This window comes from Tasmannia lanceolata, unplaced genomic scaffold (assembly GCF_043159265.1).
Source record: "Tasmannia lanceolata isolate RefF3 unplaced genomic scaffold, GAP_Taslan_0.1 ptg000013l, whole genome shotgun sequence".
Classification (NCBI taxonomy): domain Eukaryota; kingdom Viridiplantae; phylum Streptophyta; class Magnoliopsida; order Canellales; family Winteraceae; genus Tasmannia; species Tasmannia lanceolata.
The window spans coordinates 25,045,877-25,117,965 of record NW_027518690.1 but is presented as its reverse complement, the minus strand read 5'-3'; the positions used below and the strand labels follow the sequence as shown (position 1 = coordinate 25,117,965).

Here is a 72,089-nt window from a genome sequence, read left to right as displayed (position 1 = left end):
TGTGTGATGCTCACAATGAAAGAGTTCTACCTAGAATATGACATGCTGTGTTTGAAGTGTGAAACTTAAATTTCTATGATAAATTGCTAAGGTGTAAAGGTGATGACTACTATTCTGACCTGATCATTGATGAACCGATGTTTGCACATATATTAAAGACATCCTTACCAAGACTTACTCAGGATTTTATTTTAGCAGATTATGATCTAACCCTTCCTCTTACCATGATTGATGTTGACATTCAGGATGGCACGAACTAAGCTCACTACAAGAAAGTGCATGACTAAACAGTACTTAAGTAATATGGTAGAGAAAGGGTTAGAGAAGAACGAGAAAAGCAGTCATCATAATCAGTGATTCCTCATCTGACAAAAGCCCATCAAAGCGAAAAAGGATTAAGAGTCTATCCAAAACCAGAAGCACATCTGAAAAGAATAAGAAAAGTGTTTCCCATTCCTTTTCATTTGCAACAAGAGAATCTGATCAGGCTCCTTGCTACTCCGAAGAGGACGTGACAAGTGTATGGAAGGCCCCGGTCTTTGTAGACTTAGTATCTGACGAGTCGGTAGTAGAAAGCCCTCATAGTGACTCAGAGGTATGTGTAAAGTCATATATTTTGTTTATGTAGCTATGTTTTTTACATTAAAGCTTAGTCTTTAAGTTAACCTTGTCCTAATTACGGAGGGAAGAATTTCGGGGACGAAATTCTTGTGTGTGTGTGTGTGGGGGGGGGGGGGGGGGACAACCGCTATAAATTAAGGAATTTAAAAAAAATGTATTGATAGCTTAAATTAGAGTTAAGAAGGGCCCACTTAGGGGCGTAATTTAATGCCAAGTCATATTGAGAATGGACTAATTTTATTTAATAGTCATAAATTAGGCATTTGTTCATAAAGTAGGGGTAACTTAGGCATTTGTTCATAAAGTAAATGGTAAAGAAGGAAATCCCTAAACGTTAGGAAGAGATTTCTTCCCAAAATTTGTTACCGTGCACATTTCCCCCATAAATATGCGTGTGCCTTTTTAGCACACGTTTTGGGGAGTGTCCTTATCAAATGAGAATTGGTTTAATTAATATAAAATATGGGATTTTGGGATAATAAAGGAAGGAGAAAAAGGAGGAGAAAAATTAGCACAAGCAACCAATTTGAGAGGAAATACATGATTCTCCTCAACCCAAAAGAAGAGGTGTGCATCCCAAAAAACAAGGCTTTGAGGTGAGGCCCACTGATTGAGTTGCCTTGCTCACAAAGTTTTCTTAAATAAAAGACTTTAATGGAAACAAACCATAGAGATATTATGGAAACTTAACTAATCACTAAGATGGGCTTGGAAGGAGAATTAATAGGAGTGGAAAGTTAGCAAGATTGAGATTTTTTTTAAAAAAGAAAAGAATATATATTGGATTCCCTACCTCTCACGTCGAAAAAGTTGGACGCCCAATTCTCCCTCCCTCTGCCTCTCGCCCAACTCTCTCTCACTCATACATACACACCCCTAGTAGAAAGAATAGAAGAAACAAAGAGAGATCTAGTACCTTCAAGCCCTAAGTTGATTACAAGTGTTCTTTTCTTATTTTTGTTTTCATTTCACCTATGGTGGTTGATCATCAGTTGATGGCCACCATGTTAAATAAATGGGATTTCTCGATGAATTTCTATCAACAATTGATGACCCAATGTTAATTAAATAGAAATTTCCTTTGATAAATTGTCATCTGTTGATGGTCACCATCTTATTTGAATGGATGTTAAATGAGTGGCTGTCTAACAGTTGATTTGACCATGATCATAAAAACGATATGTGTAAGTATTTATATATGTATAGTTATACAAGTATTTTTATATGTATAGTTTTAGTATATGTCAGTTGGAAGACTGTACTTTAAATAAGACAATTCTAGCCTTACAAATCTAATGAAACTTCACTTTATACTTATATAAGATTAATTCTTTTTAAGCTAGATCTACGTATTATTGGTTTATCAAAGCCTGAAATTTTCGAATGGTCTTTCATTTCATTAGTTATGTATGTTCTATGTAGCATTAGTTTTTCAAAATGAAACTAAGAATAGTTTAAATCTAAACAGTCGTGCGTATGTTTTTTTAATACGATATGAATTCTATATATGTGAGTATCTCATCAGTTGTATACGCATAGGTCTCTTTCAATGATTTTTAGGTGTAAGATTTTTATCTCACCATTTATATGCTCATAAATCCTTTAAAGCAATTTTGCGTATGTTTTGTAACTCACCAGTACTATGCGCAGTGACTCTTCAAAATGAGTTTGGTGTATGATTTATAACTTATCAGGTCTATGTTTATGAACCTCTTTAAAAAGGTTTTTGTTTGAATTTCATCTCATCGGTTCTATGTGCAAAAGACTCGTTAAATGATTAGTTTTAATACTATTTGATATGCGATTTTCAGAACATGGGATAGTTAATACAAGGAACTGTTTCACCTGTATTTTTGATATGCAAATAATTAGTTTTGTTACTAGCAGTGCGTGTACTATTATGAATCCAAGAAAAATCTGTTATACCCTAGTTTTTAGCATAATTCCACGGATCTCAATTTAACCAGTTTGGTACAGAATATATATATATATATGAGGAAAGTGTCTCTAGTCTCTCCCCTAGATAAGCTTATCTACTCCTCCCTTTAAAAATATATAGTGGGCCCACGCTGTTTGGATGATCCAAAGCATTCATTTGATAGGTCCTAACATAGATAGGGTGTGCCCAAAAAATCAGCACCAAAGGGTCATCCTAGAACTTCGTTTTGTGGTGCCTTGTGGTACCCAGAATGGACACATATAAACGTCCACATTTATATGCGTCCATTTTGGACACGGTGTGCCCAACAAAATGAAGTTCTAGGATGACCCTTTGGTGCTGATTTTTTGGGCACACCCTATCTATGTTAGGACCTATCAAATGAATGCTTTGGATCATCCAAACAGCGTGGGCCCACTGTGTTTTTTTAAAGGGAGGAGTAGATAAGCTTATCTAGGGGAGAGACTAGGGACACTTTCCTCATATATATATATATATATATGAGGAAACTGTTGGTGAGCTAGCTTGCCCAATCACATGGGTCCCACATTTTGGGGAGTGATCCAAACCATTCATTTGCAAGGCCTTATCATAGATAGGGGGTGTACCAAAAATCAGCTCCATAGGATCATCCTAACCCCTCCATTTGTGGAGGAAAAAAATGGGGCAGATTTGTGTCTGTCCATTTTTGTCCTCCACAAATGGAAGGGTTAGGATGATCCTATGGAGCTGATTTTTGGTACACCCCCTATCTATGATAAGGCCTTGCAAATGAATGGTTTGGATCACTCCCCAAAATGTGGGACCCATGTGATTGGGCAAGTTAGCTCACCATAAGTTTGGTGAGCTTAAGCTCACCAACAGTTTCCTCTATATATATATATATATATATATATATATATATATATATATATATATATATATATATCGAGGAATTTAAGTGGAGGGATTAAGATAAGATTTACAATGATCGGATAGCTTGTAAAACCGCTCTTATAGATTGGACTTAAAAGTTTTGTAATAAACGAAACACTTAGCATATGAATGATTTCTTGGTTTCAAGACTGTTGCTCCCCACTTCCACTTAAAGTTCGCTTCAAGTTCTCATACCTCAGGTTTGATAAGGCAGGTGATAGCTAGACTCAGCTTGTATAGTTATCAATTAAAGTGATTTGGCACATGATAAGTATCTTGTTGTTTTTTTACTTTATTGCAAGTTTAATCCCATTTTATTCTGAACCTTTAAAAGTTATTGTTCTATGCCATCGCGAGGTTTTAAATAAAATAATGCTTTTATGAATTTACGATGTGAGATGGAAGTTTTCAACCATGTGAATACATGTAATTGAAACAGACATAAGAAGAGGAATAAATAAAATCGTTAATGTGTACGGGTGATGGGAGGCCAGGAGTTATCCCCTATAAATGACTAGACAACATGGGAGTCATGCGCAAGCCCTGTTAATAACGGAATCCTCTGAAGACCATGAGTCTCTAGGTGGTAGGATCTACCGTAACAAGTCCGCACGGAACCGACCGTGTAGGCCAAAGTAACAGGCGAATGGGAGCTGGAGTATCTTGGGGTAACGTTGATACTTAAATGAAGTGCTAATGGAATTTTCGGAAATTTATATTTAGGGATAATTACATTTACACCCCCTCTAGTTTCTGACACATCCACTTCAACCCCTATAGTTTAAAAAGTGACAAAGACATCCCCTCTAGTTTCGTTTTGTTTAAGGTTTGCCCCCTCAGCTGAAGGTTCGTCCATAGATTGAAGGGTTAGGATGATCCGATGGAGCTGATTTTTTGGGCACACCCTATCTATGTCAGGACCCATCAAATAAACGCTTTGGATGATCCTTCTAGTACTTGTTTGTCAATAGATATTTCTCATGAGCCTATCTCATTTCATTGATACCCAATGCTTGTTGAGCATAGCCATATGATCCTGTTGTCCTCACTCAGCTTTCATCTCAGGGTCAGCAAATGTAAGAGGAGTATTTGCGGGCGAGGATATCTAGTTCGTTGGGCGGGAAATTGGAGTCGAATAAAGAATGGAGATGACGAGCCACGTCAATCCCTTCCGTTTAAAATTGTTGTTCGGAGAAACGTTTATAAACTTCTAGTTATGAACTTTTAGCCATTGAATTTGAATAATTGTAATGGGATTCTCTTTTTAAGTTATGAAATAAGATCATTAGATGTTCATGATTGTAGTTAAAGTGGTTAAAAAAAATTATTTTCAGAGTAAGTTGGAACAGGTTTGTCTTGCTCGTAGCGACCTTTTAAAAATCCGGGTCGTTACACATGGCAACACCGCATGTCACTAGGTGTTCGATGTTGAACCATTATGATGACTGTCTTGCTCATGTGATGGATTTTAGTGTGCATTTGTAGTTATTCTAGCATTTTCTGAAGTTTCATCTAAAATTACCATTATTTGCATAGGCATTCATACGTTTCTATGATTTTACAAAAAATTTTATCAAAATTTCTAACCGAAACCAAAATGTTTCTTTTTTAATAATGATCGAAATGGATACTAAAACCGATAGTTGAATCCATCTGTACATCAGTGTTGGTTGTATCTCCCATATGTACGGTCTTTATGTCATTTGTCATATATTTGTACGAAGGGTGTGACTCATCCATGACATAACTTTTTAGTTACCAAATTGATGCTATCTAATCTTGAGCATCGATTTGAGAGGAGGGGGGGCGCTAGTGTGCAAGATAGTAGACTTTGTACCTATGTACCTTATTTATTTCACTTACGATTTTTTTTGTACTTTTGCCCTTCTGTCATTGTACATCACTATAAATCACTTGTAAATTGATTTATGTTAATATAAGGAAGGAATGAGACAACTTGTGAGGCAAGACTTGGACTCCTATCCCCAAATTTTGTGTTGTTTTATTTGTGCTCTATTCTCTCTCTTTCCTCTCGTGCTTCAACCTTCCACGATTCAATGAGTGTTTTCAGGTACCACATGGCATTGTATACCCCATATGTAAATTCCATATATTTATAAATAGGGGAGACATTTGGAGATCATGCTCACGAGGTTGTAAGCTATGTCACAAATATCGTTCTTGGGAATTGCTCGACAAGGGAAATTCTCGGGATATATTTTTTTGTTTGAAAAATGACATATTTTATTGATATTAAAATAACACTGGGACCAGGAGTCCCGGCATGTATTACAAAATATCAAATGGAGAATGGACCGGGTATACAAGGACCCAAAAGAGGAAAACGTAAAAGCATAAAAAACATTTCTCTTTCTTCCCTCCTTACATCTACAGAGGCCGCCTAGCTGTCACAGGATCCCAGGGCCGTTCCAAGACGGGGATGCACATCCAGGTAGTGCATCTCTCCAGCTCCTCCAGAGTTTGTTGGAAGTGCAAAACCGGCAAACCCATGAGGGCGGCATCCGAGTTTCTCTAAAAGAAACCAGGATTTTTTCAGATAAAGATCTTTTCTTCTATGTGTCTAATAGCCACCTCCGTGGTGAGCTCCCAAGTACGTTTCCTCTTAGCTCTAACTCTCGGGATATATTAATGTTTTTAATTTTTTTTCAAGTTTAGATCGGGAAAAATGATAAAATAAAATAATTAAAAAATATATAAATGTATAAATTTAAGAAAAAATATATAAATGTACAAATTTAAGAAAAAATATAAAATAAAAATATCGTAAAAATATCGGGATAATATCGTGATATTATAGCGATTTTTTATCATAAAAATAAAAATATCGCTACATTTTTAAAATCTCGAGATTATATCGGGATTGTTAGACGTACATGTAAGCCTAAGGGCATTATGGTCATTGTACTTATCTCTCTTAGATAAATATACATGTGAGGGGGAGCTACACTCCAACTCGTTCATTCTTGTCTATCTCTTTTCCTCAACATGGTATCAGAGCCCTAGGGTTAGTGCGCCCTAGGGACCTCCATTGGAAACCCATCTCCTCCACCCATGCCCTAGCCTCCAACAAAACCCGCCCTCTCGCTCGCTCGCCTCTCTCTCCCTCTCGGCTCCCTTTCTCTTTCTCTCACCGCCCACCTCTCTACGGTCTCCCATCTTCAGTCTTGGATGGTTCTACGCCCTACTCCAATCTCCATCCTACGGGTGAGCCATTTCCTCTTAGTCTATGAGTCTTTGGATGTGTCTGCTTTGTTCATAACCTCTTCCCAGGTGGTGATAAATTGATCTAAAGGCAAAAAATTGTGTCTTTCTAGGATTCTCTCGTACCCAGAAAGGTTATTGCTGTTATCGTCCATGGCTGAGACGCATGTTTGTCTCCGCCGATGTCACCTTTGGATTCGAACCCTTCTTTCCTCCTACGGAGGCCAGTTCTGTCACATCTGCTCCCCTGATCCCTCTTTCTGTACCCGCTTTTCCAAACCCTGTTGTTCCTCCTAGTCCTCCCACCGATCCTGTTCGTCCACTTGTCCCTACCACCAAAATGGGACTGTTGAGCGCCTTAAGGCTTAAGGCGCGCCTATTTGCTAAGGTTTACTGATGTAGGGCGTGATCGGAAGAAGTCTTCTTGATATTCGTTTCCAACAGACTCGACAGAAGAGAGATCTCGGTTCCAACAGAACCGACAGAAGAGAGTGAGCTCTGATACAAAAAATGATGCACTGGGTACTAGCAGAAGCGAGTGGCTTGTTGCAGGGATGCTCTGATAATCAAACTGTGATGTGCAAATCAAAGATGCCACCCAAGGAGGAGTCTTCACCTTTATATCGACTTACTAATGGCAGTCTTCTCAATAATTTGATTGTTTAACCAAAATAACATGGCAGCCTTTGAAGAATGCACGTTGATTAAGAGCCTTATGGTTAATTGAGGTTTAAGTTCATTCAACTCAAGAATAAACTAAAGGGCTATATGCCCAAGCATCAATTGTCATCCCCACAAAGTTAAACATTTCAATATTCTAATCATAGCAACAACAAGAGTGTTGACGTGCTGTCTATATTTGTTGTGGCTGCTTCAAGTGCTTCCCGGAATTAATTATTAAATTGGTATGCTCTTAGGTGGTTAGAGGTCTTTGAGGTATAGGATTGAACAAAAGGCCCTAATGGAAAAGAGGAAGACCGTGAGGCACCTGGACTATTACAATCAAAGTACAGGTTGCATTTAAACTATTATAACTATTGCAAAAAAATGCTAATGTGTAGCTAAGGGATGAAGCATGGACCACATCCAAATGCACATGAAATTAAAAAGGACATGAAGACCAGCTCAAGGATTCCAAAGACAATGGTAAGTGTCAACTGAATTTTCTGAAAGTGCCAATGGTTGTTCGTTTCTTTCAGCAAATACTCTCACAAGCTTTACAACAAACACTTGAGATACTCACTAATTCCTCCTTGGTTCAAATAGTAATTCCAATGCCTCATGTATATGGGAATTGTCAACACATTTGTGAGCTCAGAAGAAGGAAATTCCATCACACTTATGTAACGTTCATTAACAATGAGATGCTAACAACTGTTGAAGCTGGAAATTCCAAATCACATGCAACCATAGCAGATGAGTGACTTTCACGTGGAACAACAACGCTATTTCTATTCACAGATGTTATAAATATCTCTTCTGCCTTAAATGTGATGAATCGACCAAAAGCTTAGGTCTGATTTTTCCAATGACCGGTGAAGGCTTGAAGCAAATCGAGAACAACGACCTCAAAGGTTTTGCAAAATTTCAGACATAAGAAGAGAAGCAATCACGCTAGCAGTACAATACGGGAATCCAAAAGTACGAACATTAGGGATTCATTCAGATCCACCACCTAAAATCAGATGAACCCCTGGATAGAAAACCTCTCTCTCCTGACAGAGAGTCTCGCTACAACGAATCCTCCAAATTCCTCCTCTTCGAAAAATCCAAAGTCCCCCACATAGGGTTTTCATTTGTTATTTATAATCATCCATGAGGGTTTAAGACTATAGTAACCCTCACTTATTTCCACTATGAAGTGTAAGCTTTTGGTCAGAAATGTCCAATCTCTCCTCCTAATTGAAAATGTCAAATAGCCCTTTGATCCACCGAGCAATATCTTGTTTTTGAATTTACACCTTTCAGCTTTGCGTCAGTTGCACACAGACATACGGGCTTGACTACACCTAGATTATCTCTCCTGTGACCCAAATTCCATTTGTCAGGGTTTTTATCTCCCTCACCGTCAACCGAGACTGGCCATTATATTAGTTGGATTTCAAGAGTGCCTTCCTTCATGGCCACTTGGCTTAGGAATGTCCTCTTGGGTATGTTTCTCAAGGGGAGATGTCCTCCTCAGTCTGCAAACTTCATAAGTCTTTGTATGGTCTCAAACAATCCCCAAGAGCATAGTTTGGACGATTCAGTGATGCGATTATGAGATTTGGCATGCGACAGTGTGCTGTGGATCACTCTGTGTTCAGTTTCCATTTTGATGCAGGACATATCCTACTCATTGTTTATGTAGATGATATCATCATTACAGGGAGTGATACTATTGGCATACAGAGGTTGAAGGTGTTCCTGCAAAAAGAATTTGCTACAAAAGATCTTCACCGCCTTCGATATTTCCTGGGGATTGAGCTAGCATACTCTGGTACTAGTCTATCCCTCTCACAGAGGAAATATATACTAGATTTATTGGATGAGGCAGGTTCCATAGGTCTAAAACCATCTACTGTTCCTATGGACCCCAACACTAAGCTTATGGCAGGAGACTTGATGGATGGCCCTGGTAGATATTGTCGACTCGTTGGGAAGCTTATCTACCTCACTGTTACTCGCCCAGATATTTCGTATGCAGTTGGGGTAGTTAGTCAGTTTATGAGCGAACCACGCACTTCTCATAGGGCAGCAATAGTTCAGATTCTACGTTATCTGAAGGGGGCCCCAGGGAAAAGTCTCCTGTTCAAGAAACATGGGCATGCACAAGTGGAAGGTTTTTGTGATGCAGATTGTGCATGTTCTCCAGCAGACAGGAGATCTACCACGGGCTATTGTACCCTTGTTGGGGGTAATCTAGTATCATGGCGAAGTAAAAACCCGGACATAGTTTCCAAGTCCAGTGCAGAAGCAGAGTATCGAGCTATGTCACACACGAGTAGAGAGCTTTTCTGTCTCCGCTCTCTCTTATCTGAGATTGGATTTCCCTCGTCGTCTCCAGCCCAGCTTTATTGTGATAATAGAGCTGCTATTTACATTTCTACCAATCATGTCGTTCATGAGAGGACTTACCACATCGAGGTTGATTGTCACTTCCTTCGCCAGAGGATACAGAGGAGCGAAGTTTATGTTGTCTTCACTCGATCTGTAGATCAGCAAGCGGATGTGCTTACCAAGCCCTTAAGCAAAGCTAAGCTCAATGACATTTGTAACAAGCTTGGAATGTATAATATCTACATTCTATCTTGAGGGGGAGTGTTAGATGTATATGTAGGCCTAAGGGCATTATGGTCATTCTACTTATCTCTCTTATATAAATATACATGTGAGGGGGAGCTACACTCCAACTCATTCATTCTCGTCTATTTCTTTTCCTCAACAAGGATTATGTATTTTGAAAATATCGGAGATATTTGTGACAGGACTCCATTTCATTCCTTGTAATATAAGCGTTCTTCGTATTCGTCTCTGAAATGCTTCTTCCGAAGTGTGTGGGTTCAAGTTTCCTTAGGAGTGTTGGGGGTGTTTGTGCTCCTAGCCAAGCTCACTTGAGGAAGGTTGGCTCACAAGTTTGTAAGCATTCCATTCCATTTCATTCCTTGTAATATAAGCTTTCTTCGCATTCATCTCTTAAATGCTTCTTACCATTCTAGAAAAAAATATCTGAAATGCTTCTTCCATAGTGTGTGAATTCAACTTTCCTTAGGAGTGTTCGGGGTGTTTGTGCACCTAGCCAATGTCACTTGAGGAAGGTTGGCTACTTGGCTTAAGTTAATGCTGGGGTGTCGCATGATTGAGTAGCGAGAGTTCTGTAGACCCATGACATAGGGATTGAATTTGTTTGATCATTATCTTTTCTTTATTTTTTCTTGTGACATGCTATTTTAGATGCAGAAAATTTTATAGACTGACGGGGCAAAATCACTGGAAATCACACCTAGTTAATGGACGTCTTGATGTAGAAGTTGTTGGCAAATATTTTTTTGAAAGTAGCTTATTTTTTAGAAGGTTTGGTAGTTCATTTTCATATTAGGCTTTGATAATTTTCCCTAAAGATGAACTAACTCTAAAACTATCAAAATCATGAAACACTTCTTTGTTCCATTTTTGGTTCATAAAGTAATTTGTGCACTTTTTTTATATCAGTTCAGATTCAAATGTTGATATCTTTATCCAAATAGGTATCTTTGAATACGATTGGGAATTATTTCCAAAGAAGATTCTTGTATTAATTGACATATTTCTCATCTTTATATTGTACTAGAGTTTGAGAAGATATGTTTGACCAGCTATAAGGAATGTGTAATGCCAAGAAAAAGCATCCCCTAATTACAGTAAACATAGCCAATTAATTTGGGAGTCTTACACAGTTACTCATTAATGTAGATTAAGAGTAGTATCTAAGATAGGTACCAGAGATGTGTTCTGGACAAAATAGCTTTTAGGGATATGCAGTTTTATCGAACAAATGTTCATATTTTGAATATGCCCCATAAACAGGGAACTTATCCTGATGATTATTGGTCAGATGAGACTTCTGGAAATTTCGGTTCGCAATATGCCGCAGATGACTAGAACTGGAAATGAAATTGGCTAGATCTCTCCGCTTATTTTTCTTTCCTAAATTCTGTGTTATTTCTTCTCTGTCTGGTGTTTAGAAAAATAATTCTGGAGCTTTCTGTGGAAAAATCTGGCTGTTCTATTAAGTTTTAGAACTTTCTCTGACAGGTATCTTCTTTCCCAAAGTATACTTCTTCAATAGCTCAGAGGACTCTTAAAACCTATGTTCAGGTAGTTCTGAAAACCAGAGAAATACTATTTTTATTCCACAATTTATTTAGTCTGTTGCTAAAATGATGTTTGAGTTGACTATCTTAAAATGTTTTACTGTTTGCAGCCTTACATTGACTTGTCAGTTTCCTACGCCACTGGGAAAATTCCAGAACTAGAAGGTTCTCTTGAGCAAAACATGGAGAAATTCAGAAGTGTGAGCTCTCTATCAGAGACTCTCTCTCCGTACATTTTTAGATTTTCCCCATTAAAATATGATACAAACCTTTGTTATTTGCATGCCCATCTTAACTCAAGGTGAAAGAATCTACCCGGCTCAAATTGACCGAATCTAATCCTGACACTAGTTGGGTTCGTCTACATGGATCATTTTCTTCCATTCTCTCCTATCCAAGGTCATGGTCTCTGTTATGTTCCTAGCCATCAAGTCTTTCCTCACTGTTTCTACCCAAGTTGTTTTCAGTCTGCTCCTACCTCTTCATGAATCTACCCGGCTCAAATTGACTGAGTCTAATCCTGACACTATTTAGGTCATCTACATGTTCTCTGCTATTTAGGTCATCTACAGGATTTAGTCGCTATCTTTTTTCTTTGTGCTATCAAATAATCGGATGTGCTTCATGTTAGAATACTAAGTTTTGGGGATGTTTACACTTTATAGTGATGCTATTAATTTTAAATGGAATTGTTTAGCACATTGGATCCTTGGATGTTTAAACTTTGTTTAGCAAGCAATATCAACACCAGATTGTGTACGCATATGCCACATTTAGAAAATTAGAGCACTACTTCAAAAAAAGTCAAAGTTAAGTAGTGTAACACCAGAACTTTTTTATGAAAAAACATTTCAAGGTCAAGTAAATTTTATTGTATTTTTTTTTTTTTGAGGAATTTTTTTCTAGAGAAAATATTTTTGTGGAAGATGATGTTATCGAATGGAAGAAATTTCCCTTTACAAGGGAAAAAATGTCTGGAAAAAATTACCCTACACTCGACTAAGCCCCAAATATACACAATTTTATTTTATTTTATAAATGTACTATAAATATTGATGTATAGGAATATATTCCCCAAACAATCCATTCAAACACTCAAAAATATGTTGGATAAAAATACCGAATTGTAGCCAACAAATCTAATCAGTAAACCTACCTCCAAGTTATGGGGTAATTACTAAGGGTTCTTTCCAAAGCATGAACGCTATTCACTCTCAATTGTGTCTAAACACAGTGTCTGTGCAGCCAAAGGATAGTTTCCATTAATCTTTGAACGAGGTGCATGTTCAACCTGCCAAGACTGATACGGTCAGCTCACATAGGTCTTGGTAGCTCAAACTAAGGATGCCACCTTGATGATAAATAGTTGAGGTAATTATCTAATTGTTGAATACCCTCATTGCCACACATACTCGTGTTAGGGTTGGTCTACATTGTGTGCCTAGATAACCCGTTAACAATAATAATTGACTGAATGCCCTCAAAATGCATCCACGTAAGTATAGAAAGAAGGTGCTGAAATAATAAAAACAACAACTATTATGAGAGTATCACAATAAATTTACACATCTACATGACCTACATAACACGAAAAACGCTGAATAAGAATACCATTAAAAAAAAAGGATGAATAAGGACTCGAAGAATTTCGTAAACTGTAATTAGCAACGCATAAGAGTATGATGTCTAATCTATGAATAAAACTAATCTCAAGAATATTTTTGGACCGGCTCCTCACAGAGTAATAGGGAAGGGACTAATTTTGTACTTGTAGCTGTAGGTAATAGTCTTAAGCATGTGGCATGGAAGACTAGGAATGATTGCAACAATCCCAAACCAATTGTTTATATATATGGTTCCATTAAACATGTATGATATGATGGAAAGGAATGCTAGCAAATATCCCTGTACGTTTCATTCTATTTCAATGAAGCTTAGTTTGGTCGATTGCCACATGTCATTGACTTTTGACTGAGAAAATGGTCTCATTTGTTTTAAAACATGCGAGAAACTGTTTTGCACTTAGATTCAATGCTTACTTCTTGTGTGACATTTTATTTGATGGATGTTTTGTTTCAGGACAACAACCTTGGATTAGTGAAACAAGTTTTATCATCTCTATACAAGCGAAACATCCAGAGATTGACACAAAGATACTTGACTCTGTCTCTCCAAGATATAGCTAACACTGTGCAGCGAGAGAATGCTAAGCAAGCAGAGATGCATGTTCTTCAAATGGTTGTTAACTCTTCAAACTTTTCGGCCACTAATATTCGGCTAGTTATTTTTTCTAAAGCTTTTTTCCTTTGCTATTTAGATCCAGGATGGTGATATATTTGCGTCAATCAACCAAAAGGATGGAATGGTCAGTTTTCATGAGGATCCAGAGCAATACAAAAGTTGTGAGATGATTGAGCATATTGACTTGTCAATTCAGAGGTCTGCTTCACATTTCTTTCAATTTTCTGTTTCATATATGAAACATATATGGAGTAATTATGTTTCTTTGGCGTAATTATGTTTCTTTGGCTTGGATTAAGTAGACATTATTTTAAGCACTTATTGATTTTATTTGCTACTAATATTTTTCTTTTCTAGGTTTGTCTCTAGCAACACAAATTGTGTAGAACCTTCGTTTTCCAATTTATCTTGTATTTATTTTGAGATATTACTAACCATGTAGTTTTCCTCTTATTTATTTTCTACCCTCTTTAATTTGAGATTGCGGGGCATAATCACGAGGACATTTTTTCTGGTTATTGGAAGTGGTAATAAAATACAAGCTGATGGAAAGGATATTGTTCGACAAGAAATTTGTACCTTTTTTCTCATAATTTGATCTTCTATATTTGGATTCTCTTCCTTTTTCATCCTGATGTATGGGAATTGCTTTGAACATGATATGGGCAGATGTACTTATTTACATTAGGTCCATGTTTGTGCACTTCTTGCAACAAATTTTACTGGCCAATAAGGGACATGACAACTCCATATGCATATATTTATAATTCTGTTGGTGTTGTATACAACCAATAGGATTAAAGGTATTTCCATAGTAATAGACCGTTGCATCAGTACTGGTGCGGGTGTCTAAATCTGACATGGATATTGAGTGTTGGATTCTGCAAACCTCAAAAAATAATGATTTGTGAATTCGCCAAAATATTTTACTCAATTATCAAATTTCAGTTGTTTACATAAAAATATGATTATAACAAGTAATACATATAAAATTTTAATAGGTTAATTTTACTATTAAGAATGATAAAACTCAAAACATGTGGTAATTGTAAGGTTGTGGTAGTAGATAAATAAATGAGATCTAAGAGTCTCATGGTGAATCCTGAAGTATTAGAATATGACACTTGTCTGGCACGGGTGCTTTGCCCATTCAGGAGAATCTGTGTAACATGGGTAATTTATCAATTTAGATGAAAAAAAGTTTCACTTACAACATGTAGATCTGCTGTCAATGAAGAAGAGAGATTTCGTTTCCTCCCCATAATGATTGGAGCAAAGAGAGCGTTGTCCTGTGACCGATTGTTTTCGTCATGTCTGTAGAAGGTCCCGTTGTTATCTTAGTTAGGGCCCTCAACACGACTTTTTTCGACGTAGGTCGACCCAGGGGTGGAGCCAGGAATTTACAGTTGGGGGGGGGGGCGGATTAATTTACACTTGTCTTCATTGGTCATTGGGGGGGCCATGGCCCCCCTCAAGCTCTATGTGCCTCCGCCCCTGGGTCGACCTCAAAATGCCATGGGTGGTGGCACGAAGGTCATTACTCGGAAATGGAGTCTTAGTCTAAGTTATTGATTTCATTTGTTTTGTCCGGTAAACTGGAACGGAACACTCCTGTCACGCCCCGAAACAACACCATGGTCTGGTATGTAACAACGCCACATACCTGCAAAGTGAACTCTACAAGCATGCAAGGCTATGGCACTATTCATTTAAGATTATGTAAACCGATTGTGGGTGCTAAACCAATTATTGGACTCAAATTTAAATGTAATTTTGTAAGGTCCCGTGTCTGAAAGGGAGCTGGTCTTTAGGTTTTTAAGAAACCTGGTTCATTGTGAGGATGGGTACGTCACTAGGTGTGTAGATAGGACTTTTAGTTCATAGGGGTATATTGGTCATATACTCGCCATTTATCTATAGTATATTACTATTGCTGTTTTGATAATTTTATATAACTTACTGATGCGTGATAATTTGACTTAAACTGAAATAATAATAAGCTGTTTCTTTTCTAAATCTGACCTTGTAACTTGGTATGATATCATTCACAGGAAATAATACACATGATCATAAATTATTCCCATAATTACATGGATTGGGTTAAGATTTTCATAACATAACATTAAACTATACCATTGATTTTGATAAGGTAATATGCTGTGCTATTATTTGTTATTCTAATAAAGATTAGTTATTCGATGCCCTGTATGTTGTGTTAATTTTAGAGTAAGCAATAATTGTTGAAAAAACACTAAAAACCTAAGAAAAATAGTTGAATTTCAGGGACTAAATTCACTTTAGGGGGGGGGGGGGGGGGGGGGGGGGATGCGGGGGTGGGGGGTGGGGTGTGTGTTAGAATGTAAATGCCCGACCCTACCAAGGGTCGGTAGTGTTAATGGTGGTAATTTGAGTTGTGACCATAGATCATCCGATCAAGAGTTTTGATCACAAAGGTCTCCTTGATCGGAAATGAACAGTCTAGATCTTGGTTTGATGCTTTTCAGACCATTGGATTGTTAGTCGGATCCCTCTAGTCGTCTATCAGGCTAGATTGGATTGTAGACCCTTGTTTGAGTGTTGATTTTTCCCTTGATCCTTCAAGATCAAGAGATTGGGGAACTCGACGGCTCTCATTTGTGCTCCCAAAGTACACACAACACTTAAACTTTTCCATAGAACTATTTCCTTGAAAAATTCCATGAGTTTTTCCATGTACCACATTTCCATGGAAAAAAATGTGTTTCCCTCCATAGGGTGGATGAACTTTCAAAAGGGAGAATATCTTAGCAAATCTTGGAGATTTGCCTAAGTAGGCAAATCTCTCACAAATTGACCTTCCTTTTAATCATCAATACTAGCAAGGATTTCTTTAAGAGGTCTAGAGGGTTGAGACAAGCTATTTCTCTCACATTTTCTTTTTCTGTTTTTATTGCAGGCCTTATAGGCTTCTCTAAAGAGCTTCTAATGAGGATCCTATTTAAGATTTTTTGTCGGATGATTCTAATTTCAACTCACCCGCTTTAGTCTGCTGATGTTGCTATCTATTTTTTTGGGGCCTCCATGGGTCCAACGTTCATCCTCAAAGTAGTGCGAAGATGTTTTGAAGTGGTTGCAAGGAAAGGTGAGTTTTGCCAGCAATACTACGGTGGGAATTAATATGGAAGAGAGCCAGGTGACGGAGATGGCTCATTTCTTGGGGTTTAGATGGAATATGTTGCCTATCTTTGATCTTGGCCATTCTGTATGCAGAAGAAAACCATCCAAGTCATTTTGAAATCTATGTGAGTGTTCTCAAAAGATTTGGAAGTTGTCAAGTTGGAAACATTGTGTTGTTTCTTTTTCGTTCTTTCTTTATTTTATTTTATTTTATTTGTGGGGGGGGGGAGGGGTTTACCTAATTTAGTAGGCGTTATCCAAAATCCTGGTTTACTTCATGTTGTTGTTGCAATGCCATGAAGTTTTATTGACTATTTGGAAAGACTGCTGAGAGATTTTCTTTGGGATGGTATGGTGGATAAGTATAAATACCTTTTGGTGTGCTGCGAGGCGATATGTAAACTAGAAAAACGGGCAGGCTCAATCATGGAGTGTATTTTTGGGCATGGATTATAGGACGAGTCTTTACGTTGTTAGGGATTGCACTTATTTATTTATCCAATAAAAGCTTTCACTATATTTAATACTGTTATTGCCAATCCATTGGCTGACTTTGAGGTGGAATGGCTTAAGTCAATCGATTGCTCACTAAAGCATCTGGGACTGGTCAACAATGATTAATTTTTTATTATTTTTTCTGGAAAAACCCTAAAAAAATGCATTTGGATCAAAGGGCTAAGGTCATTCGATTGATGGATGGGACTGGCAGCAATGAACTGAGATTGGTGTCTGACCAGCAACTCCGTTCGATGTTATTTGGTTTTCAGTTTTTCTTGGTATAGTTCCTTTTGAAAATCTTTCATGCATAGCTATTGGTTGATTTTCATTGGAGGTTTAATTCTGTTTAGCGCAGCATGTGGACTGGATAAGCGAGCAAAATTTATGGCGGAGTGGCATTATCAGAACCCTGCAATGACTTGTTATTGGGTGTTTGATGATATCATCCCCCAAACTTTTATATACCAAACAGTTGTCTCATCAGGAAACAGCTTGAATTGATGACCCATGTATGATCTTTTGCAGGTTAATGACATTGGCAAAGAAGCTCAATGCAATTGATGAACATATTTCATGTGACCCAGTGTACCTGACAAAGGCGAGTCTCACAAATTTCATGGTTTTATTCTGCATCTTTTATTATTTTGACTGATTGAACTTAGCATCATGTTCTTTTGTTCAGGCCGGGAAAGAGCGGCCGAGATTTGAAATTGATGATTTTGATAGTGTTCCTCAGAAATTCAACATGTGAAGCAAGCAGAATTCTATACTACATGCATCCAGTGCCAATTGCATCCTACATTTTGAATCCAATTTTTGTAGTATATCCACATGCAGTGATCATCAAATTTCAAGCATTGCTATGCCTTTGCCTCTACTGTCTGTAGGGATTTTTGCACATCCTGAAGTGTCTCCAATTGTCTGGGTAGGAGGATGTTTATCTTGTAGGAGGATGTTTATCTTAACAAATGAAACTGATAGAAACATTTTAGAAGGCAAGTCATCTGGCAATTCTAGGTCAAAACACATGTTGAATGCAGTCTTAAGTGTTTGATTTATTGCCAACATGAACTGTTGGCGTGGGAATGTTTAGTCATGCACACATGCGCTCCTTATTTTACTTTATGAAAAGACAAAAAAGGGTGGATGTATTGTTTCCTTATATTGATCTCTGCATTACTAGTTTTAATAATGCTTTTCTTAGGGAAGTGATATTTATGCCCCTTTTGATCACTAGGGACACCCAGCACTAATGTATCAATGACTAAAGGGGTGCTAATGTACTTGGCGTAAGAAAAATCTAGTGGGTTTGATTGTCCTGTACACTGGCGCTGGGTGTCCCTGGTGATCAAAAGGGGCGTAAATATCATTTCCCTTTTCTTATTGAGAAAACGGTTTCTCCACACATGTGTAGATAAGTTATCTACACACTAGCTTAAAATATAGTGAAGGGCATATTGTTTGGGTGATCCAAACCATTCATTTGATTGGCCCTCACATAGATAGGGTGTTCATAAAAAATCAGCTCCATAGGATCATCCCAACCCTACGATTTGTGGAGGTAAAATGGACATGTATAAACCTTCACAAATCTGTCCATTTTTTGCCTCCACGGTTAGAAGGGTTAGGATGATCATATGGAGCTGATTTTTTGTGGACACCCTCTCTATGTGAGGGCCAATCAATTGAATGGTTTGGATCACCCAAACAATGTGGGCCTCCACTGTATTTTAAACTAGTGTGTAGATAACTTCTCTGCACATGTAGAAACCGTTTTCTCTTTCTTATTTTACCCTTTATTAAAGGTTACAATTTCCAATTATACTATCAACAACAAAAGTTTTTAATTGTATTGTCAAAATATGGTAGTGCCCCTGTCATTTGTGAATATGGGATTTGCTAGGCCATTTTGCGGCTGTCTTTTGCATGAAAATAAGGTAGTGCCCTTCTAATTTGTGATAGATTATATGGGATTTGCTAGGCACTTTTGTGGAAAGCCATTTGGCCTCTGATTTTTGTATGATAGGGCAGCCACCTCAGATGAATTAAATGAATAAGACAAATCTGCTAAAAAGTGAGCCTGTCGGGCTGTTCTCTCATGCAGAAAGCAACCGTAGGATGGTTCCATCCTGCAAAATTCAGCTGTGAAATGCCTTTCAGCGGAAGTTTCTAGCAAATCACATATTATATACAGGATACTGATATGGGTAGAAACATATTTCGATGATAGGAGGAAGTCTCTTTGTTTTATATGATTGGAATTTGGTTCTTGGTGGGACGAGAACCATGAGGATTGCCTCATGATGGTCCGTCAAATCAATGGGCTTGATTTCACTCACATGCAGTCTGGGACCCACTAAGGGTCTCTTTGGATGCACCAAAAGTGGTAAAATTTGCATTATTTGTTTGCCATTTACTATTCACATGGCTTGGCTAAAAATTTCCAAATGTCAGCCGTTTTGCACTCATTGACTTTCCTCTCAAACCTGGAGGACAAGGAAAGTAATGAAATGGGAATCTACATTTCTCTCCTTCCACTTGTATATTTTTTTGCCACGTCATTTCCGACGGATTCCGATCCAGGGAATGCAACTGAACAGATCCATAGTGTAACTTAGTCATAATTGAGATTTATGAATTCCATTTTCCCTCTTATGTTGCGCTTGTCTGGTGTAAAGAAACATATTGGTTAGTAATAAGATTTATGAGTTCCATTTCTATGCTATTTTCTTTTCAAAGAATGAAAAAGCTAAATATTTCGGGTATTCTCGAAGCTCAACCTCTTCTCTCTGTTTCTACAAGTCACTAGATAGTGGAGGCTAAAAAATTGATTTTTCTTTTTTGGAAGGAAGCAGTCATTCCACGTGTTTCTCTTCCACCTATTTGGCCCACTTGGAAAGGCAGAAAACAACATAAAGCTTGGGAGAATATGTTTTCACCCCCTTCTGCAGTACGCCTCCCCCCAGCGGCCAAATAACATGAACAGTGGGCAACTTTACACTTTTTTACGTCAAATCACGTTAAAAGGGGGGCAAATGAGTACTTTTGGGGTGGGGGGGGGGTTGCCAGAATTTTTTTTGTTCTTGGGATTTTTTGTGGAACAAAAGACTTCCTGGGAGATTGGTGGGAATAAAAACTCCCTAGAAGTATCCCGGTAAAATAAAAATCCCATGTTGTTTGGTTGCTAGAACTGTTGGGAAGAAAAAAAAAATCTTCTGCAAGCTTATTTTTTGTTCCTAGGATTATTTTGGTTCCTGGGGTTATTTTGGTTCCTGTGAGTATTCTTTTTTCCTTCCTGTGGTTTCGTGCGAGGTTATTTTGGTTTTTGGGATTATTTTGGGCCCACCAAAGTCTCAAGAATCAAAAAAATTCCGGCAACCACACGTAGCATAAATCTTTCACATTTTTTGTTTCATTTGTTACACTGCACTTCCTCCAATGTTTAGTAACAAGCTGTAGTCTGGAGCAATCGGGGGCATTTGTTAGATATCCTTGCACCAGAAGGGTTACTCTGCTTGAATCTTCTTTATAAAATGACTTGCCATCAAATATATGTAATACCTGAGATTTTGATACCCAAAATACCCCTATTTAAATTTTCGTCCACTCTTCCAAAGGGGAGGGCATTTTTATCTTTCGAGTCCTATTAGGGTTAGGACTCTTAATTGAAAACTATAAATATATCCTTTCGGGAATCTGCAGAACATAAACCAGCCTTAATCGTTTCTACAGCCCTAAAGAGAGAGAGATATATACGTGCGAACGACCTCGGAGAATCGAATCTGGGTAAGATCTATGTTTGTAATTTGTATGTATGAGTAAAGCAAACTAAAATAAGGAATTAGTAGGTTGTGAATAAGATTAAAGTATTAGAATTATGTATGATAATCTAAGGGATGACTATAGATCCAACGAATCCAACCACGTGCAATTTGGATTTCAAACGAATGAGTTATGACCGTTCTAGTGTAAAAAACGGTGAAACATCGCGTTTCGGGGAAACTAAGTCCCCGCAGGGGCGGACAACGGACAAAAGTGGTGGTCGACCAGTGATCTCTTAGGTCTGATCTTAGTCGGACAGACTGAGAAGTTCCCGGACATCCGGTGCAGCAGTTTTTCCCCTGCCAGCTTAGACTTCGGAAATTCTTAACTTCTTCATTTCTCATCCGTTTTCGACGCTCTTATACTCTACGGACATGCCGGAACGTTTACTTTCTGTTAAAAATAGTTTCAAAATTTTTTGGAGACTTTATAATGATAATAATTCTAAAATACTAAAAAGAACCCTAGGATGGTCTACCGATTCTTTTCCGATTGAGCACCAAAGCGTATCTTGTGTCGGTGGAAAGATATATTTGCATATAGAACTGATATTAATGATGGAACTCGTGGGCAATATTCATACTATTGATTCTAGGTAACCAAGATGTACTGTAAAAAGAATATTGTATTAAAAATGGTAGAAAAAACCCCGAGCAAAATTGCCACACGCAGTGAAAAATTAAACCGTGTAGAACAAGAATTTTGCTCTAACCTAGGATTTATAGGGACTAAATGATTTTATAGTGATTTAATAAACATAAATATAAATACCTTATTTTGCTGATGAGAAGAAAAACATCTGCGTGATCTACTCCTCGAAAATCCGCCAACGATCTAATCGATGCGAAACCGCAAGTTGAACTGATGGATTCCTTTCGTTGCACAAAAGATCTTGTAAAGAACTCTTTCGTTAGTTTATAATATGATCTAAATCAAATTATAATATGTAAATATGTATTTAGATCAATATAGCTTGGTTGGATGTTTGTCTTGGACTTAGAAAAGACAAAACTAGTTAATGGAATTGAAAAAGAAGAAGAGAAAGACTTTGGGGTGTCTCTACCAATTTCCAGCACATGCAATTATGGAAGAGCTGTAGAAAACTCCAGCAATATGTCTTATATTTATAGAGTTCTCAATTTCCATATGCACAATCCAAAGTTTCTAGAGAATTCTTAAAAACAATGGAAACTACCCACAATTGGAAGCTCCAATTTGGAAACAAGCTAGTTTGCTTTTTCAAAATAGAAACCAAACAATGTGGAGAATGTTTTTAGAAATTCTTGGAGTTTTAGAAATTCCTAAATTGAGTTTTTTCAAGTAAAAAAATGTGGGTTGTTTTATTGGATAAAAACAAACCCTAAAATGTCTCATACACTCTTTCATTTTTCTACATTCCTGCTATAATGTTGTAGGTCAAATTTCGACCTCATTTTTGGACAAATAAATGGCCGAATTAGAAAAAATCATTAAACACAAAAATTGTAGATATTTCAAAGTTCTTTGAAATGAGTACTTACACATTAATTTTGGCTAAGAAATGAGTAAGTTATGACTGTTTTAGTAAAACCAGCCTATAAGCTAAACTTACAATTGTTTATTTAATTTTTTAATTAAATAAACATATTTCCTCCCATCCAATGGGATAAAAACTCCATCCATATTTTTCTACAATTGCCAAAATACCCTTATGGTTTATACTTAACCATTTTGGTATTCTCAATGTATCTCATAGTGCATATACACTATATACATTGTATATATCCTTTCAATGCATCCAATGCCACGAAACTAGTTCGTGTAAACAACCAAATAAATGTTGGACCTCTATCCAATAGATTATATATCCTTTCAGTCAAGAAGTGTCAAACCATTTCAAAACTTATTTTGTTAAAACCTTTTGATAAACATTTTATCAAATCCACCTGGCCAGGTATTTTTCTAGGCCTACTGCTCTGACCAAAACCGTAGATGTTATCCTGTTAAATAGGCGGAGAATTCCATGTCGGGCATCACTATTAACCTCAAAGGTTTTGTCCAACACTCTAGTACTACCCTCTGGTGACTTCAAGAGAATCACGGTTAGATAGACAAAAAATGAGAGACTTACCAACATACCAATATGACCCCTCGGGTCAAAGGACATGTAAGGGTCCTGTCTAGTAAAATATCTCAATTATCTCCTGACCACAAGTTATTCTAATGTGATCATGTTCAGTAACAATCTCATTATTGTCGTACCCATTCTATCTTGCTTAGGGTCCACAACCCGAGTGATTGAGATAAGTCACTCCACATCTCGTGCATGTTGACAAGATAGATGCTAGTTGTATACAGAAGGAGGTGTCCAACCTCAACCCCAACTAGGAACTATTAAGGTCTGCAAAAAATCGGAATCCCATATCTCCTTGCTCCCTAGGATCTGTCAATCCATGAGCATGGATTTCTTGCTTTGTTACCTAAGGACAAATACGTGTCTATAACAAGTATTATATCACAGATATTTAACCTTTTGTACCTATTAATTGTCATGAAAAGAAACTTTTATTGATTAACATGCGAAATACACTGGGTTTTAGGGCACCTATTTTAACATTTTGAACTTCAATCGAGGTGAGTAATAAGAGACTATTTTGATGGGTTATTCCTAAACCCTTCTTGCTTTTATTAAATGTTTGCTTGTATAACTTTATCAATTTTGATAGCCATGTCAGATTATTGATGCCTACAACCCTATCGAACTGTGAAATCTTACTGAATCCTATTGAATAAGAAATAACCTTTTGTTGATCCTTTGATCCATACATAATTGAATACTGAATATCTTTTGAATTTGATTTATTGAATCAGCTTTTCCTGGGAAAGTAGTTTATTTCTAGACCCTTAGCCACTTGGGGAATGCACAATATATTTGGCACTTAGATACCACTGGTCAGTGCGCAATTACTGTTGATTATAGATAGCTATCGAATCAATAAACAAAGTTAATATCGATATCCCAAGAAATTTCGAATTATTGAAATCGACACCCATATTGAATACCATTCAGAATTTGATGCCTCTTTTGAATTTTCATTTAATAACACAATTGAACGCCTTATTGCTTATTGATTATCTTAGCCTTTGATGACATATCTGTAAGGATAGTTTTTCTTATTACACCACATAGCGCGTTTAGTTCACCCTTATTTACCATTTTCTGATCTGGAGGCGTGATTCCAGCTTGAGGTTGAAGCGATAGGTTGGTTATTTCTTTTTGAATTGGTTAGTTCTTTTTTAATAGGATTCGGTATCTTTGCTTCGAGACGCAAGCAAAGGGGAATTTACTTTATTTAGTTTACTAGTGAGTAATTGTTAGCTATAGACTCATTTTATTTCCTGAGCATCGGGTTGAGAGGAGATGGATATTATTTATAATGGGTTAAATAGTTTATGGATGGGTGGATTTATTTGGATTTGTCTATTGAGCATGGTTTATATCGCTAGCCTTGCATGCTTGTGGAGGTCACTTTACAGGCATGTGGCACTATTATGTTCCAAGCCATGGTAAGTGATTTGGGCCGTGACAATATAGCTTTGGGTTCCCCATAGGAAAGTTGTGTCCTATTAACCATTCTCGATAGCGTTGTGGCACATTTTTGCGTGGAGAATTTAAAAAAATATATGAGGGCTGCTGGCAAAACGGAAATTGTTTTGTTAAAAGCACGAGATCCTCTATCGTGACATCGCGCAAGAAAATTAAAAAAGAGCACCACTACCTGAAATGCCAAAATCCATGTGAAAATGATCAACAATTTAATCATTTTCACTCATATGGGATCTCGTTTTAAAAGTGTTTTCCAAATAATAATCTTCAGCAGCGCTAAAACAATCGACTTTTCAAAATAAAGGAGTGATGCGAAGGGGAGTCGCAGCAAGCAATTATGTTCCCGCTCCTTCCACCTGATCTGAGAAGCGTTTAAGAACACAGCCTATATCATCAAATTTGGGCTCAGAGTCCATTAATGATCTTTCTTCTTCCTTCCTCATCTCTTACTCTCCATAGCTTCTTAAGTAGAGTTTTTAGATGGTGCCTGAACATGAAGTCCTGAGGAGGCGGTACCGCCCTTGATATTTGATCCAACAGCAGCCCACTTTTTAGGAGGCTGCAGTTGGATCAAATATCAAGGGCAGTACTTTTGTGGTACCTCCTACACATGACTTCACGGGCTGGTACCATATTATTTCTCTCTTAAGAAAAACTATCATAGTCCTTCCAAATAAGTGATCTCCCATTTCTGGTACAACCCTCAAATAATCAACCAAAGTTGTAACAAAAGTCTTCTTCCTCTTGCAAAATTCAAAGACCATCATCTCTAACACCTGTTTTCTTTTTGGGTAAGACATTCTAGTCCACCTGTACGCATCACAATTAAATTAATTTACAATTTAATTTACTTTTCCAAACAAATCAACAACAATTTTCTAAAATGCCTTATGCGATAGTCCCCAGCAGATCCCTTTTGTGAATATCAATTTGTTAATCACAAATTTTACAGATATAAGATCTACAGATTTCTGAAGTTGAACAATTCACCAAACAGAGTAGACATGAGGTGTACAGAAATGAAGATGTTAATAAAACCTCAAAAATAAAAAGCCGTAATCACCCAAATCATCACACTAATTTCAAAATTAGATTACATGAATACAAAAGAATAACTCAACCTATGAAGAAAATGTAGAATCAAGCAACTTTGACAGGCTTCTCCTTGCATAACATATGCCACTCCTGAAGTACAGCCGCCTGAAGAGCTCGGTGCTCCACCTCCTCCGCAGTCAGAGTCGAAAGGGTTGAAGGCCCCTTCGGTTTACCATCTTTATTCTCCTCTTTCTTCTCCTCTTTGTCCTCATCCTCGGCTTCCTTTTCTTCTTCTGCTTCTTCTTCTTCCTCTTCTTCTTCTTTTGGAGGTTGGGGTGGCGGTTGGGCTGCTTTCAGTAATGCTATGCGTTCCATTGAAATTCTCAGCCTCTCTGCAGCTGCAACCTTCACTTCGTCTTCCGGCATGTATTCCACATTTCCATCAGTTATATCATCCAACCATCCTTGTAAATCTGATCCTATTTCTTTTACGATTGATGCATCGGAAGCCCTGACGACAAATTTACACATCATGGTGGTTGTTTCATCGCCCAGATCTACATTTCTGCTCACTTCACTTGCACCAAATATCATCATGCCCACAAAGCCACCATACCATGTTTTTGCAGCAAAGCACAGCTGTTTATAAGAAGATCGAAAAGGGGGTGAGATTAATGAAACAGAAATGAAGAATCAAAAGATAAAGAGTAGGATTAGAAAACAATTCTTGGTACTTTGAAGAGCATATGAGCAACTGTATTGAGTTTTTGACATAAAAAAAAAAAAACTGCATTTTTCGCAATTTCGCAACAGGCCTCTAACCATGCAGATGGTCCTGTTTTAGCCCCATTTTGTGACCGATTATAGCCGTTTTATAGCTGTTGGGAAGGGTATTTTCGTCATTTTCACAAATACAAGCCATTAAACCTCTATATATACCCCTTTTCCCACAAACTTCTGCTCTACCATCACTTACATCTTTCATCCCTACTCTTTCCTACTTACACACTTCAACTTTTTACACTCTTCTAAGGGAAATACACTCTTCAGGTTAGATAAAAGAGGCTCTATGGTTGGAGAACTTACAAATTGTTGGAGAACTTACAAATTGTACTTACTATGGTCACGAGATGAAATGATGGAACATGCCCCTCCTTCAGGTTAGATAAATATTTACCAGTGTCATGTTTTTTTATCAAAATTGTTGTAGTATATTGTAGAACTATATCAATTGGCATTTATGATTATCTTGTGATGCAAAAGGCTTTATTACGCCATAAGACATTATTTCATCATATTTTATTACGTGGAAATGACAAAGCCCATTGTCCATTTTTTGAAAGTATAATTCTACAAAACATCTTACACATTTCCCGCAAAGAACAATCCCAAGAAAAGCTTCATTCTGTGTTAAATATTCCAGAAAAATCTCACCTAAATTTAGGGAAAGTCAGAAAATCCTAACAGAAGTCACATGGTGGAAACAGTTTCTAAGAGTGAAAATCAAAAGGTGAACACATTAAATACGCTTCAAGTATCCGTAATTAACAAAACCAAAAACTTACTTGAAATCCTGCAACCGTCCTGAGGATGTGTGAGCAAACGCGATGGAAAGGCTTAGATGACAACGATTTCAATCCACTGAGGAAGGGAGAAGCCCCACTTTGCTGTGCAGCAGTAGCCTGGAAACCACTTCCTTCATAAGTATATGCACCTGTGTACTCAACTATAGCCGGTAAACTTGGCCATAAACGGAAATATTCAACAGGTGAGCATTTGTGAGGCAAAAGAAGGTCAGTAAGAGGAATCTTATATGGTTGACATCTCAAAACCACGGGTTCTCCGAGTTCTGGCCTTAAGCTTCTTTTTTGTCTCATGACTTGAGTGGGATCATCCTCTGTATAGTCTCCCTCACCATAGTCTCCTACACCGCCGCTGCCATAGAATGGATAATACAAGACTTTAACCCAAAGAGCACATCTCTCAAAATGGGAAACACCCACAGTCACACTGCAGAGGACTGGATCCTACAATCAAGAAGATTGAGTAAATTGACTGCCAAATTCATTCATAATATTAAAACTCCAGAATAATATGTTACACACAAAAAAAAGAGAATGTGGTCCAAATTGGGTCTGCCTTTCACATCACAGGAATTGCTCAAATTATGGATATGATTTATTCAATGAGAAAGACAATGCAAGCTTCAGGAATAGGAAGTACAAGTTTTGTTAATTTGTTGAGTGACTCAGCAGCAAGATGGTGTCCAAAGTTTGCATCTCCCACAATCAGATTAACTAAAATTCAGTATATGCTACTTTTGATTACATATAAGATATGGAACACATCTTGTGTGTAACGAAAGAAATTTAAAAGACAAAAACATTAAAACAAATGATATAGAAAATTCAATTATGACAAAAGTTTCGTCCACTTGAATAGTGTTCAATGTGCAATTTGTAATTACTTATTGGTATTTGATCACATTTAATGAGTCGGATAAAAAATGCACAAATAAATTCTATGAGAAGATCAAATTTTACTTCGGTACTTTGTTATTTATGATGGTACAATTATTCAATCACATAATTTCAGAACTGTCTAAAGGACAGAAATGCTTCCAACATTAGATATATAGAGTCAGCAAGCAGAGGTAAGCATTTTTTTTTTGTGTTGGTGAGCTAGGATCGAACCTTTGACTTCAAGGTTAAGAAACTAAGCCTCAACCTGAAATGCATGCAATAGAAATACAGTTATCCAAAGGATGAACAAAATTTTCCTTTCGAACTCCATATCAGAGGCTAATTTTCTTTGTTCAGTAGATTCTAAGCTATGATGCATGATTGTAAGTACACAAACAGGCAACTGCCATACTGTATTTAGTTAAGAATCAGAGATATTATGCACCCAAAATTGATTATGGGCCAGAACTTGAAGCGATAAGTGCTGTTAATTAAGAAACATTATGCTTGACTAAGAAAAAATATCAGCTTAGTATGAAATCAGCCCAAACTGAAGGATTATTTAAGAAATATTGTGTCTTAAAAAATGAGGAGCTGAACAAATATGGTATCATCAGCATATTGCAAACGGATGCGTAAGTGTTGAAAAGGGAAGAAGAAAGCACTTACCCTCGCCAATACACATGGAGTTCTTAAATAATGGAGTGCCATTAGTTGTTATGAAGTGTTTATTGAGGAGATGAACTCATACATCATTACCACAAACTCAACTATATTCAACTCAGGCATGAGATTTCACAATCTCTCGCTTGAGAAAGATCTGGGGTTGTCAACGAATCTTGATAATAAGCAAATACATCAGGTTGGAGAATAATATCCAGATGTCATTCAAAGAACATAACAATGAAGGTTCATCTACAGCATTTCAGAGCCCATCCAGACACAAAATTTATCCAAGTTTCTCTCTTTGAAAGTGACTCAAAGATCCATTGCATCTTGAAGGAAAAACCTAAAAAAAAGAGTGAAGGCACCTAAAAAAGAAACAAGGTGTTAGTGTAGGTCTTTGAAAAAGACAACATAAGGTTTGGGGATTTTGCCCAGGAAGACACATGATTTAAGGTTTTGTATAAGGAGACATGTGGTACGGGTGAATATTGCAAAGAACAGGCACACCATCAATTACTTAACGGAAACACCTACGGCAGGTGAGTTTACGTCAGGAAAAAAAATCAAAATGCCCCTATATGTTTGAAAGGACAAAAATACTCAACTCAACAAAGCCTTTGTCCCAAACTATATGTTTGAAAAGACAAAAATAACCTTCATTTTTAGCTTGGCTGCCTTGTTGGTAAAAGGTCTTGTCTTTAGACCTTTAGATTGTAGTTTCGAGGATTGGTACCCAAAAAAACTTCACAACCTTCATTTTTAGCTTAACCAAAATGCCCTTCTATTTCCCCTTTTCCCTTCTGTTAAAATCCATCATCTCCCTCCTCCGCTCTTCTTCAACTCCAAAACCCAGACCAAATAGGGATATTTTTTCTGAATGATGGAAGATCGCTTCTTCCCCAACAAAATGCCGGATTTCGTGTTAGAAACAAGGGATTCCCTCGCCAACCTTCTCCCTTGCCCCTATTTGAAAACTGCTGAAGATTTCATGAGAGCTGCTTTAGATCTTAAAGTTAAGGAACTCCCTCTCTCTCTCTCTCCCTCTCTCTCTCCTCTCTCTCTCTCTCTCTCTCTCTCTCTCTCTCTCTCTCTCTCTCTCTCTCTCTCTCTCTCTCAATACTAGTTTCTCCTTGGTTTTGAAGAACTCAGGCATCTGTCATTGATTTTGGGGGCTTTTCTTATGAGTAAGATCTAGAAGCTAGCTTTGTTATTTTTTTCATTTATTGTTAAGTCCCTATTCAAATAGTGAATGAGACATGCACACTAAGAACAGCGTGTAAATTATTTCAGTCTGTACATAGGCTCTCTTGGAAGTGCATTTTGACTTTTTAAAGCCTTCCAAGTTACTAACAACAACCATTGTCTCAATCTCTGCACTTTAATCGCAACTCCACTTCAAGAGACTCCGGGGTATTGAAATTATTAGAGATTTTTGAAGTACTAGTATGAGGAACATCTTCTTATTTCTAAAATGAGATCTATTTTCTCATACGTAGGTATGGTAGATTTATTGGCGGGTGACCGGTGGTTGTGCTCTTGGCGCAGTGGATGCAAACCCTGGAGATCAACCATTTCTGGTGCTGTATATAGAGCACATAGAGATAGTGCACTCAAGGTGTACAATCCCCTTGCAAACATGAAATAATCTGAAAACCCATCTGAAGAAAACACTTACGGACAATTTGGGTGTACATTCCCCATGTGATTTGCTTGCAAATTGTGCCTAAACTGCACTACTTCAGTCAAGTAGCTTCTTTAGATAGCAATCTTACACAAATTACATCAACATACAATTGGGTTGCAATATAAAACTTATAATTATGTATATATTGTCACTAGTATTCTGCCTTCTTAGCTGAATCCTATGAAACATGTTCCCATGAGAACAGGAACCCTCATGTGCATCGGACAGCAAAGGAATTTTTATCCTCTTGTTCCTCATTAATTGACTTGCTAATATTAAAGAGATTGTGTAACTTCAAGTTATTGTTTCTGATCAATTTATTGGTAAATGATTGTGTCTGAATCTTCTTTTCAATAAAGTGGGGCGGTGTTTTTTATAGTTCTTTTGGGTATATTTCACCAATCCATGGCTTAAACAAAAGAAGAAAAAAGAAATGAGAAAAAACCTCTGTTAATGTTCAGAGTATCTAAAACTTCTCTGTAAATACCATATTCTTCAACAAATGTGACAGAATCAAGGTTCTGAAAATCGGAATCGAATCATAAATCGTAACAGGGTTTGAATCGTAAATCGGATTGTAAATCGTAAGATTTTTTCAGATTTATATATAAAAATGAGAAAAAATATTTAAAAAATATAAAAAGCTAAAAATAAGAATAAAATGAGTAATTATCTATTTTCCATTTGAAACTATTAAATTAAATATAAAGTTCTATGATTAGTAATCCGAAGCACAAACCATATTCATCGCACGATAAATTACTAAACAAAGCACAAACTATATTCATCATATAATAAATCATATTATATAATTTATCACAACAGTAAACAAAGTACATACTCAAATGTATAATAATCATCATACAAAGAAATGTAAGCAATAAACAAAGCATTTTGAAATTACAATCAGTTCTCAGAATCCAAAACAGACATAATCGTAAAATTCATCAAAAGAATCGTAAAAATCGCACAATTCAAAGTCGAATCGTACTTGAATCGTAAGATTTTTACGAGAAAAGATTCTTCGTCCGATTTGAATCGTTCAACCCACGAATCGATTTGAATTGTAAGATTCAAAGAGTAAATCGTAAGATTTTAACAACAGAGCTGCTTTGTTTATTTGAAGCAGTTTATGACTTCCCTCATTCAGACAGATCCATATGCCCAGAAAAATTTCAAATGGTTCGGAAAGATTTTTGGATGGAAAACGGAAGAATGACATCAATGAGCAGTGATCTTGTTCGGTGAGAGAGATAGGGGGAGCAATGATCAAGGTTTTAAATTTCAGTCAAAACAGAAATATTTCGGCCGAAATTTCGGATTTCAACCAAGACTGAAACAAAATTCGCATGGAATCGTTTCTTTTACAAGGATTTCGCTGAAATTCTACCTAAAAATCTCCGAAATTCCACTGCCAATTAGAAATTTCCTTTTTACAAGATTTCCACTTAAATTTCCGAAATTTCTAAATTTTTGACTGAATTTTAGATAAACCGAAATTTTTCAACGCAATTTACAAGATTTCGACCGAGATTTCCATCAAAACCGAAACTGAAACCAAAATTTAAAACCTTGCTGATGATGACAAAAAGAAATGTCCGGTTATTGCAATTGTTTGTTCAGAGAAGGGTGATGGTTGTTCGGTTGCGAAAGCTTTTTAATCAATGTAATCTTCAAATTGTAGAAAAGAGACAAAGTAGGGAGGAAGACATAACAAAAACTAAAACAAAGATTAAGTTAAAGCTTGTATTAATTTAGTAAATAAAACAAGTTGTTTAATAAAACCAAATAAAATGTGAACTTGTTTTTGTCTTTTACTATTATTAAAAGCATTTTTTCTATCTTTTTATGAGATGGAATCATATGATGTCAGCCCTTCCATTAGGGAATTGACCATGTGTCCGGTAACCACAGAAAGTACTTGCTCAACTTGACCAAAGAGTGAGATGCGGTTTCTTTAGAAATGACTTGGTGAAGAACCATGACATGGTGACATTGGATGTGTTGACTTGTTTGAACATGTCCAGAGAGACAAATTAGGCACTAGACTCACCAGCCAGTTAAAGTGATTTAGGCCATTGTGTGCCCCCTTGTGTAGGGTGGATGTTGTCTTGTATGTTCCAATTCTCTTTCATTTTCTTAAAAAGCTTAGTTACAATAAGAAGTTTTCTCTGTAAAGTGGGACAAGTCTACAGCAAAGAAACAACTCCACAAAGCATAAGTAGGAAATGTGAATATCCATTATTTTCCTTCTCTTTTGAAGGGATGCTAAAGCAGAATGTCTAAGAAACTGCCAGTGGCTCCAACCTCTTAACAAGAAGACGGTAAAAAAAAAGGAGAAAGGTCAACAGAAAAACCAAGAAAGAAATATGTGGTGATTATCTGAAGATTTGAACCCTGAAGATAAATGGACGGAAGGACATCTATAATCAGACATGCATTATTACTTATCACTCAGATGTAATATTGAATCCCGACACAAAAATAAAAAGTCGTAGATCACAAACAGTCTGTGCAAGATGGATAATTAATAAAAAAAACAGAAAACCCGAATTACAACTATTAGCCACCAGAGCCAAAATACAAAACAATGTTAGTATGGCATATGTACTTACAGAAATACTGAAAATAAATAATAATTGTAGTGGATAACCCTAATAATGTACACTCGAGAATGCTAACGGTAATAAAGCTGTAAAATAATTAATTTGTGCACATTAAATGTGGATTAAGTTTAACAAGCATACAAAGCTGCCAAGGTGAGATACAGTAACAAGTATATGAGGAAAAATGAAAAATGGAACAAAGCATTTAAATCAAACCTGTGAAACAAGATTACGCAACTGGCGCACTGCTTGAGGAGATCCATCCATAAAATACAATGCACCAGATAGCCCAACACGAATATCCACCCTATTAAGTTCTAGTTCAGTCAAATTTAGGACCTGCAACACATCTCTGGTTAGTATAGTGTGCAGTTTATCACTTTATCTAATCAAATTGGCAGAAATGAAAGCATTGACATATAGTTAGGTCCCACGACTACAAAATCAAACCAGGACATGAAATGACCTAAAATGAATAGCTGAAGTAACCATGATGCAGTTGACTAGAAGTCATTTAACTTCATAAAGGTTAGACAATGAGGCAGCCAATCACAAAACATACAAAAGGCAGAAAAATAGATAGAGATCAAGGAAACAGATGAATGGAGTCACTCTATTCGGGTATTAGAGATTCAAAACTCCAAATCATAAAAACATTAGAAAAATACTTTATATATATATATATATATATCAGTCCACATAACTCTTAGAAAACCTTAATTAAATCCCAGCTCTTGATCTAAGACTTTAATCTGACTTTGAAACACATCTTTAAATATCCAAAAGACAAGTAACGGCCACATTGCACACCCCGAGGTTTGTGAAATGTGTGGGTGTTTGAAACTCACTTAGAACAACTTAGTATGAATAATAAAATACCTCTAAACTAATAAAAAAAACATGTGTACCACTAAAGATTAAAGAAGGCTCATAAAGTGTGAACATGGAATGTCCGGGGATGCAAGTTTGATAATTATGTAGAAAAAGTTTGTTTTGATTCATTTCTGGAAAAATAAAGGTTTGTTTTGATCTTCAATATTGAATCCATGGAAATCCTGTACGTCGAAGTACACATGAGTGTGGAACCTTGGGATACAAGTTGGGGTGCGACATAAGGTCGTATTAGAGCTTAAGCTTTAGATCCATGGAAGTTCCAAGCAACAAGTGACATGAAGTCATCATATTTTGAAGAACCCTTTGAATTAGAATCCCTGATGTTAAGTTTCGTCTTCAGCAGTGAGGGCTACTCGAGGAAGACAAGCAGGAGTTGACCCCGCCAACCCGTTGGCTGGTGCTCAATGGGCCGTTGAGGCGATTGCCACTACGGTCCAACAACAAGGTCAGCATTGAGAAGTTGAAGAGGTTGTAATTTTTGAGTGGTTTAAGAGGTTCATGACTCCGCCATTCAAAGGAACCAAAGATCTGCAGGTAGGCAGAAAATTGGGCGAATGAACTTGAAAAGCTTTTTCATGTTATGATGCGTCTGAATAATATGAAGGTTGAGTTGGCAACTTTCCTGTTTGAAGATAAGGGCCGTTATTGGTGGGAGACGGCTCAAAGTACCATTCCTGAGGACGAATACCCAATTGCTTGGTACCATTTCGTCTAAGTCTTTTATAGAAAATACTTTCACTAGTCCTATGTGACAGAGAAGTCTAGAGTTTCCATAGATGGAAAGAATGTTTCTATAAAAAATGAATGTTCTTCCACATTCCCAACCTAATGTTTCTATAAAAATGAATGCTCTTCCACATTCCCAACCTATTTTGAATGTCCCCTACCTCCTTTCCAACTTCATTCACCTTCCCTCTCTTAGGAGAACTCTCATGTGCATTTAATGCTCTTCCACATTCCCAAGCTATTTTGAATGTCCCCTACCTACCTCCTTTCCAACTTCATTCACCTTCCCTCTTTTAAGAGAACTCTCATGTGCATTTTCCTCAGACTTTTTGGGGGGAATCATCGGAAAATTGAAGAAAGTAAGTGAGGAAACATAAGTTGAACCTAAACTTGTTGGAAGAACTCTCATCCAACGAGGTAGGTTACTTTACCTACTTAATTATTTTGGAATACGTTTGGATCAATATTAAGGCATGATATCTCTTAGATTAGGTTTTACTTGAATATTCTAGGTTTCTCTTCATGTGAAACATGTTTCCAGAAGTTACACATTCTGACTCATTTTTATAAAATATAGAAAAATTATTTTGCTCATGAATCAAACTCATAATTTTTTCAGTCATCTTACGTATCCAAAAAAAAAATTGTAGTCATCCTTGATGGGTTAACAGTTTGTGACAAAAATTTATTGGATTTAGATTTCATGATTTTTCTGGAAAAAATAAAATCATTTGTAACTGCTAGTTAGCAACCACAATAAGAAATCTTGTTTGATCTCTGTCTGATTGTTTCCATTGTAATTAACCATGGAGTCATCAAATGAAAATAAGAGCTTCATAAATTTTGTTCTATACAGCAAGATCTTTCAAATGACATGCATTTCACGAAATTCTGACACCGTTGTCTATGCTTTTGACCAAAATCACAAGTTTAGTTACAAAAAATTGGTGAACTAACTGGTCCAGAATTTTGAGCTTAATTGCTAAAAATCCTAGTGTATTTGTAGAATGAATTTAATGTTGAAATTTCATGCTAAGGTACTTCAGCTTTTCTAGTTTCAGAAGAAATTAGAATCTTCATTTTTTGACATCTAGATTTCTAGATATAGATTTTACAAAATGATGTGTCTGAAAGCACTATACCAAACAATGAACTTTTGAATGAATTATTGAAAAATGTAATTAAAATACTTGTCTAAGGATTTTTATTTGGGTATTTTTTTGCCATTATCTTGATTTGTAATCATCAAGGTGTAAAATTTCATGTCGTGAATCACCTATGAAGAATATATGAGGTATCTATTCCTAATGATGGCTGAATGGTAAACCTTTGAAACATTGTTGACCGATTGGTGGCCGATTGGCATCTCATTGAACATTCTGAGTGAAATTCATAATAAAGGTCAAATATATTGAAGCTTATTATAATATTTGTAAATCAGAATCACATATTGGAACCCAAACTTGAATAGTGGGTTGTTTGAATTATTGAAAAAAAAAAATGAATAATGAAACTTGAATCAAATAAACTAATAAGAATGTGGGATAAGAGATACTTTCTGGACTCTAGCTTGCTCTTAATCCAGCGTCTTAATAGGGCAGACCCTTGATTGGGAATTCCGGTATGGGCTTTGAGTGGGAGAAACACCTTAGCGAGTGTAGATTGATCCCAAGAGGTCATCTTCTGATATTCTAGGGCACTTTGGTGTATATGTCGACCTGGATATGGGTATGACTTAGGTCCTCTACCTCAGTTCTGAGGGTCTTTGACCTTGACATAGGAATCCTGATAGTATGAGCATCAGACTCTAGACTGCAGTTGGTGCAATGCCTATCAACACCGCCCATAGAAGACTTAATCCGCCTCAAACCATATTTGAATAGATTTAAATTCACAGAAACTAATGAATTCACAAGTAAGCTACTCACGCCTTACAATAACGAGATATATCTTATGTTTGACTGTATGCTTGTTATGTTATGAGTAAAGCACATGAAACTAATTCAACAATGTAAACCTTGAAAACCTAAATTTGTCCCCATTGAACATACTACTCATTGGATATTTGAATATTTAACTCTGAAGCACTGAGTGTTGAACATGACTTATTGGATATTGAATCTAAAATTTGAAAATTTGGTTATTAAGTTTGAGTCATGTTAGCCCAAGGGTTCAACAAGTACTCTGGAAACCTACGTTTTGATTACGAGGAAATCAAAGGTGAATACGAGGAAATCATCAGACGTGAGGAGATAAGCTGGAGATTGAAATCCCGTGAGGTATGGTTAAAAGAAGGTGACAACAACACTAAATATTTTCATAAAACAGCCAGTACCGGGAGGAGAATTAATCAGATAAGTTGCTTGAGAGTGAAGGAAGCACTGATTGAAGATCCAGCAAGGATAACGGAGTCAATTGCAGCATACTATCAGAAGTTGTACACATGTTCCCACTCACGAAGGTCTTTACTGAACGGAATTCAATTCAAATCGATATCGACAGGAAAAAAAATGGGTCTTGAACAGATGTTCATAATGGAGGAGATCAAAACGGTTCTTAATTCTATGAAGATGGACAAGGCTCCGGGACCGGATGGATTTCCGATGGGCTTTTACCTACGATACTGAGATCTTATAAAAAATGAGATACTGTCTTTTATGATGGAATTTCATGAGAGAGGCATAATCAACAAAGAAGCCAACACTACATTCATCACACTTATACCGAAAATTGGAGGCGGCGGTTGAATTGAAGGATTTCCGCCCTATTAGTCTTATCCAGAGTTTATATAAGTTGTTGGCAAAGGTTCTTTCCTGGAGACTTTCAGCGGTTATGGGGAATATCATTTCAAGGTATCAAGGTGCTTTTGGATGGAATACTCATAGCCAATGAAGTTCTAGACGCGGAGAAAAGGACGGGAAGTAGTGGCATTATCATGCGGGTGGACCTGGAAAAAGCCTACGATCATGTAGATCGGCGATTTCTGGATTATGTGATGGGGAGGATGGGCTTTGGTGAGCGATGGAGATGCTGGATTCGTGCATGCATCATTTCCGCATCATTCTCTGTCCAGGTAAATGGATCCTCGGAGGCTTATCTCAGCAGCTCACGGGGCTTACGACAAGGTGATCCACTATCGCCTTAATTAATATGGTAAAGGAAGAGTTAAGCCAGCTAATCTCGATTCTCGAGAGATGACCAAATGGGTTATATCAGTAGACTTAGACCTTGTCAAAATTCTGCTACCGTTTCCCATCTACAATTTGCAGATGACATCATTCCGTTAATCGAAGATGGTGGGGAAAGCATGCGGAATATAAGGTGTATCTTTTGGTGGTTCGAAATCATTTCTGGTTTGAAGATCAATTTTGCCAAATGTGCAATAGCGGGGATTAATATGGATGAATCACGGATGGCGGAATTAGCTGAGTTAATTGGTTGTTTGAATGTTAAGTTACTAATTAAGTATCTCAGCTTACCACTGGGATATGATTTCCCTAAGGCTGCACAGTGGGATCCGGTGATAGAATAGATTGAGCAAAAGTTGAGTACATGGAAGCAGCAATATCTCTCATTCGGAGGAAGGAATACTCTCATCAAAGAAGCATTATCGACTATGCCTGTGTATTTCATGTCCCTCTTCAAAATACCGGTAAAAGTCGCGAAGAGGATCGAAAAATTAAAGAGGGATTTTCTATGGAAGGGAAAGGAGGAAGGAAAAAGATTGAAACACTTGCTCAAATGGGAAAAGGTGTGCAAAGCCAAACGCAAAGGGGGTTTGGGAATCAGAAAGGTACGACTTCGGAATAGGGCACTCTTGGGAAAATGGCTATGGAGATTTGGGGTGGAAAAGGAGGCACTATGGACAAGTACGGTTGCGGGTGGGGGAAGTGGGAATCTAATGGTCGTCTTCTTGGAAAGGATCCGGGGCATGGCGGTCACTACATGCTGTTCGGGACTACTTTCTACCTTTCTTACGATTTAAGGTGGGTATCGGAGATCAAGTCTGATTTTGGTTGGATTTATGGATTGGTGATGGCACTCTCAAAGATACTTTTCCTGATCTTTATCTTATCACATGTAACCCGGATGTGATGATATCTGACCCGTGGTGGTAGGTTTGGTAATATTTTTTGGGATATCAGAATGCGGCGCAATCATAAAGATTCGGATACAGCAAATCTCGAAAGATTACTTGCTCTATTATCCAAACGCTATTTCTCCCCTAACAACCCGGATGAATGGATTTGGACGCCGGATGCAGATGGTGGATTTTCGGTGCGAGCTTTTTTCAAAAAATTTAATGATGGAAGTGGAACATCTTCAAGGAGGGCTCGTGTCTGGAAGCCATTCATCCCACCCAGGATAGCAGCTTTTGCATGGACCGTTGCTTACCGATGTATCAATATATGCGAGCGACTTAAGAAGCTAGGCATCCATCTCGCGAGCTGGTGTACACTGTGTCGCAATGAGGAGGAGAATCTGGACCATCTGATGGTACATTGTTCTTTTGCTTACAACATATGGATGTCAATTATTAGAGCTTGTGGCATGTCATGGGTCTCACAACGACTGGTCTCGAAAATTATTACTGATTCGGGAGGGGCAGTCACGGGATGCCTTGGACAACCAATGTGGGCCACCGTCCCATATGCCATTCTATGGTGTATTCGGCGGGAGCGTAACAACAGAATATTTCATAACAAAGAAAAGTCTTGGCAACATATTGTTCTGGAAGTAAAAGTTCTTATCATTGCATGGACAAAAGTAAAGATGGGGCTACCATACTCTGTGGGAACCATCTTGCGGAATTGGAACAAGGTCATATTAGAGACGAGTACAATGATATCAGCACCTCAATGGACTCGGCCTCCCGACGGATGGTTCAAATTAAACTTTGATGGGAATTTACTGGGTAACCCGGGGAGGGTTGGGATTGGGGGAATCATTTGGATGCGGAAGGTAGAACAATCATGACTTATTCGGGACCTGCTCGCGTCTGTGATGCCAATGAAGCTGAGGCAGAGACATTACTATTCGGCCTCCAATGGTACTGAACAAATAATTTGGGGCTTCTTATTGTCGAAGGGGATTTAACTAATACGATTGCGTGGGCATCGAATCGCTGCTGTGGACCTTGGCAATTATATCAAACTTTAGACGCTATTCAGGACTTGATTCGGATTATCAAGCCATCTCTCAATCATATGCCACGTTCTGCAAACTCGGAAGCGGATACCCTGGCAAAGGAGGGGATTGATAGGGAGGAGACTTGTATAATCTTTAACGCACCATGGCTGTAATTCCTTAACTCTTGTAATCTGCCCTCGTTAATTATAGGGGCATAGGACTGGATGGATAATCCAGGGGATCTAATCGAGGGACGCCTCGTCCCCATGTAATCTTCCATTATTAATGAAATTTGGTGTTGTCTTTAAAAAAAAACAAGCCATCAAATTTGATTTTGCATGTTATATTGTTGGACTAATGCTTTTTTATGTGAAAGTGAATTTGGCTAAGTTCACAACAATGGTCATAGCTATCTCATCGCATATCAAAGATCAAATGACCACAGCAACAAGTCAAAGAAGGTGCTCAATACTCAGACATTGGATGAAGAGCCGACGCCAATATCAAACTTGAAGACATTTTGAAGCTAAGGCTCAAGAAGAATTAATCGTGAAGCACTGAAGATCGGAAGTGGTTTTCATCAATAGAATGTAAAACCAATTTCCCTTCGTAATCTAGAATGGCCATGACACTTTAAAATGCTTAATATTATCTAAATGGACCAAGAAACTCGAGCTGAGCCTAAGGCTAATGAGGTGTCCATTGGAACCCATAGAACAACTTTGATTGGTCAACCAAAGGTGCGCCCTAAAGACCGAAGGAAAGCAATGTGAAATTTAATTAATAAATTTCCAAACACTTTGCCCGGTTGACCAAAAGCTTTGCTTGGTCGACCAAGGCACTGAAGTCGAATTTATTAAATAAATTTCTAGGAACTTTGCTTGGTTTACCAAGAGATATGCTTGGTCAACCAAAGCAATGAAATCGATTTTATTAAACTTCCAGAAACTTTGGTCGAACTACTAAGAGATATGCTTGGTCGACCAAAGCATTGAAATTGATTTTATTTATTAAACTTCCATAAACTTTGGTCTGTCTTCCAAGGGATACGCTTGGTCAACCAAGTATGTGGTTGGCCGACCAAAGCATTCGCTCGGTCAACCGAATATCTTATGGAGGCACGAGTTCGACAACCAGCTTGGTCGACCAAGGATCTTCCATTGAGACCGTTGGACCTTCCAAAAATTAGATATTATGAGTTTCTCTATAAATAGGACCATTGGGTTCACCCACAATAACATTCAAGAACTTGATACATCTCTCAAGAGAATCATCATCTGAGAATCTTTGAAGAAGGCTTGAATAATCATATTCTCTCAAGTGCCATTGATCTTGCATATTATTTGAGAGGTTGGTTTAGGCACCTGTGAAGAGGCAAATCATTCCTTGTATCATTTCTTCATTGTATGGGTGAGAGGGACACTAGATCAACCCTTGAAGAAAAAGGAAGCGCGGAGAACCGAAAAGAAATTGAAATCGGTGACTTGTAACGGTTTGATCTCTACCTACAATGAGGTGGGAAAGACACTAAAGACTCAAGGAGGGGATTCCTTGAGCCAAGGTTTTAAATATCGGTTTCGGTCATCAGCGAAACCGAAACGTTTCGGTACGAAATTTCAGACGAAATATTGTAAAAATTTCACCGAAATTTCAGAAATTTCATAAATTTCCGAAACGTTTCACCAAAATTTTACCGAAACGGGCCGAAATTTCCGAAACATTTCGGCGAAGTTTGGTACTTTTCCGACTCACTGTGAATTTCGTTTCGTTTTCCACGTTTCGGCCGAAATTTAAAACCATGCCTTGAGCGAAATCTTGTGAGTAGTATCTCTCTATCTCTTCTCATCTACTTCTTCTGGTTGCTCGATAATATTCACTTTGATTTATTTATTGCTTTTAGTTTGATAGTAAAAGGAAAAGCTTTGCTCAAAAGATTAATCAAAAAAGTTTATCAAAAAACCCAATTCACCCCCTCTTGGGTTGCACCTGAGATCACAACTCACAAGAGTATAAAAAATTAATATGACCCATTGAACACTGATTTTCACTCTGAACTTTGAACCGGTGTTGAACTTGACTCATTGGATATTGAATCTAAATATTGAAAATTTGCTTATTGAGTATGACTCACAAGAGTATCGAAAATTAAATATGGACCATTGAACACTGATTTTTACTCCACCTCAAACATGTTCCAGACTCCTAAAGTAGTAGTTACGTTTACCTACTGAGTTGTGTAGCGTATCCCAACTTTTATGACTACTTTTGCGGATCAGTAATCTTGAGGCGATAGCTGTGCTTGACTTATCTGGTGGAGGATTGAAAGAAGAACGCTTGTAGTTGAGGCATGTGCATAAAAGTTAGTCTGTCACTTTTTAGTTTTATTTCTTTTTTGGGAATGTAAGACTATGATAAGGTCTATTGAACATAGAACTTTTTGGAATGCATGTTTGATAATGAATCCATGAATGAATAGTTGTACTTTAATTTTGCATTTGAACAATTGGCTATGACGCCCACTTCACACAAGTGTGGAACCTTGCGATACGAGCTGGGGCGTGACAGTTTGAACCACTAAAATGTAGTTCAGCTGATCTGCCATAGTAGCGTGATGATCGGCTTTCACACATATCGCACTGAAGCATAAGTTGACTTATTTTAAGATGTTAAGCAGTCATAACGTTAGGTGATTCTTTCTTCATTTCCTAGTATATTAATCTATTATTGAATTTTCATTTTTACCATACTAGTTGAAGATTGGACCGGATAATTTCTTTTTTTTTTAAATGGTTTTGAAGAGCATAATATTTTTTATGAAGAGGATAATATTGTGAAACATATTTGTGAATTTATTATTTATGCAATTGATAAGTGCACACAAAGAAGAGGAATCCGTTCAGCAAATAAGGTTTAAGTGTTCTAGTTTATATCGTGTACAACACAAAGTTAGGGGAATAAGGATGAGAGAAGGTAAAACATTTATCTAAGGTTGATGAACCAAATTGATTTCGATGATAAGGTAAAACATTTATCTAAGCTTGATGATGACAATATCTTTACGTTACTTCCACCAAGCATATTCCGGTTCCGGTTTAGCATGGTCACAAAAATTTGCCTCGGGAATTTCTCGGGAAGTGTATATCTCGGGAGATCTTAATTTGTTTTTGGTTACTTATGGGTTTATATCAGGAAAAAAACTAGAAACAAAAATAGGGCATTTAAAAAATATATGAAAGTGCATAATTTAAGTAACATCAAAATAAAAAATATCATGATATTTTCCCCAGAAAATGATAACAATAAAAATATTGCGACATATCTAAAATTTCGAGACGATATTCTGAAAAAGTCTGAGATATTTGTGACTATGTTGCTTAGCCAACGAAGCAACAGTGTGAAACTATCAATTGGTAGTGCTTTCCACTGGTACTTCACAGCCTAATGAGAGAACACGTAGTATGGTTTTAAATTTATAGATTTTTTTCGGGGCATAAATTATAAATTTTAATTATTCTACTAATCGTAAAGTTTTACCACCTACTTCTATGGCCACATCGTGCAGGTAAAGGTTAAAGGTAAGGCTACTATACATATTACTGTCATCGACAAAAAGGGAGATCATCGTGAAGAGAGTAAAGATGATGGCACAAAATGACTTAAGGATAAGGGTGTATTTGGCTACATTCAAGAAAAACGTTTTTCCTGTACGATAAAAAACTCCGAAGAAACATTTAAAATCAGAGGAAACATATTTGGTATGTAGAATAGGGCAAAATCTTGTTATTTCTACACCAAAAACACCTAAAATCAACCAAAAAAAAGTCATTTCTGTTGTGGAATAAAATCAAAAGTGATTTTTTATCACAAGTGATTTTTTGTCACAAGCGATTTTTTATGAAAAAACTTAAAATATTACAAAAATCCTAGAAAGAGAAAATATCCTAGGACCCCCATATTTCATAGGAAATGAATCAAATACCCCATATAAAAAAAAACGAGATCATCAAACCAAAACATCTCTATTTCATAGAAAATGGCCAAAATACCCCTATTTCATTGAAATGGAAGATTCTATTATATTTTTTAATTTTTTAACTTTTTACTCATTTCCCTTTTTTTCTCAAAATTACCGTGGATAAACAAACTTTGTGTAAGGGTATTTTGATCATTATATGAGGTATGAGTATTTTGGTTAATTTTCGATGAGACAAGTAATAATAAATCTTAAAAAAAGGAAAAAATCCTCATCCATATTTCATAGGAAATGACCAAATATACCAATACCTCATAAAATGACCAAAGTACCAATATCTCTAACAAGTTACCAAAATACCGATACCTCATGAAAAATGAGCAAAATACCACTCCATTGAAAATAACCAAAATACCATTATCACAAAGTTACCAAAATATCTATATTTCATCAAAAATGACCAAACACCCCTATTCCATATAAAATGACAAAAGTACCCCAATCTCGAATGAAATGGTCAAAATACCCTTATCTCATTAAAAAATAAAATTTTGAATAAGGAAAAATGGTAGCACACCCATATTTCATAGGAAATGACCATAGCAAGTGACAAAAATAACCACACCTCATGAAAAATGACCAAACTCAGTGTTTAAAAATGAGGATGTTGGTCAAAATGCGGCCCAGAAAAATCCTTATTGACTCAGCGCGGAAGCAGCCAAGAACGCGGTTGACGCGGCTGAGTACTCGGGAGAGTCAAAGGACTTTGTATTGACTCCGTAGGGCAAAACACGGAACACGGTGGCAAAACGCGGAACGCGACCAAGGGAAAAAAGAGTTGGCTCGGGGGAGTTCACGATGATGCGAGGCAATTTTAAAACTATGGTCTTAAAGTGACCAAAATACCCATAATTCAAAAATGACCAAAACACCCCTATTTCATAGAAATGGCCAAAATACCTATATCTCATAGGAAATGACCAAAATACCATTATCCCATAGAAATTTAACCAGAATAAACATACCTAATAGAAAATGAATAAAATACCTTCGCAGAAATTTTGTGTATTCCTGGTAAATATGAGAAAATAAAAAATGAGAAAATGGACAAAATGAAATAAAATTAAAAAATATTTAAAAAGGAAAAATCTTAAAATGGCCATATTTCACAGGAAATGAAAAAAAAGGCCCATATCTCATAGTGTTTTAGCAAAATACCCCTTTCTCATAGCAAATGATTTATTTTTTGAATGGCAATCTCATAGCAAATGATTAAAACACCCATATCACTGTATTACTCTTGATTCTCTAGTACTTTTTTTTTATTTTCCAGTAACTATAGTTCATGATCTTGACTTGTAGAATTTGGCTATTTGAAAACTAATTGCTCAAACTCATTAATCATTTGAATACTTGGCTTAATAAAAAGTTATAATTACATTTTAAACATTGTCATTTTAATGTAGTAAATGTTTGAGTTTTGTACTGTTTAGGCATTGAAAATGAAGCACACGAATCTTGAGTTTTCACAATTTGTTGGCTTCATTTTATCTTATTTTTCAAATTTTCTTTAAATTTTCTACATCATACATTTTAAAATCAGGAAATTCATGGGGTTAGCCAGCCCCTTGCGAGAGTGCTAAACACCTCATCACCCCTCCACATTTAAAAACATATATTGAGTAGGTTGATCCAGTGACCTACAATGGTGGAAACAGTTCTATAAAATACCAAGTAATTACCTATATGCTCCAACCAGTAGCTACGAATTCAAAAGACTTGCAATATCATTGAAAATGACATTCAGTTGAGTGACCTAACCTTTAGATGCAGTGTGATCCTTCCATCAGTTGAATCTGATAAATGATAAGCCTCAACAAAGCATGGATCACTACTACCAGTCAAAGTAATGGCACTTGGAGGCACTTTAAGAAAAGTAGAGTCAACACCCTTTGTTAACAAAAGAGTTAATTCACTAGGATCTGGCCTCCAAAGCTCTTGAATGGCCTTGTGAACCAATGCTTCCAACTTCCTGTCTTGGGCAGCAGATGCTTCAGAAAACTGAACTGTAAATTTGTGGTGGCTAAATGGGTAATCTCCCCTAGCTTCACCAACCCCTGCCCACCTGAAAATGATGCATGGTTAGCCACAACTACTAGTTCACGAAAACAAAGATTCTTTCTCAAAAATTAAGTTAAAAAATCAGCCTAGCATTGCGAAGGATGGTCAAACATCTCAAACAAGCCAAGAATCCTCAAAAATATATTTAAGCAAGGTTCAAAATGTAACATCTTAATTTGAAACAAAAAAATCATGCACACAATTTTAAGTGGCAGACAGCCACCATGACAATTGAAGAATAAGATAAAGAGTAATATACGAACCTAATGTCCGATTTTGAAAGCTCGTTTTAAAATACACATACAAATAAAAAAAAGAAAAAAAATAATTAGCACCCATATTTCTGCAATAGCATCTGTTAGTCTCCAAGATATGTCTCCCTTTCCCATCCATCAAATAATGCTTAAACATATCACCCTCATTCACAAATGGACCTGGGAATTATAACCATATGATGTCTACTACCTGTCCTGAGGCCAAGACCTCTACCTTGGTAAATCATTTATGCCTAATGGATACAAATACAACTTCCCTGTGCAGTCTCTAAAGTCGAAACCAAACTACCTAAACCCACCTGTCCTTATTTACCCAAGAATTTGGAAAATGAACATTACTAACCTTATACAGTCCTCCCACCTATAATTCAGCCACTTACATTTCCATCCCAGTATCACATTAATATGATAATTTGGCTAATGAGTATCAACAAACTGCACCAACGCCATCTTTGACTCTGCAATGGCTTTTTAGAACTTCTGAAATAATTATTTTTAAGAATTTTAGTCAACCATCTTCGTTAATATTTATAATCATTAATAAGTTCAGAAAGAACATGACTACTGTGATAGGCATAAAAAAGTGCAAGCAGTTGTTACATTCACAGTATGGTGTAAACACATGGGAAGCATAAAATGGGTGGTCAAAAGTCATTAGAAAACTGGAGTATGTTTCACAGAAGGGATGAGGAAATTAATATAACCTTTGAGGAAATTCATTCCACATTCTAGTGGCAATACCAGCTATGAGGTGAGTTCAACCGACAACATTTAACTTAGTTCAAACTCCAGAAAACCAAAAATTGGTTGTGTGCATCTTTCTCAGATGTCGCTGTTACTTCTGATTGAGAATGATGTGTTAATTGAGCTTCAGATCATTCTCGAAAAATTGCAGAACATTCTATAAGATTTCTGTTTGAGCAAGTGCAGAATGAGAAACATATCCACCAGGCCAACTATGAAGCAGCTACTTTTGCAAACAAGGGAATAAAGTTTCCATTCTGGTGCTTCCTGGAGATCAATGTGGACTGTATCTGCTTAGCCCTTTCAAAGGGCTGGCTTGTTTTCTGTATTTGATGCTTAAGTTTGTACTTGATGCTAATAATCCACAGTAAGTGAAAGAAAACCAAATAGAGAGATCTAGTTGGAACAAAAAACATCAAACCCCAAATGTTTCCAGCGTCAAACACATCTTGAGAAACTTTCCTTTACAAAACAGACAGTTAAGTTATTGTGGCTGAAAAAAAGCAGCTACTGAACAGCCCATTAAAACCAACAAAAGGAAAACAGATAACCAGGAAATAAAGCATTCTGAAGGAATAGCAAAACTCAGCAGAGTCAGGCCCAGTACAACAAATTTCATTTCAAAGACTGTGATCATAGCAGATAAATCATCCATTAGTAGAGGTGGCAGATCACCTAAATTTCTGTTCCTCAATGTCCTTATATAATATATTAAAATTAAGGAAACAGAAGTAAAATATTTTGTCTATATCACACAAAATGCATATACTCAGTAGCTACTCTTTGCCTGAAATAAATGACGGTACTCAGATGGAATTTTGTTTAAAAATATTTAAAACATGGGCAATAATATGATCAGCAAACTTCCCGTGTCAAAATCTCATCAAACATGCATAAATTGCATACCTGCTTTCTGGATGACTTGTTACATATTTGATTATCTGTAATATAAGACGACTTTGATGCTTGTTTACAGAATCAGCTAACCCATTACTTCTAAAATCTTCAAGTTCTTTAGCCAACAGAACGCCCGCCCTGGGGTGCCGTGATCCTAAGCGTTGTGCACAGAGAAGAACTGCCTGCACGTCTTGAAGCCTATTTGAAATAGTTGCGGATAAATCAATGCTGAACAATAGTTTGTGAATATTTGATATGATAATGTTCAATGGATCTTCTGGGTCATCAGCTAGAAGTGGATCGAGACCTTCTAGATCCAAGTGTTCTGCTATAGCCCAAAGCAGACGTGCACATATTCTTGGTGTGCTCACCTAGCATGTGTAAAAATGTTTATTAAAGATGATACACAAGCAAAAGGCATCACAATTGTGTTAAGATCAGAAAAAAGAAAATAAGTGTAGGTGTCAAATACTCATTATACTCCAAAGAACGTGAAATGTGGGCCTAAAACAGAAAACAAGAACTGAGAGAAGATGGGGAAGAAAGCATCTCTAAGTAAACATGCGTAGAACGAGAAATAGAAAAACACAAGAAAGGAAGTCTAAATTCATTCAGCTTATACAATCATCTCAAGTTTCGCCAATGCACTAGGTAGTAAATCAAAGAGGCCCAATTTGAAGGCTCGCTAACAGTAAGACCGACCAGTGTTCAGTTGAGGACCCAACCGATATATAAAGACAGGTCTTATCATTTCCTCATATGGGATCCAGGAGAATAGGTTTTAAATTTCAGTTTCGGCTTCAATTTCGGTCACCATGGAAACGGAGACATTTCAGTTTTGGTTGAGAATTTAGGTGGAAATCTTGTAAAATCACAAAAATATATAGAAACATATGCAAATGAAAGAATTTTAAGACAACTCCAGGAAATACTAGAAAAATCACAAATGCACTTAGAAATCATGACATAAGCAAGACAACCATCCATAATGGTTTAATAACATCGACACACTTAGTGACATGTGCTGTCACACGTCTGATAATTTATTAGTACCAAATTTCACATAAAATTCATATAAATATTTATACATAGTACATACACCGCATTTCATATGCATATAATTATGTTAAACATATTGATATAGTATACTACTAATGCACTTACGATTTTGGTTTTGGTGTGCGTTTTGATTTAGTTATCGTTTCGATGGGATGGAAACGGAAACATTTCCTCCGTTTCGTCTCGGTTTCGGTGGAAATTTAAAACCATGACAAGAGACCACCTGAATTGGTGACAACTGCAGTCCTTTTTTGCCTAAAGCAATTTTAAAATAGTTCAGCCAATGTAACGATTGTGGTATGAGCTTTAAGTCCTATTTCAAATACATGCTTGGAATATTTCTCTATCAAGTCGATGGAAAAGGGACAGTTAGTTACATCAAAACAGAGGGAAAAAGTACGAAAGAAAAACGAGGCATGAAACTGGAATCAGATTAATAGATAATAAAGATACATAGAATCTTATCTTGTTCACAAGCACTTTGGCCACACTAACAGGCATAAACTTAAGCATGACAAACAGAAATACGGGAAATGATATTTCCATCCCCTTTCCAAGAATTTCATCCCGATTTTGTTTGCATTTTTCTTGAAAATAAACTGTATTTCCATCCCTTCAGCTTTTTCCTGAAAATAGTCCTTTTCAAGAGAAAACCTATGAGTTGTGGACATGGACACAAGTGTCGTGTGTCGACACGGACAAGGGGTGTCGGACACAGACAAGGAGTGTCGGACACGGCAAACCCCCAAACTTTAGAAACAGGGACACGGCTAAAATAGAAAGTATATGTAATCATGATTTGTAGATATGGATTCATGTGTCCAGTTTCGAAATGGATACGACTTGTCTAAATGAGGTAAACACAATATTCAATAAAAAAATAGAATGTCACACTTGACATGGTACAAAAACATGTCCACACACCCACATTAAGTTTAACACTTCCAGCAATACAAGTAAAAGTGTCCAAAGGAGTGTCGACACACGTGTGGACATGCGTGTCGTGTCGGACATGGCAGGACACATAAGTCGACAATAACTTTGAAGTGTCGGCCAAATCATAGGAGAAAACAAATGGGGTGGAAATGCTGGAAAGGGGGAGGAAATATCATTCCCATGGAAACATAGTGGCAAATAACAAATTGAAATTAGAATAGAAGCAATGGAATTGAGAGATAGTGATGTTCTAACATAAGATAAATCCAATAAATCTATGAAACCAAGATCCTTCAAAATGGGTGGAGTACCCAATTCAAAAGGATATGATAAGGTTGTGGGATACGTGTATGTATCCTCATTTTTGGCATTTTTTGGCCGTTATTGCTTTAGTGTTCATTGTCTTTCATGTAGACAAAAGATAGATAACCACTTTTGGCATTTTATGGCCATTATTGCTTAGTGAGACGTGCCAAGTTGAGGGAGTAAAAAGAGGTAGGGGCAGACCGAAAACAACTTGGGTAGAAACAGTGAGGAAAGACTTGATGGCTAGGAACATATAAAAGAACATGACCATGGATAGGAGAGAATGTAAGAAAATGATCCATGTAGACGAACCCAACTAGTGTCAGGATTAGACTAAGTCAATTTGAGCAGGGTAGATTTCACGTTCTTCATGAAAATTTTCTAAAGGATTCATTAGCCAACCCCAACTAGGTTGAGACAAAGGCTTAGTTGAGTTGAGTTGAGTTGAGATTCTTCATTCAAAAACAAATATTTATTCTTTTTTATATTCGTCATCATAAAAGAGATGAAAAATTCCAAGTTGTAAAATGCTTCTTTATTCTTTTCATATTCCTCATCATTAAGAAAATGGGAATCCCAAGCTAGAGAGAGGGAGAGAGAGACCTTTAGGAAAGGCAATGTTAACATTTTCAAAGAGGATCCATACTCATATCCCACATGCACATATAGGATCCTTGCCGTCTCTGCATCCTAAGATTTTATCACTTGGAGGATCCACGGACGAGATCTTTTTAGTATCTGATACCTACACCACTATCCAGGTAACAAAGTAACAAATGCCTAGATAAAAAAATTTATAGGTCAGGCCCTTGAGGTCAAAAGATATAACTAGTGCTAGGTTGCTTCGTGTTTTGATGCTCCATCCAAAGCCAAAACCATTACTGGAATTGCACAAGGTTGGTATAAAGTTGGATGTACTTATATCATTAAACTACAACAGCATCAGCTATGAGCTACATATTCATTACTGGAATTGCACAAGTTTATGGAGCAGAAAAAACAATCTTACAATGGTATGAAGTTGGATGTGGTTGTATTGTTAAATTACGACACTATCAGTTATGCGCTATACATTCTGTCAGCGTACATTATAAAACATAGATAAGCACACTTAATGATGTCATAGAAGTGGTGACATTTAATGAATGAAAAATGCAAAAAACAGAGAAAATTACAAAAAAATGGTTACAAGAACTTCAATTTAAACTTAGTAGCTTTACAAAGACGGTGAACTGTGAGCACGATAATATTATGACAGTGATGATTTTCATGAGAACAAAGTACAAAGACAAACTGTGATAAAAAGAAATAATTGTACGAAATTAGTTGACATAAATCCAGAATTCTATTCAAATCTATGAAACACAAACATATTTTTGAGAAGCACATGCACACCGACACCCACACAAGCACACACACACACACACACATGCTTTTGCAAACTCTATTCCTTTGTCTTGTATTTATAGAGTTCTCAATTTCCATATACACAACCCAAAGCTTCTAAAGAAATCTCACAAAACATGGAAACTAGCCACAATTAGAAGCTCAAATTTGGAAACAAGCTAGTTGGCTTTTTGAAAATAGAAACCAAATAATGTGGGGATGTTTTTAGAAATTCTTGGACTTTTAGAAATCCTTAAATTGAGTTTTTTCCAAGTAAAAAATGTGGGTTGCTTTATTGAATAAAAACATTCCCAAAAATATCTCACACATTGTTTCCTTTTTCAACATTCCCGCTATAAGCCTGTAGATCAGATTTCAACCTCATTTTTGGACAAGTAAATGGCCGAATTAGAAAAAATCATAAACTACAAAGTTGTAGATCTTTCAAAATCCTTCGAAACGAGTACTTACACATTAATTTTTGACCAGAGATGAGAAAGTTATGACTGTTTTAGTAAAACCAGTCTACAAGCTAAACTTACAATTATTTATTTAATTCTTTTAATTAAATAAACATATTTCTTTCCATCCAATGGGATAAAAACTCCATCCATATTTTTCTATAATTCCCAAAATAACCTTATGGTTTATATTTAACCATTTTGGCATTCCCAATGTATCTCATAGTGCATATACACTACATACATTGTATATATCCTTTCAATGCATAAAATGCCACAAAACTAGTTCGTGTATGCAACCAAATAAATGCGAGACCTCTATCTAATAGATAATAATAGGTCAATCGAGTAGTGAGTGGGATCGTAGCAGGATTTAACTGTAGATTCTGCAGAACCCACAAGTGGGCCCCACTGCGATTATTGCTCCGTAGCCAATGCTACAATCGCATTGAGTCAGTGGCCTCCATCAAGACGTAACCCTGAAGATAACCGTCAAATCATCATACCCCTAATTACATCAAATGTGCAAGTCCTTGCTCCAAGTCCACATCTACTGAATTGAGTCCTACGGGGGGTGGACGTTAACTACCCCCTGGGCTCATTCACGGTATACCTTTCAGTCAAGCAGTGTTAATCCGCAAATGTATTTGCTGAAAACATTTCAAAACTTATTTTGTGAAATCCTTTTGATAAACATTTTATCAAAAGGCCTACTCTCTGACCAAAACCGTAGATGTTATCCTATGAAATAGGTAGAGAATTCTATGTCGGGTATCACTATTGACCTCGAAGGTTTGTCCAACACTCCAGTACTATCCTCTAGTGACTCCAAGAGAATCACGGTTAGATAGACCAAGAATGAGAGACTCACCAACAGACCAATATGACCCCTCAGGTCAAAGGACAAGTAAAGGGTCATATCTAATAGAATAGCTCAACTATCTCTTGTCCACAAGCTATTCTAATGTTATCCCGTTCAGTACGCAATCTCATTGTCATACCCATTCTATCTTGCTTAGGGTCCACTACCCGAGTGATTGAGATAAGTCACTCCACATCTCATGCATGTTGGCAAGATAGATGCCAGTTGTATACAGAAAGAGGTGTCCAACCTCAATCCCAACTAGGAACTATTAAGGTCTGCAAAGAACCAGAATCCCATATCTCCTTGCTCCCTAGAATCTGTGAATCCATGAGCATGGGTTTCCTACTTTGTTACCTAAGGACAAATACGTGTCAATAACAAGTAGCATGTCACACATATTTAACTTATAGTTACCCATTAATTGTCATGAAAAGAAACTTTTATTGATTAACATGCGAAATATACTGGGTTTTAGGGCACCTACTCTAACAACCGACACCCACACAAGCACACACAAACACATGCTCTTGTGTGTGCTTGTGAGTGTGTGCCCATGCACATGCACAGACACTTCCATGCACAAATAAATATATGCGGGGAAATGATATCAGAACTCACTTGTTTTAATAATGGAACTCCTTGCTTTATTAAACAGTCCCGATTGGTTGTTTTCATAGATTTTGGAAATTACAACAGCTTTGAACAGCTATTACAAAAGGGTAAAATGAAGAGAGGAGTACCATAGTGTTGGAATATGTAACTTGCCTAAGGGCATTTAGGACTTTGTACATTCCTTTATGTTTTAGTATAAAGATATGAGTCAGGGGGAGATTACCCTAACTCATTCAATTCTCTCTCTAAACTCTCGGTTAACACATAGAAAAATATTGTAGTGAATACAATTCTGCTATGCACAATTCAACTCAACTCAACTAAGCCTTTGTCCCAAACTAGTTGGGGTCGGCTACTATGCACATACATCATTAATTATAATTAATTAACTCCATACTAATCCTATATGAACAGATAATTAAATAGAAGCATGGGCACACAAATAAATTCATATGCATTACATTTATATACATACATAGATGTGATGTTTTATTTATAAAAACCTTGATTTTTTTGCCTTGGTGGCCCAGTGCACGAGGTCCCGCCATTGCGAGGTCTGGGGAGGGCTAGATGTACACAGCCTTACCCCTGCTTTGCAGAGAGGCTGTTTCCGTGACTCAAACCCATGACCACCAGGTCATATTGGAGCAACCTTAACATTGCGCCAAGGCTCGCCCTCCTTGGCAACATACATATATAAGTTGTTCTATACTTCTATTTATAAAATATAAATTGTTCCAAAAAAAACAACTCTATACATATACGTACATATATATAGGCTTTACATATATAAGCTGTTTTATTGATAAAATATGAATTGTTCAAAAAAAACTATATATACACTAGCATTCTTGGCCCAAGCTATGCATGGGCTTGGGTAGAGATTGTGGGACCCGTCCTATCAAAATATGGTGTAAAATGGTGGACCCCACTCTACACATGTACTTGGTAGAGATAGGAGGCCCACTCATGTGGTCAAAATGGTGGGCCCCACCACATGCATGGGTTTGGTAGAGATATGGGCCCTACCGTATTAAAACATGGTGTAAATGGTGGGTCCCACCTATGCTATGGATGGACTCGGGTAGAGATAGTGGGCTTACTCATGGGATGTAAAATGGTGGGTTCCATGAAATGCATGGGTTTGGGTAGAGATGGTGGGACCTGCCATATGAAAACATGAAGTGTAAAATGGCGAGGGCCACCCATGATATGTATGGGTGTGAAATGATGGCCTGACCTTATAAAAACATGTGTTGTAAACTAATGGGTCCCACCATCCCATACATGAGGTATAAACGTGTTGCGAAATGCAACTTTCTATGGGAAAACATTATCCAAAAAACAATTCTTGGAAAGAAAACAAATGACAATGGAAAGAAACATGGTTATTATATATTATAGATATACGTACAGTACATATATGAAGGAGCTGATATCTGCACTCCCTCCTATCAAATTTTTTTATTTTTTATTAGCAGCCAATTTTATTGAGAAAACAAGACCAAGGGGGTCAAATACAAAGAAGGAAAAGAGCGGAAATAGAAAGATTCATCATAGGAAAGAAAAAAAATATTGGCATACGATCTTACCATTTTCTTCTAATTTTTAAAAATTATTGAAACTATATTCATTTGTTTATTTTCCTTTCACCTTCCCCTTCCTCCTTCCTCTCATAATCCCTCTTCTACTTCAATAATTTCTTCCTCAAATTGAACTCGACCCCATCATCTTTGTTAGGGATTGAAATGAACAAGAAGAAAGTCATTTTCTACTATCAATATTGGCATTCCACATCCTTATCATTTTTTATAATTTTTAAAAATGACTAAGTACATTTTTATTTTCCTTTCACCTTCCCCTTCATCCCCTCATATCTCCCCCTCTTGTACCTCTTCCTCAACACGAACCAGACCACATTATCTTTGTTAACGATTGAAATGAAAAAGTAGAAACTATTTATTGCTGTTACATAGATATCAGTGTGAGCATCAGACATTGCGAAGATCTTATATGGAGATCCGTTTTTTAGAATAATCAATTTACTAAAAGAAAAAAAAGGAGGGGGTATAGAAAGCAGATAGAGCCGAGATGGCCCTACGCCAGCGACAACAAAAAGAATATTACATCAAAGGAAGACCATCAGACAAACTCAAAGAAGTTCGATCTGATCTAAATTTGGCCATGTCATTCACCAAGAGGGGAACACTCAAAAATGTGATAGAAAAGTGGCTCTATGGCATGCCCAGATCGATTTTGAGGGAGTAGAGGTGTAGGAAGAGTTCAGAATTTCTATCTTAGGTGTGGTGGGAGCCTCTGGTGATATTTTGGTACCATGGGATGGTGCAATGTTGGCTTAGAAAGAGGAAGCTATTGGGCAATTCTCAATCTCGATTCGCTTGAGAAGAGGATTGTCAACAATACAGAGTGGGCCTCTGGTGACTCCGGCCCAAACAACCTTGGTCTACGGGGCGATATGTGAGTAGAGCTGGACAGTATTAGAGACAGGTGGCCGATCCATGGTGCATTAGTGGATATTTTAATATCACAGTTTATTGTTGAGAGGGTCCCGGGTGGTAGGATCTCATCTAGCATGCACATTGAGACGTTTTTTTTTTAATGGTGAAGATTTCATTAATATAAAGAGACTGAGATGGTAGAGTACAAAATGAGTAGAAAGAAACAAAAGAGAGCAAGATCACAAAACAGAGGGAAAGAGGAACACAAGAAGTCAAGGCGGCATATGATCATATTGCTCAAGAGCCTCCAACTGAACGCTAAGACATTGTGGGCAGGAATATACTGGTTGATCTTTCCCTGAATGGGGCCTAATTCAAGTGAGCCAGGAACCAAGAATGAGCAAATTGGATATAGATTTCTCGTCTATCAGAAGCAAAGCACCTGGTTCCCTAAGATGCTTAGGTTTTGCTCCCTAAGATTGTCTCAGATCACTGTCCCATCCTCCTTGATCCAAAGGTTGACTCGTGAGGCCATACTCTGTTTTTGCTTTGAGTTGGCTTGGTTTGAGGGACCGAACATGGGTGAGAATTTTATGTCTTCGTATATGGTGGCTTACCTTGCAGATGTCTGTCTTGGACAAAAGTTAATCTATTAAGGCCAAGCAGAGGCAATAGGCTAGAGAGGATAGAAGTCTGATTTGTGTCAGTTAAAGATAAATTGCTCGGGGATATCATGGAGCGTGATCGCGAGGAAGAAAATGACCCACTCCCAGAAAGGGAATTTTTGGAAAGGGGGTGCCTACTAAATATGTTCATGTGATTAAGGATATGTACGATGGAGCAGCAACTAGTGTCAGAACTACGGATGGCACGTCTAGTGAGTTTCCATTTACAATAGGGCTGCACCAATGATCAGCTCTAAGCCCTTATCTTTTTACGCTAGTTATGGTTGAACTTACGGAGGGTATCCAAGATGAGGTGCCGTGGTGTATGCTATTTGCAGATGACATAGTATTAATTGACGAAACCAAAGCAGGAGTTAATGCTAAGTTAGAGTTATGGAGAACTATTTTGGAATCCAAAGGCTTTAGACTGAGTAGGACTAAGACAGAGTATATGGAGTGCAACTTTAGTAATATAAGGAGGCGGGGTGAGGATGTAGTAAATATGACTGGACAGAAGGTACCTAAAAGGGATATCTTTCGCTATCTTGGTTCAATCCTACAGAAGGAAGGAGACATTGAAGAGGATGTTAACCACATAATAAGAGCAGGTTGGTTGAAGTGAAAGCATGCCTTGGGAGTTCTGTGCGACCGTAAAATACCTATCAAGTTGAAGGAAAGTTTTATAAGACAGTTGTGAGGCCAGTCAGGCTGTAGGCTCAGAATGTTGGGCCACCAAGAAGCAGCATGTGCATAAGATGAGTGTAGCGGAGATGCGAATGCTTAGATGGATATGCGGCACACAAAGTTGGACAGAATTAAAAATGAAGACATCCGTAAAAAGGTGGGGGTGGCACCAATTGAGGAGAAGATGAGAGAACACTGTTTAAGATGGTTTGGGCATATCCAACGTAGGCCTTTGGATGCTCCAGTGAGAAGAAGTGACTCGTGCCAAGTTGATGGAGTAAAAAGAGGTAGGGGCAGACCGAAAACAACTTGGGTAGAAACGGTGAGGAAAGACTTGATGGCCAGGAACATAACAGAGAACATGACCTTGGATAGGAGAGAACGGAAGAAAATGATCCATGTAGACGAACCCAACTAGTGTCAGGATGAAACTTAGTCAATTTGAGCCGGGCAAATTCTTTCACCATCTTCATGAAAATTTTCTAAAGGATTCATTAGCTGACCCCAACTAATTTGGGACAAAGGCTTAGTTGAGTTGAGTTGAGTTGGGGGCCCTCGAACAATGAGTACAACGGGAGGTAATAAAGTGTAGGCAACAATACAGCTCCAAGTGGTTAACGGAGGGAGATAAGAAACTACATATTCCCATAATATTGCTAGTCTAATATGAGATTTAACAAGAACCATCTGTTAATGATTAAGGGGGACATGAGACAAGATAATGTGAGCATCTCGAAGGAAATTGTCTTGTTTTATTAGGAGCTTTACTCTTCCGATTGTAGACCACTTGCTCTTCCTACAATGAGACAAAGCTCCAGACCCAAATGGTCTCTTCTTGGCATTCTTTCATAGGTGTTGAGATTTTATTAAAGGCGGTTTGCCGATTTTTTCGAAGAGTTCTATGAAGGCCTCTAGTTGGATAGGCATATGAGGCTACATTCATCTCTCTCGTTCATAAGAATGATGCTGCTGATAGGCTGGTCAACTTCCACCATGTTTAACCTGGTGGGAGGTGTTTTAAAAATCCTAGCTAAGGAGTTGGCTGATAGACTAGATATGCTTTGGGAGGTGTGATTTCGAAATATCAGAGTGCTTCTATTTCGGGGAGGGAGATTTTGGATGGGGATATGAATGCCAACGAATGCGTGTAATCTATTATAAATGCTGTAGAAAATGGGTGCCATGCAAGCTTGAAAGAGAGAAGGCTTGAGATAGAGCACATGTTTGGATCATATTATGAGCAGGATGGGGTACGGAGACCAATGGAGGGGCTGGGTTAGCAATTGTGTCGCTTCTACTGGTTTAGCTCTGGTGAATGGTTTGACTTGGGGCTTCTTTAAGACCAGCAGGGAATCTGTCAGGGAGATTCGAGGGATAAAATTCTCACCTTCAGTATGCAAATGATACGCTCCTTTTTGTGACACTGACAGTTGGAAAATCAACAACTTGAGGTTGTTCTTAGATGCTAAGAAGTTGTCTCAGGTCAATGCATTAACATCTCTAAGTCAATTATGTTGGCGATTCATTTGAGCGAGGAGGAAGATATTTTTGCCAGATCTCTTGGTTATAGAAAAGGTATGTTTCCCTATGACAAACTAGGTCAGCCTTCTAGTATTAGTCGGCCTTCCAAAAGCCCGTGGGATCAAGTTATTGAAATAGTTGAAAGGAGAGACTCTCCTGGGAAGAAGAATACGCTTTCTCTTGGGGGGGAGGATCACCCAACCAAAGTTGTGCTTGCCAATCTTCCTCTTTATTATATGTGTATTTCGGTGCCCCATCTCCTTCATTAACAGGTTGGATCAGTTGTAGAGGAACTTTTTGTGAAATGATAAAGAGGATACTAGGAAATTTCACTTGGTTTGTTAGGAGAAGGTATGTTTTCCACTTTTCCTAAGGTGCCAGGCCGGATTGGCATTAGAAAGCTCGGAGCTTTTAATAGAGATTCACTTGGTAAATGGCTCTGGAGGTTTAAGAATGATGATAATCTATTTTAGAGATTGGTGATCGATGAAAAGTATGGATTGGAATATTCACGCACCTCACACGGTTAGTGCATTTTGCTGGACCTCTTGCCTAGACAAAATCATGATAGTGGACCATCATCATAGTCAGCACCTAATAGTTAATCACTGCACGTTAATCATGACACTTTCTGTGTGGCTGAAGAGAGTCGGTGGATCATATCTTCATTCATTGTCGTGTCGTTAGGAGGTCAGGTATTTTTTATTGAACCTCCTTGGGATTACATGGGCTTTTTCATGAAATGCTGCAGCTTTTTATATTGGTCTTTTGCCCCCTGGGAGAGGGAGTATTTTTGGGGGGATTGAAATTGCTGCATTTTTGGGTCCTACAATGGATCTTTCACACTATGTCGCTAGGAACTGAGTTATCAAACATACATGACAACCCATGTCGTTGCTTATGTTATGGTTTCACATGTGTATTTGTGCATATTCTAACACTTCCTAAAGTTTCATCTTAAATGTCCATCCTTTGCCTATGTTTTCAAACATTTCCGAAATTTTAAAGGATTTTCACCAAAATTTTCATCCGGAACCGACATTTTCCATTTCCAACTTGGTCAAAACGCATAAAGAAAATGAAGCCTACAAAACCTTGCATCTCGCTCCCCTTGAGACTACGCCGGGTGGAGTTTGTGACCTTTGACTTCCTCCTTTCTTGATGGAGGGGTCATGGTGTTTTTTCCATTTTGTTTCAATTTTTTTTTTTTGCCGCACCTTTTGTGACTCTCGGAAGCCTTGCAACCTCTTTCTTTTTCGTTTTTGCAAAAAAAAATTGCCATTCAAAAAAATCAAAAAACCCAAGTGTTATACCCACAGAAGTTTTATATCAAAAAAACAAAAACGAGGTCAATGTAGCTCATTTCAGTGGGGTCAGAGTAGGCAGATGATAGATTTCGCACTACTCTAGAGATCTCTAGATGTTAACAAGAAAAGAGAAAATTAGGGTTCCAAGAGTTCATTTGTTTCATCAACATGGAAGCCACCATGAATAGCATTTACTAATTTCCTGACACCAAATAGAAAATCTTTCATAAATAGAAAACACAGCAATTTCTCAAAGGTTATAACTCGTGTTGCAAAGGTTCCATAAAACTTTTTTCCCCGAGTTAAGAATATAGGTCCACATAACATGAAAACAATCATCTGATAACACATCTTCCTGGCGCTAATGGAAAGGATAACAAGAAAGCCTGTGAAAATCCCCAACTTTCACGGTTCTCCCCCCAGTCAAATAAAATAGAACTTTTCCAATAAATATTGAAAGAATTAGTGAGTAACTAACTGGGGGAACTCAGAAGAAAGTAATGATCAAGCTAGGGCCTCATATGATCCTATGGATTGTACTATATGACAAACACTCTTACAAATGAGCATATCTATTTGCTAGTTCCTACCAATAAGACAAAATACTTCTCAACCATTTGGACAGAAGCACCTATCATGTACATATGTACTACACAAATATAATCACTTAAACAAAAAAACAAATACCACAAAATGATGAATACTGCGAGTTTAATAGGATTCTAGGGTTATATAAAAGCATAATGAACATTTAAGCTCGATAGAAGGCGTAATACTTCTATGGAAGAGCAGACTAACCTCAAGCAGATCTTTTACAAGGTGCCGTTGCAAATTTTGTAACCTCGTTTCATTCAGAATCTGATCCTGAGACGCCCCATCTTTAACCCTTTTAACACCTCCTCTAGTATCATATATATGGCAGAGCCTAACCAGCAATTTTAAATAGCAATCTATAGCATAAGTCCGCCCCTCACAATCCCATTTAACACAAGGCTTGCAAACTTCCACCACCTCCAAAGCTGGCTCTGTCCAATTTAATGCACCGTAACCAGTTCCATAAGCCAAAGCTCCGATGACTCTGCTCTCAGTACCAGAATTCTTTTGCTCGGGCAATGGAAGTGATAACTGAAAGCAGCTTTCCACCAACGAAGCAACCAGCTCCTCTCTAAACAAGCTTTTACTTGTTACACTGTCAAGATCGTCTTTTATCCTCACATCTTCAAAAAGTGAGGCAATGTCAGTTCCAGGGAGGGGCTTCTGACCTCTTCGTACACTTTCCTTTGCAAAAAGATCAACACAGAGAGCTGTACGGCAGATACATGCTAGAGCATGCATGCGGTCAGATTCTGCCCTCAAGTTTTTCACCATAAGAAGCAACCTCTTGAACAATGAAACCTGCAAGAAGAAGAAGCCAGTCATGTTTAATGCCTACATATTCAAGCACAAAAAATAAGCAATAACTACTGCATGACTTCAGCCAGGAATGGCTTGGAAGTGCATATGGTTTTTACTCTTGGATTACACTTCAACAAGTAACTGACCAAATATAAGCAGCAATCTTATTTTTCTTACCAGATGGTAATGAATTATATAAGAATTTTTAATTTTATAACCATTATAAGTCCATAATAAATAGTAAACATAAGAGATAGCAAATGACAACCTGACAGATATGCAGAATTGCAGATTAAATGTAGTCAAGAATGTAAAACTTTTTTTTTATTTCTATTTATTGCTTTTTTGGTAGAGAACTGAATTTTTTTTGTCAAATAAAGCTAGAAAAACAAAGAACATTATACCAAAGTAACACAAAACCAGAAATCCTCTACAAGTAGAAATCTTTTGTTATTCATATGGTTTGTTATATATATGGTTCTATGCTCAATATTTTCCTTATTCCTTCCATTCCATTCCCAAAGCACCACCAAAAAGGAAATCTTTGACAAACTTTGCCCCCTATCTCTAGTACACTTGGCCGTCCATTTTCCAAAGAAGTTTTCACAGAATATGGTAGGTATACCGTATTCTTCCCTATGTTTTGCCACCACAAGAAGGAAATAGTAGAGAGAAGAAAAGGTGAAGATGGGTTTGCAACTAAAGAAAGAGTATATACAGATAGAAAAGATATGTGTAAGCCCAAGGGTTTCCATGGGTTCAAACATTCACCTTATCCTATTGTTTTGATGCTAGCAAACTAAATTGATTAGCATTTATGGACTAATGTGTTGCTTTGAGGTGTTGTGTTATATACAGGATTTTCATGTCATAATCGCCATTACACAGCTCATTTCAACACATGACTTGTGGATCAAGGATCAAAGGATCCAAAAGCTTGCACCTACATTGAAGACATTTTGAAGATGTTCAAGTCAAAGAAGCTCGAAGATGAAGAGTCAACAAGTTCCTAACAAAGTGTCAAGAAGTAGCCTGGAGTTGAACTAGCCTTTGGTGACACCTCATGTACCTCAACATGCATTGAAGATTGGAGGAGAAGTCGCAAGAGCCAAACAAAGTTCAAGATGTTCACTCAAGCTAAAGAAGTCCAAAGAAGTGCAAAGGAGCGAATACATTCGAAGAAGACTCAGCAGTATCATTTTTAGAATGTATTTAGAGTCCCCTTGATTTTATGTAAAATTGCACTTTCAATAGGTTTTCAAATGGTTTTCATACTTAACTTTTTACATCTTTGAAAACCATACGCATACCCAAAATTGTGTTTGAAAACCTAGGACTAAAGCCGAAAGACCATTGCCCAAAGCCTCTGAATTTTAAAGTTAAAAATGGAATTTTATACAGGGCTATCAAGAGGCACTCCTTAGGGCTTTTCTTTGCTTATTTCTTGGGAGTAAATGTGAGCTTACAACTTTGTAATCTGCCTATTGAGAGGCATTGAGAGTTTTTCTTTTTTCTTTGTTCTTCATTGAGGGTCTTCTCTTCGGCCCGTTAAGAATTGTTAAGACATTGTAAGAGGGTGTGTCCCCTCTTAAGGCTTCGTGCAGAAATGGTTTGTTCCCTTTGGAGATGGAGGAGTCGGGTGTACGACTTCATCATTTTTAGTGGAGATCCCAAGGAGGTAAACTTGGAAGAGTGGAGTAGTTCTTGTGATAGACCGAACCACTATAAATCATGTGCCTTGTGGATGCTTGCTCTTCTCTCTCTCTCTCTCTCTCTCTCTCTCTCTCTCTCTCTCTCTCTCTCTTGCACGCTTGGTAATTAGTAATCTCTAACCCTAACTTGTTTACGCTTTTAAAGGAACAAGGGCTGGTAAATGCACTTGATTGAAATGTTTAAACCCTAATTGCATTATAATGTATATTTGAACAAGGGTTAGCAAATGTGCATGATTAGAATGTCTAAACCCTAGATTTCATTAATATGCCTATTTGAACAAGGGTTAGACTAATTAGTGCTTAATTAAAGGATTAATTTTTAATCTTCCCTCAATTAAGACTAAAATTTCTAATTGACCAATTCACCCCCCCCCCCCTCCTGGGTTGTCACACTTGGATTTCAATATGAATTTGGGCTACTTCGAGGGAACCCAATCCTTAGGATAACACAATAACGTGTTTTGATATTTTGCCAAAGATATTTTATTCGTTTACTGAATCCCCTTTAAATACAAAATCCATCAAAGGAAAGCATGAGATAAGGATCTCAGTAACAACCTGACCCACTACTCTCTACCACTACCCATTACATAGAGTCCACTAAAATAAAAACACCTACTAACATATCAACAGCCAACACCACTAACTACTCTGTGAGTCTGTTCATTATATGTTGTTGCCCGGCTATGAGAGAACCCACATCTTGCTCTAGCTTCTCCACACGTTGATCCATCCCTAGGCTCTGATTCCACTTTGGTAGATATACCGTATTCTTCCCTATTTTTTGCCACCACAAGAAGGAAACAATAGAGAGAAGAAAAGGTGAAGATGGGTTTGCAACTAAAGAAAGAGAATATACCATAGAAAATATATGAATTTCGGCGAAGATGTCCGACCTTTGCAAGTAACTTCTCAAACTGGGTTTGGTAAGCCCGCACCGATTCAGTTTGCTCCAATTTGGTGAGTTCTCCAAAGAAATCTAAGAATTGGCTTGGACCGTATCGAGAATAGAGCCCATCCTTGAACTCTTCCCAAGTAACTACCTTCATTTCTTGACACATAATAAGACAAACACCACTAACTACAACTGCTTGATTAGTGGGAGAAAATATCTCACCCAGGTAACAGAATATGGAAAGACCCAACTTGGCATTGATTCTACTCATATCTTACCACTTTGGATGAAAATATGGTCCATCAATTCATACACATAAAAACATATGACTGCCACTCTGCCAGCTTAGGGTATCTACCCCAATGACCAAGACGAGTCTCCCTATTGCGTGTGTAGAGACAAGGCATGATGAAAATTGTGTGCAGAAAGAGATGTCCAGTCTCAACCCCAACTGCAGGCATTTTAGGTCTACAATGAGATAGAACATCATATATCCTTGCCCCTTGGGATCTATGAATCCATGGGCATGATATTCCTATATTGTTAATTATAAAAAAACGTGTGTTCAATAATAAAGCACGCTACACATTCATTTAATTGCCTATAGTTATAAAATCAATATTACAATAAAAGTTCTAGCACAAATCACTGAATTTTATTATAAATGAGACTAACAAACCACGAGCCTTGATCATTTGCGAACTAAAGTTAAAGATAACCAAACAACAAAAAGCTCCATCTTCTATTTACACATTAAACGGGAAAAGAGGGTAGGAGAATTTGCACCTGCATATGCAGATCAAGAAGGTGGAGATTTGTAACAACAGCCCTAACAATGCTTTCTCTGGCAGAGGAGAACTCTTGTCTGTCCCACAGTGTGAGAATCGCAGTAATCGATGCTGAAGCCCATTCGGGTTTTCCTCCAGGAACATCAGCCAAATACAACATATTAATTCCAACCTCAAATATCAATGCTGGATCCAACGACGACAAGAATGGCACCAAATGCGTAACCACATCCGAAACTCCCACAACCTTCTCTGCATTCCCTGACTCAATCACACTCCCATTACTAACCGCATTTCCAGCAGACTTCGAAAGCCTCCGAAAAACCTCAACAGCACCAGAGGCTACCGCCTTCACTGAATAAACTATTGGAAACACTGTAACCCTAAAACTCTCTATAGGAAGTATCAACGACCTCGCCATCAATGCATTCCTCTTCTTCCACACAAAATCCACCATCAACGACACCCAATTCGAACGGATCGCAAGCGAATTCTCACTATCCACAAGCTTATCCCCCGCTAATCGACTCATCCTCTTCGAATCAAACTCCTGAAACAACCTCCCTACCGACTCAAAAGCAACCTTCGAAACAGCATCAGATCTATCAAGCATGTTCTGCGCCATCCTCTTCCACCAATTGGAAACTCGATCGAGCAAATTCACATTGTTTTCGCACAATAAGACGAGATCATCTCGCGCAAGGATACACCCTAGGGTTTCGGTGATCGAGTAGCGAAGATTATCGCTTGGGGAATCAAAACAATTGGAGATCTCTTTGTTGCAATCGGCGATTAGTTTGCCGAGGCGGTATGCGGGGATTGCAGCGAGGATTGAGACTGCGGCCGCGGTGACGTCAGGATCGGGAAAGTCAAGATCGGTGCGGATTCCAGTGCAGACGGTTTCCCAGAGATCAGCGGTGAGGCGAGTGGATCGGATGAGATCGAAGGCGAGTTTTTTGCAGACGGCGGAGGCTGGAGAGGCGACGATTTCTTCACAGGCGGATTTCGCGATTGAGGAGATGTCTTTTCCTGCGGCGGATTGTTGGAGGGCTTGTAAAAGAGCGCCGGATTGCCGGAGAGCATCGTTGGAGCGGAGATCGGCTTGGATCTGAGCGAAGAGGATGTCCATTTTTGGTAGAAACGAAGCTAGGGTTAGGGTTAGACCATGCTGAATTTTAGAGTTTGGGTAGAGAGAGAGAGAGAGAGAGACGAGATGTTAATCTTTCAGAATAAATGGAAGGGTAAATATTTGAAATTTGAGGGGAGTGTTTGAAGGTTAGAAGGCCATTTCTCTCAGTTTCGAGCTTTACTGTTGGTTGCTGACGAGCAGTGACGTATCATACGAAGGAGACGACTTGTAGGAAAGGAATGCTATAATAAGGAGGCGAACGATATTATACAGTGGAAGCACTTCAGATTGATCCAAACCGTCCAAGCACCAACAACCAATATCCAACAATATGCATGTTACATGGTGTTAACTAGTTTACAAGGTGTAAGCCGGTACACTACAGCATTTTTCAAAAATTACAGTACGGCTTACGCTTCACGGTTAAATCGTACCTAAAAATTCATTTCCAATAGGATAATCCCCACCGTCCGAGTCACTCTATAGATCGGAGGGCTAGGATCATCCTATGAAAATGATTTTTTGGGGAACAACTTATTTACATTTTGGCCCATCAAATGGACGGTTTGGATCATCTTATTATTGTCTGGGCAAACATGATATCAATCATCCTCGTATATTGGTCCAAGACAGTACTTGCATCATTCTCTTCGCAGGTTCTTTCTAGTGGCTTAAATGACAATGGTCAGCAGATCGTCCGTTGGCGTATCTATATTATATCAATGGCACACTCGTGGCGTACCGGTGGCGCACAGGTGGAGAATTGGTGGTGTACTATGTTGTACCGGTGGCATACCTATATTATACCGTGGCGTACAGGTGGCGTATATCTATACATGTGGCGTATCTCTCTTGTACCAGTGGCGTACCTGTAGAGAAATAATGACCTGATGGAAAAGGACATCATCATTATGAGGCGTCTTTCCAGGAGGCGGTAAATTCGAACCATCGCCAACTTATTTCTATTTATAGTGTGCCATGGGTTCTTCTTTCCCATCCCATTCGAACCGTTCCCAATTACTGCAAGTCTGCAACTCTCTTCTCTCAATACCATGTCTGAAGAACCATTCGAAAATAAATACGACCTCTCCTTCCTGCCAGGATTCACTTTTGTGGATGTAGAAGCATTACCGGACAGTAAATACCTCCGGAAGGACCTTTGAGAGCAAGTGGCCATGAGGATAAGCCGGGCAACTCTCCTCAAGGCGGAGAGTTCCAATCCTAATCCTCCCCCTCCTCCGATGACCAAGGTCTCCGATCTTCATACTAGGGTCGCCACTCTCGAGGAGGAAAACATGGCTTTGAAGGCTCGGCTACGAGGCTTGTCCAAAGGCGTAGGTCCCTTTAGAGACTGATATCAGTGTATAGATGACTATTGTATATATAACTTTCTTGTTTGTTTTAATATATGAACTTTTGGTTACATCACAAATGAGTATTAGTGTGATAGAAAATGTTTGGGTAAATTCCATTTCGAATAACATTTTACAGTATTATATAATAATTATTGACTAAAAATGAAACCAAATTGATTAACTGGATAATTTAATATCAAATACCGTTGGTGTTCCCTCTTTTAAATAACATAAAAAAATTGCAGCCACACCAAAAGAAAATGATTAGACAACAAGAAATATGCCAGTTATATGTGAAGACGCCGACGTATTCTTTAAGAACGCATGTGTCTTCAATAAGACGCCTGCGTCTTCATAAGGACGCCGACGTTTTTTTTGTAATAAAGTTGGCTAGCAATTAGAAAGCTCAATTTGAATGCTTTACGCTAGCGTTAAAGTAAGGGTTTAAGTCTCACAGTTCTCTACACATCACTGGCAAATTTGTTGTTGTTTATCACGGATCAAATATTGTTGTGTTTTTGCTTGTTTTTATTCTATTAACTCTTAACTTGGGTTATGAAGATGGAGGGGGTAGAGTTACTTTTATGGTATACGGGAGTGTTTGCTAGTGATTTGCTACCGTTTAGTAAAATCTCTTCATGTAATAGTAAAATATTGACGAGGAATGACAATGTATGATGAATGATGATTTGGTAGAACTACTCATGCACATTAACAATGTTTGATGATCTGTTTTCTAAATTAAAATAGGGGACAGGAAAATTGCTACCCTAACATAATACATACATATACCCTTGATTCATCTTATACCATACATTTTCGATAAACCCCGGCCAAAAATTAATCGCATAGGATGTGTCTAATATGGGGCTATGGGACCCTCGAGGTGAAAGCGGGATGAAACACCACTCCTCGATCTCCACAATATGGAGAGCTCCTTGTGGCTCTCGGTACTGCCCTCACAGTATGAGTAATGGAGTACGATATCACTTGATTTGGGGTGAAGACCTGAAACCAAGTCATACCAGAATAATATTTCCACACATATCCAAATATCCGATGGGAAATGAAGACTAGAGTCGTCATCCAGGATGAAGACCTGGAACCCATAAATGAACTCTGTTATATAGATAAAGCATGTCCCATAAGGAAGGGTTCGTGCCTGATTGCGAATGGAGAAGGTGTTAGGCACGCCACTCGCCCGAGAAACTCGGTCTCTAATGACATTTTTGTTAGTTTTAAAGAATTTTGGGCCAAAATGTGTAAAATGGGAATCAACATCCCCGAGTAGACGACCTATCTATATCATACATAGCTCGAGGATGAGCAATCACATCCACAAACAAAGGAAAACCATCCACAACCTAAGTAGGGTTGATATCAGCTTGACCCAACATTGGTAAAAACATTAGAGTCCGTCGTCTCCCTCTCTCAAATATACAGGCGAAATATACATAATACATCCATAAATGCTTCACATCTCTCATGGGGGGGGGCAGGAAAGACTAGTGCAACTCTAATATTGTATGACACTAATACCCAACTCCACTACTGATAAACAAATATAATAAGGAAAGCAGTAAACAATCACATGCTATAGCTAAGCAGACATATGAACAGATATCAAGTGATAATGATAAGAAAGCAGTAGCAAATAACATGCTGACAGATAAATAAGAATAAGCATGTGATCTAAGCAGAGCAATATAATAATAAGTATCATGCTAATAGATAAGCATAGGCAAGTAAATGACTAAACAAATGATCTAAGTATAGCTATGTAAAAGAAGGATAATCTCTCAAATGCTAGAAATAGCCATAGATAAGCAAGCAATCGTTATGCAAACAATCAATCAATGAATCAAAGAATTTATAGAGAAATGGTGAACAAAAGAAAAGGAGTAAAGGCACGATAAGCTAAAGAGGGCAATCATCATTACCTATCGCCTAGGTCCAATAAAATCAACCCCTGAAAGGTGTCAATCTCATTGTGCCATCGACCAGGGGAGAAAAGCCTTTCCTTTTTTGTTTTTGGTTGAAAACTGTTTTTTTTTTCTTAGTTTTCGAAAACTGTTTTACTAATTTTGAAAGGTTTTGATTGGACTTGGGTGCACCCAAGCTGCCTATGCACCCTGTGGAAAGGAATTAAGCCAACGTAGTTCGGAAATAGCATTTTCGAAATATTTTTTTAATGTCTTTTAAGTCTTTTTGTGATTTTTAACATTTTTTAGTATTTTTGCAGTTTTTATGTGTTTTCACCCTTTCAGCTAAATGGAACATACAAGAGACATTCCGTACTCACCATAGCCTTGTGGAATGTCGACACCGAAGGACAGAATCTCGAAAGCTAAGGAAAATCCCAAGAACAAATTAATAAGAATCCCTAAATGATATAAAGAATGATCCCAAGGAGTGAATAGAACAGAATTCTAATAAGACTAAGTAAGTCTCTAAAGAAGGAGAGAGACAATGGAAGGCTCCGAGTATCCTCATCATCGCCCTCGATGATGATCTCAAGGATACGCAAAGAATAATAAAGATCACCTCAAAAAAGACTAAGCAAGTCTCAGATAAGAAATATAAGGAAGAAGAAAGGAAAATGACAGGCTCCAAGAACCAAGGTTTAAAATTTCGGTTTCGGTACCGGTTTCAGACCTTCAAATTTTGAAATTTCGATCGATATCTGGTACAGAAATTGAAACCCATATTTTATTCAATATTAAATTTCTGCCGAAATTACCGAAATTTCGGTTAAATATTAAATTAATTAAAAACAAAACAGATTTCTGGGTCAAATTTTGATTTTTGGTAAAAGTTATGTCTTGGTCCGAGTGGGGATAGCATTTCTTTTCTACATGTCCATGGAGTTTTGAAAAATCCAAACATCTCAGAGATAGATATAGAGGTAGGAATTTGTTGAACGAACCGCACTCCTTCGTATACGTCAGGAGTCAATTGATGAAAAGGGGCTGTGGAAAGCTTGAACCCAATTCCTACAGTGATGAATATAAGTGCAATTGAAATTCCTGGGGAGTTATACATTTGTGTATTGATAAGACCATTCATTATTTCTTGAAGCTCGATTTCTCCCCCGGATGAACCATATAGCTAAGAGAAACCATGAACCAGAATAGAAGAGCTTGCCCCGCCCATGAGTAAATATTTTGTAGTAGCCTCATTAGACCGTACATCTCTCTTGGTATATCCAGATAATAGGTATGAGCATAAACTGACACATTCTGGATCTACAAAGATAGTTATTGAATCGTTAGCACCACATAAAAACATTCCTCCTAGAGTAGCTGTTAATACGAATAACAGAAACTCTGTTATAGCCAATTCTGTGCATTCAATGTACTCTACGGATAGAGGAATACATAGAGTTGAACATAGTGAAATAAGAAATTGAAAGATTTCGTTGAAATTGTTCGTTTGGAAATTTCCCGGAAAGCTAATCATAGGTTCTTCTCTCCATCGGAACAATAGGGCCGTTATGCTTTCAACCGAAATTTTGAAATTTTGTCCGAAATAAATGACCATTTCGGTTATTGGTGATTTCAGTGTCGGTCTCCACCGAAATCCGAAATTTCGAATTTCGGTCGAAATTTAATACCATGCCAAGAACCTTATTATTGCCCTTGCATTGACAAGAAAGAACGTCTCAAAGACTTAGTCAGTCTCTAAATAAAGATAAGCGAGAAACATCAATGAGACTAAGAAAGTCTCGGAAAAGAAGGGGAAATGAATGGGATAATTTATGAGACTTACCCAAAATGAATTAACCGAGCCAAGGAACTCAAGAATAGACCAAATGAAGGGCATTACTAATACAATAAATTCAATTCATACAATTGGAGATAACAGACAAAGGCCATGTACAACTACTCAAGCCCCACTAACAAACATATTGGGGTACAAACAGAATTACTATCATGCTTTGACAATTGTACCAAAGCCATTTCATCTCGAGCCTCCTGATAGTAATGTGATCATGGATCAAAATTCAATGGCAACTCAAGTTTTTCGATCAATTTCTACGAAAGAACATATGCCTAAAAGTCCAAGGTTTCATGCCAAAATCTTATATACACCCAAACTTGAATTTAAAAGAGGACACCTGTATAACTTCGAAATCTGATAAGTTGGGTGTACATGCTAAAACTTCCCTAGACCCTCAAATATATAACTCAAAAATGATGTAAGTATAGCTTCAAAAACCCAACAAATTGAGTAAGTGTACCCAAAATGTTCCTCAAGCAAGCAAACATAAAACCAAAAGAGACACCCCTTTCAGACATATGAACACATGACATAGCAAAAACCTGCACATGACCTTTAGTCTATCTGGACTGATTATGAAGTCTACCTTTTCATATGCATTCTAGCACAAACCTGATAGAAGACCTTCATCTATTGACCAATTATGTGCTAAGGAAATATCAAGAAACTATTTCTCCTAATCTAACTACTATCTATAAAGGCAAAATGATGGGATGTTTTCTTCCA

At 37.5% G+C, this 72,089-nt stretch overlaps 1 protein-coding gene across 2 annotated transcripts; it reads right to left on the bottom strand.

Annotated features, from left to right (window-relative positions):
• Positions 1-25,706: 25,706 nt before the first annotated feature.
• TPLATE (ARM repeat superfamily protein) lies at positions 25,707-66,472 on the bottom strand. Of its 2 annotated transcripts, XM_077394405.1 has the most exons (7): positions 65,098-66,469; positions 61,105-61,701; positions 48,055-48,416; positions 45,830-46,133; positions 33,502-33,624; positions 27,433-27,894; positions 25,707-26,506 (listed from the first exon to the last, which is right to left on the bottom strand). In XM_077394405.1, the coding sequence occupies exons 1-7, from the start codon at positions 66,226-66,228 to the stop codon at positions 25,973-25,975; spliced, it is 3,513 nt and encodes a 1,170-aa protein (XP_077250520.1). In that variant the 5' UTR covers positions 66,229-66,469; the 3' UTR covers positions 25,707-25,972. The 2 variants fall into 2 exon arrangements, with proteins under 2 accessions (XP_077250520.1, XP_077250521.1); XM_077394406.1 differs by lacking the exons at positions 25,707-26,506; positions 27,433-27,894 and adding an exon at positions 29,078-29,360 and having other exon boundaries at positions 65,098-66,472.
• Between the last annotated feature and the right edge of the window lie 5,617 nt (positions 66,473-72,089).

What these genes read in the sequence shown, in the direction of transcription:
- TPLATE (XM_077394405.1), bottom strand. Translation starts at nt 66,228, where the DNA reads ATGGACATCCTCTTCGCTCAGATCCAAGCCGATCTCCGCTCCAACGAT. An exon ending in TTCTTGATCTGCATATGCAG is followed by an intron (nt 61,702 to 65,097) that starts GTGCAAATTCTC and finishes TTCTTCTTGCAG; the next exon opens with GTTTCATTGTTCAAGAGGTT. An exon ending in ACAAGTCATCCAGAAAGCAG is followed by an intron (nt 46,134 to 48,054) that starts GTATGCAATTTA and finishes CATCATTTTCAG; the next exon opens with GTGGGCAGGGGTTGGTGAAG.